Genomic DNA, 68,736 nt, shown 5'->3' with positions numbered 1-68,736 from the left:
GGAGCTGGGAAAGGAACTGAAGAGTGCAACTTCTGTAAAGGTAAAAAGCAACTGAGCTGTAAAACTATTTCTGTTTTTAAACATGTTATGCTTTGTGAATATTTTAATTGCAATAATGAATTCATTTTCTTTCATTTCATGCTATTCTTGAAAAAATCAATCTAGTGCATAAGACAAGAGATGCTGAAGCTGCACTGGGTGAACCCCATGGTGTATCCAGACTAGCACCCTCTGTGACTGTGGCCAAGAGGTTGTATTTCTATTGCAAAATACTTAGAGTGGACTTGACACTTTATATCAATTATCTATTGATCCATACACTTAGGTGAAAGCAAAAGGGTATTGTACTTCATCAGTTATTATACTTCTTTCACTCGGTATAAGAGCAGACTACCTTTACTTCATAAAAAATACTCCAAGAAGATTGAAAAGGATAAGGATCTCCTCAGAGGCCTTGAGCTACCAGATCTAACTTTGAGGTTGGTTGTGCTTTGAGCAGGAGATTGGACCAATGACTTCCAAAAGTTCCTTCCAAGCTGAATCACACCGCATAGTTTCCCTTTGATGAAACCACTGGGTGGGAAGGGGAAGAGACTATAAAATGGAGAGCGTGAACAGTGAGAGGAGAGTTAGCTCCCCATATAGCTGTAGAATGGAATTATCTTCTTCTTGCTTACCACGTAGGACATTGGGCTAGGATATTACTTGTGAAATGGATGTATTGTCCATCATATTTGAAAAATCATGGCAGTCATGTGAAATTCCCAATGACTGGAAGAAGGGTAATATAACCCCCATTTTCAAGAAGGAGAAAATGGAAGACCCAGGGAACCACAGACCAGTCAGCCTCACCTCTGTGCCTGGCAAAATCTTGGAGCAGTTTCTCCTGGGAAGCATGCTAAGGCACATGAAAAACAACGAGGTGGTTGGTGACAGGCAACATGGATTCACTAAGGGGAAATCCTGCCTGACCAATTTGGTGGCCGCCTATGATGGAGCCACGGAACTGATGGACAGCGGCAGAGCAGCTGATGTCATCTACCTGGACTTGTGCAAAGCATTCGACACTGTCCCGCACGACATCCTTGTCTCTCAATTGGAGAGACATCAATTTGATGGATGGACCACTTGGTGGATAAAGAACTGGCTTGATGGCCGCATGCAAAGAGTTGTGGTCAACGGCTCAATGTCCAGTTGGAAAACAGTAACGAGTGGTGTCCCTCAGGGATCGGTGTTGGGACCTGCCTTGTTCAACATCTTTGTTGGCGACATGGACAGTGGGATTGAGTGCACCTTCAGCAAGTTTGCTGATGATATCAAGCTGTGTGGTTCGGTTGATACACTGGAAGGAAGGGATGCCATACAGAGGGACCTTGACACGCTTGTGAGGTGGGCCGATGCCAACCTTATGAAGCTTAACCAAGTCAAGCACAAGGCCCTACAGCAGGGTCGGGGCAATCCCAGGCACAGGCACAGGTTGGGCGGAGAAGAGATTCAGAGCAGCCCTGTGCCCAACAACTTGGGGGTGTTGGTTGATGAGAAACTGAACATGAGCTGGCTTCAGTGTGCGCTCGCAGCCCAGAAACCAACTGTATCCTGGGCTGCATTAAAAGAAGTGTGACCAGAGGTCGAAGGAGGTGATCGTGCCCCTCTACTCTGCTCTCATGAGACCTCACTTGGAGTACTGTGTGCAGTTCTTGTGTTCTCAACATCAAAAAGACATGGAGCTGTTTGAGCAAGTCCAGAGGAGGGCCACGAGGATGATCAGGGGGCTGGAGCACGTCCCATATGAAGACAGGCTGAGAGAGTTGGGGCTGTTCAGCCTGGAGAAGAGAAGGCTGTGTGGAGACCTCATAGCAGCCTTCCAGTATCTGAAGGCGGCCTGTAAGGATGCTGGGGAGGGACTTTTCCTTAGGAACTGTAGTGGTAGGACAAGGGGTAATGGGTTCAAGCTTAAACAGGGGGAGTTTAGGTTAGGTATAAGGAAAAAGTTCTTTAGTGCGAGGGTGGTGAGGCACTGGAATGGGTTGCCCAAGGAAGTTGTGAATGCTCCATCCCTGGCGGTGTTCAAGGCCATGTTGGATAGTGCCTTGGGTGACATGGTTTAATGCGAGGTGTCCCTGCCCACGGCAGGGGGGTCAGAACTAGATGATCTTAAGGTCCTTTCCAACCCTAACTTTTCTATCATTCTATGCCTCTCTGGGTAAGTAGTGAAGGAGATGTGGGTACTAGTTATTAATAGTGGTTAACGAGATATCTTGCCAAATGGTCTCAGCTGCCATTGCTGTCAGTAGGAGGGAGCAGTGCACTATGCTTCCTAAGCAGTACTCAAGTCCTTGCAAATCATATTCAGGTATGCCTTAAATTACTTGATGAAATGCTAAAGTACCACCAGATGCTTCTTAATTTTCTCTTTCCACCTGCTTATTTTGTCAGTGTTTTCTGGGCCTGATGCCTCTTTATCAATGCCTGTAAGACAAAACCAGCCCCTTGTGCTGCCCACTGCTGCTACAGTGCCCTTTCCTTTCTGTAGACTATATGAAAATTCCCCACAGTAACTTTTTGAGATGTGAGTAATGCCACTCCATCCAACAACCACCAGATGGTAATGAAGAGCAGACTGGTTGTGTGTCTTCTGTAGAGTAAGTGTATAATCACAATGGCAAATTTTGCCTTTGCAAGCAGAGCATACAAGTACAGCTCTAAATGCCAATTTGTTGAGCTGTTTACAGACCCCTGGGATGCTGCAAAAGTCTGCTTGGCAGCTCTATTTGCATATAAAATAATTCTGATTGATTGGTTTTATCCTAAAATGTTTTAAAAGGAATATTTTCTACCTAACTGCTGACATTAATATTTAATACAGAGATGCTATCATTGTAAGGAAGGTTTTTGATTACAGTTGGTGTACAACTATACAAGCTATCCCTTGTAAGAAGGTAGATGCAGAACACCTTTAGGTGACTGGACGCCTTGCTCCTTCTGGAGCCACAGTATTTCTTAAATGTCATGACATAAAGGATATATCTCTTCCAAGGTAGAAAGGAAGGTCTCTCTGTTGATGTGTGTGCTTGACACCAGCAAAGAGAGCAGTGGTGGGAAGTGAAACAAACCAAAGCTGTGTCTCTTCTTAACTGAACAGCATTGTCAGTACAGAGGTGGTGCTGAGCGTGGCTCACCAGGCCCCCCAGCACAACAATATGAGGTTAGAGCTGCATAAACAAAGCCACATCAGTACTGCTAGCCCCAGACTTTTGAGAATCAACAATCGATCCCACAGGGGTCATGAGATTCAGAACTCTCAGTTTTACTTAGCTGCCTGCAAGATATTGTTTTTTTTATGCAGTACCTTGTAAAATCAATTGTTCAGGGTTTTCTCCTCCACTGTACAATCCAGAGACTTTGCAACTCTCACTCTCCTTCTTTTAAAGAAAAATAAAGTTCCTCCTGCCTTTGAGAGACTTGGGCAAGCCAAGCACCATGAAAGCAGGCAGAAAATCACTGGAGATTATACCAATGGCTTCAGTGTGCGTCAGGAGCCAGACCTATGGCTCCCGTGACATATTTAACTCATTCTGCAGGCATCTGCCCATGACTCATATACTTCTGGGATTAATAGACACGTAATGACCGGGAACATGAAGCCTTCTAGGGAGGCAGTTTGCTGGTACTTCTGCTCTCTTGTTCCCTCTGGGAGCAGAGGCCAGCAGTCGGATGCAGCTGCCCCCTCGGAAAGCTGCAGGAGGTTTGCTACTGTTGCTCAAGACAGCCAAAATTTTTGACACAATTTGCATTATACTTGGGAGCCTGACAGGGGAAGGCAGGGTACAGGGCACTGGCTTCCCAGATTCCTCCTCAAAATCCCAGCTGCCATGTCCTTCACCTCAGTGAAACAGAAATAGCCTTGTACTGCTTTTAGAAAAATCGCTATTTCCTCCTGCATGAAGAGATTTTATAGTATTTTTCTGAGGATGCCCATTTTAGAGACAGAAATCAGGAGATCTGCTTTATACCCCACTCCACTACTGAGGAGGTGATTGTGACCTGCCCTGATGGTCCTTGCATCCTAACAAGGCTACTGCTGCAAGATGTGACATGGGTCAGTGGCGTGCCGGATTATATGAGTGTGTGTGCTGGGGAAGCAGTAGAGTTAGATGAGAAAGGAGAGATGGAGGCATAGGAATTCTCTAAGACTTTCTTGCTGAAAACACTTTTTGCCCCAAATTGGCAGTTTCTGCAGTGAGTGCTTCCACAAACATGTTTCTGTTGCAGTGTGTAGAGGGCCCCTTAAATATGAAGCTCACAGTTTACCTCCTTAAACATCCATGTGTCAATCACTAGAAGAATCCACATGAATCCTATTGCAATCAGTAATAGCAATATGTATGTGTGTGCATGTATATATATTTGGTACTCAAAGGATTTTCTAGTCTTATTTCAAGCAATCAATGACATGTGTGTTAAAATAACCATGGTGCTGTAGGACAGTCTTGTAAATACCATATGTCAGAGGAAAAAATACACGGCTAAATGCATGTCGGCATCAGTTCCTGCAGTTTCGTAGGAGTTTCAGACATGGAAGTGAAGCAAAGCTGGGCCAGCTGAAGGTTCAGTTTTACATAGAGCTTATGATGAGCTTTGAATGGACAGCTGAGGTGGTGATTAGAGAACTGATCTGGGACACAGCAGCCTGGAATTAAGCTCCTGTTCCGCTGTAAATTTCTTACATGGTGTTATGCTGTTGCATGGCCACTTCTTTTTGCATCAGTTCCCAGCAAAACAGAAATAATAGTACTTTTCTTGTGTTCAATCCTTAGTCTATCATCTATTTAGACTATAAGTTCTTGAGAGAAGGAAGTGCATCTGGTAACATATTTGCTTCAGTGAATGCAATGGGATCCTGGAGGTAACAACTTTGTAATCAGATTCTGAAATAAGAATCTGGAAAGAAAACTACTAGAGCTACAGCAGAAGGGGAAAGCTGGACTGGAAGAAGAGTCAGCAGGAACTTAAGCATCTATCTTACTGCTCCCAGAGCAGAATTTAAATTGCAATCAGTAGACCAAAATCCATACTCCTCAAACATAAGCACATTGCTAGAGGTGCAGTCAAGGCCCACAGTATCCTTGCGTCCTCACTGATGCAAAACTCTTCCCTGAACAGGTAGTTCAGGCTGCTTCTGAGCTCCAGATGAAAGTCTTGATAAAACCACTGGCAGGTGGGGTGTTTTTTAATAGGTTCCCATCATTCTTTACTATGTGTGGATGCAGGAAGGAGGCAAAAGACTCCTTGCATGCTTGAGGAGGTGCAAAGAAGGGAGTGAAAGACCTTCTAGTTAGCTGTACAGAAATGGTATTCGTATCTTTTCTTGGTCATCTACCAAAAATGGGATTGAGGTATGCATTTTCCAAAGAATGGATATTCAACCCCTGACCTTTAAAAAGGACATATGTGAAGACAAGCCATCTGATCAGGACTCCAAGAAACTCTATTCATAGGGGCAGAAACTGTAAAAAGTCCAAGAAATCAATGGCTTAGCTAGTCAGATAAAGAAACATTATTAGATGCTTGGCAGTGACCCCAGTTTTATCTCCTCTTTTCTAAGTGTTAGAGGCTTTTAACTATGCAATACATAGTTGGGCATTAAAGATCTTCCCAGTTTTTTCCATACAAGCTTGGCTGACTTCATGGATTTAATGCCAGGACTAACTCAGGTGAAAATTAGCTGAATAATGAAATGTGCTGAGGAAAAGTACGTAACATGTAATTTACTCATGAAAACTATAATGTTGGTGGACCCTACAGTTTACCAAAAAAAACCTGGAAAGGTTAGATAATGCCTTCCATGAGAAAGGTACCAACTTCCTTCGTCTTTTGACTTAATCTGATGGTAAAGTGGAAATGGGAAGAATGATGAAAAACTTCTCTGCTTCTCTGTGTATTGTGATAAATAGAAAATGATTGAGCTATCCTTAAAAATCCATAGCTTTGGATGAAACTGCTTTTGAGGCATGGCCAGAACGTCTGCTCCATCAAAAATCATTAGGAGGATACATCAGCATAGGTGCAGTTAAAAAAAAATTAGAAAATCTATTTAAGGTATTCAAGTGTTTTCTGAGCGTATGGAGCTGGGCAAAAATAGTCCCCTTCTTACAATAGTCCATGATGGGTGAGATTTCTTCAGAGAAATCCTGAAGAATGGATGGTAAAAGCTGGAGAAGCTGAAAAAATGCTGAATTCAGCAAACATTTTTAGGGACCATCAATCCAGCCTATGACCACTAAATCCCTCTTGGAGTCATCAGGCTCTTTTAGAGAGATGTTATAACCTAGAAATTCTTTGAAGTGATCAAAGGCCAATGAAGCAGTATATTTAAAATCAGCATATATCTGCTGGTGATGAAGAAGCACCCTGGGAGTTTCTGTATATGTCCAAGCTTCAGATAGATACATTATAAAAGAATCAGAATATCTCTTAAGATGTAATTCCAAAAAATGTTGAAATTAGCCAGGGCAGTGCATATATCAGATGGTACAAACAAGTACTCAGAGGTGATATACCTGCCTTTCAGGACTGTTTACAGTTTTTTGAACTGGTTTATATTTCCTTCAAGCCTAGTTATGTAGAAGTTTCAGCAATATAAAAATGACAGTTTTTCAGATATCAAGGATGACAATCTCTGGTTTTGGTATTAATCTTACAGAGATCTTGATAGCCACTGCTGGATCTAAGGGAGATATTAACGACTGATAAATTTGAGACGTGTTAGAATTAATTTTCTAGATTTAGAAAAAGTGATTTCTCACTTGTTTTAGCACTTGTAGGGACTAAATGCATGTAGACAGAACCTGAACCCTACACCAATAAAACCTGCTTCAGGGAGGGTGTAAGAGAGGGGCGCTATGTCTACGTTTTCTTATAAAAAACAACACAAGGATCTTCTTAGAAGCCATGAAAACTTTTCTGGTGCTCTGGCATGGCATGTCCACACATCTTTCAACCTGATGTTACCTTTACTGATGTACCTGCGCTGAAGAGACAAGAGGTATCAATAACATTATTCTTTTTCTAAAGAATCCGGGAATTATTCAAACACCAGCTCAATTCCTAAAATTGCTGGAAGGGGGATAACTGAGTGAGTTTATTTGATTTCTACCTGTAGCAGAACTAAGGGGTGTATGGCATCCATGTTCCTTATGACTCCAGGCATGGATTTGAGAGGGGCTCAATTAATAATGTGCAGGACACTCATGTGGGGATATCATTACTGGTGAACACCCCCCAACTTTTCTATTTCAGTTCATGCAGGTATCTATACATATGCAGAAGGTAATAAACCAATCTACACCCAAAGGTGTCCCTGGCTCTGCCAGAGTGCTGCTGGCTTTCTTCCACAGCAGCTGCCAGTTCTGTAGAGCCCCAGTTTGCTCTGTGTCTGTGAGTAGCCAGCAAGATTCTTCCCAGTTCTCACTTGCCATTTATTCCCCTTGCTTTAGTTTTGTGAGTTTGGCTTGTACCAGCAATACTTTTCTGAGGTATCCCTAGATCGGATAACCTTACTTAGAAATATTTTCAATGTTCTGCAACAAGGAAGTACCTTTTCTCTTGAAAGGGACAAAACTAGAGACTTTTAGAACTGGAGGACAGTGTCATGTTGGCATAGCCCATGCTATAGCAGAAGACTGGTGCAGAAAAACAAATTACATCACTTTATAGAAGATCAAAAGTGGCTGATTAACCCAGGCAAACTTACCTGATGTGGTGAAATTAGACTCCTGAAGAGCTGCTGATCCATCTTTCTGTCGTTCCTGATCAGACTGCTAATGGAGCCAGGGCAGTGGTCTCTTGCTGGCATGCTGGTTTTCACCTGTGTGTGAAGTTAAAGAGGCTGCTCACAGATCCTAGTCACAGGACCTGAAGTGACCTTGGCGTGATGTCCTACCGTCTGCATTGTCCAGACTTGCAAATAGTGTGTGGACCGCGGATGCTGTCCGTAGACAGACTGCCTGCTGCATGAGGCTTTAGTGGAGCATTTGTCATTCCAGTAAGGCAGTCGGGAGATGAGGATCCTGTCAAAACCTCAGGATACAGACTAGTAATCTGCAGAGGCCTAAACAGGGCTTTTAAAATTGGATGCAGAACAGACTGCATAGACAAAGTTTTTGAAAGATAAACAGCATCAGCAAGCTAAATGGATTTCAAGCACAGCTTTAATTGTTTTTCAAAGGAATGAGCAAAGGTCACTCTAGCTGGAACAAGCTCTGAAGTACAATTAGGAAGATTTCAAGTGTATAGTAGTTTTGAAGATAATCAGGCATTTTCGTGCTTGAAAATACTGTAGCAAGTAATGAATAAAGCCTTTCTGTGTCAGCATTGACAGTACTGTACTCTTGGAGTCAATTACAATTCCGACTGTATGTGTTCCCACACAATGAACTTCACCATCCTCATTAAAACTGATGTGCACATTGATTTCCAACCCTAAACAATTGTTCTTACAGCACTCTTGATCACAAGAACAAGTTGTTTATTACTAATACCTACAGTGTGGGGGATGCCCCCCCTTCTCCTCCTTTTCCCCTCTTTTCCCTGCTCCACCCAACCATCCCAACAGCCTGTGACAGACTAGGAACACAGGTGTAACTGTTGCAGAATCCCTTGGACCTTGCATAATGGAAATTATTTGGGTCACCAAATCATGTTTCCTAATTATAGGAATGAAAAAAAAAGAAGAAAAAAAAAAAGAAAAAAAAGAAAAGAATATATATAATGTGAAACCATTCCCTTATTCCGGCATTTTAGCTTTTAGAAACCTGGGATAACCTACTCACTCCCATCCATTTTGGGTGCGCTGTGTTTTAACCTTGAAGTTGGAGCTCCCTCTCCTCCTTCCTCTCCTCTCCCTCTCCCTTCTTCAATCCCTTTCCCTCTCCTCTCCCTCCTTCTCTCATCCCCCCTCCCTCTCCTCTTCCTCTTCTCTCCCTTTCCCTCTCCTCCCCTCTCTTTATCCTTTCTTCTCCCTGTTCTCTCCCTTTCCTCTTCTTTCCCTCTCTCCTCTCCTCTCCTCTCCTCTCCTCTCTTCTCCTCTCCTCCCCCTCCCCTTTCCCTTTCCTCCTCTCTCTTCCCCCTGTTCTTTCCCTCTCCTTTTCCTCTCTTCTCCCTTTCTCTTTTTCTTTCCCTCTCTCTCCGCTCTCCTTGTCCCCTCCCTCTCCCCGCAGCTCCCCTCACACCGAAGCGCAGGGACTCTCCTGCTCCCGAACCCCCCTCGCTGGGGCATCAATCGCGCCCCCTCCCCGGTGTTGTCGCCTGTCTCGGGGAGCAGACATGACGGGGACGAACGAAGACGTGTCCATGGCGGTCACCGCGCCGCTGGCAGCCCACGGGCGGGCGGGTCTTGCGCCCCGGGGGGCGCCCTTCGCCACGGGGCGGAGCGCGGGGCCGCGGGCGGGGCGGAGCGGAGCGGAGCCGGGGGGTGCGGCGGGGACCGGCGCCTGTTGCCCCGAGAGAGTTAACGGAGTGGGGGAACGCGGCTCTCCTCCGCCCGTGCCGGGCGCTTGGCAACCGGGGCGCCGCGCATGTAGGGCCGCCGGGGGCTGCGGCCGCTTCCCCCCGCCCCGCCGGGCCCCCGCGTCCCCTTCCCCGCCCCGGACAAGGCGTTTAACGTGCCCAGGCGTGAAGTATGGCATGCAAAGATGGTTTCTGCCAAGGAGCCAGCCATCGTCATGTCCTCGGGTCTCTCCATCGCCCTCCTGCACTACCTGTGCCTGGCGACGTGGTGAGTACCCCGGGCGGCGGCGGGGGGGCCGGGGCGGCCGGTACCGGGGGGCCCGGCGGCTCCGCTCACCCGCTCCCTCTTTGCCTCGCAGTCTCACCGGGCCGCCAGGGCAGAGCAAAAAAGAGGAGAAATTGTGGCCGGAGAATTTCACCAGCATCCTGAACAGCCTCCTGGATGGCTATGACAACCGGCTGCGACCGGGATTCGGGGGTACGGTGGCGGTGCGGTGCCGGCGGAGGGGGGGGGTGTGCTCCGGGCAGGGTCAGGGGGGGCGCAGCGCTCGCCACTCCTACCGACCCGTTAGCGACTGAAAACGTCCGTGTCGTCTCTACTGTCGTCCATGTCCCGTCCCCCGCTTCCCAGGTCCGAGCCCTGCGGGCAGGGAAGGGCCGGCAGCGAGGCAGCGCCTGGCCCCGAAGGCGCAGGGGGATGCTGAGCAGCCCCGGCCGTGGGGGCCGCGCAGGGGCGGTCCCGGGCTCAGCCCCCGCTCCGCTGTGCTGCCCACAGACCGGGCTCGGGCGGCTACGGCTGCTGCGGGAGGGGGAGGAAAGCCTTGAAGCCAGTGCGCTCTGGCTGGACGGGGATGGATGGACCTGTCTTAACATCCAAATTCTTCTGGTTCTTGGCAGTTTTGACCCCTGAATGCCATGGATCGGGTCCTAGTAGAAACAAATATACTTTTACCAGCCTAAAAGGTCAGGTCTTTGATGGGTTCTGTTCCACTAGTTATGGAAAAGCAGAGCTCAGGTACCTGAGCACACCAATCTTTACCACAGTTGCTCGAGTTCTTTGATTTAGAAGTAGTAGACATAATTGCCGTATAGGAATTAAAAGTGGAGAAGTCTTGAATTTGCCTTGACCTGTGCTCTGCATGTGTGGGGTTTTCAGCCTCGTTCGTGCCCCTGGTTGTTAGGATGCAGTTTTGTGCTGCTGAAGAAGGAGCCAGACTTGCTGTTCTCTACTGGTTTTGATGTTGCTGTGTAGGGACATGGAACCAAAAGTCATTAAGATTTAGACAAAATGAAAGTTTATTTTGTAGTCTGGAATGATGATATTAAAAAAGCAAAAATAAAAGTGCTTGCCTTTTTTTTTTTTTTTTTTTTTTTTTTTTTTAAAGATTTAAAAAGAAATGCTACAGCCTTTCCTATATGCACAAAGCTATAACGAGTGTTTTATGGACTGCTTCCTATGCAGGACTGAATGAGATCCTTGTGTAGGTTTATGCTGCTAAATACTTTCTTCCTCCTCGGAAACTACCTTCTTCATACACGTGATCCATCTACACCGACATGTGTGCCAACACGTTCTCCCATGCCATATACAGTTCTCACATGCATGATCGTGATTGTTAAAGGACAACACCTGACATTGGTGATCAGTTTATTATTTTGAGTGTATAGAATAAATGAGGCCTTCTAGAAGTTAGCTTACACTTTAAGCGAGAAGGAAGCTAAATTTATTAGCACCCAGAGGAATCATTGGAAACTGGTAGCCTTTTGCAATTTAGTCTCTGTGGAGAGGTTACAGACACTTCTGCAAGCGTACAAGAGATGTGCTATGTTTGGCATTATTTTAGGTTGAATGCCAACTAATTAGTCATCTAGCAAAGATGCTTTATGAGCATTATCAGATTTCCAAATTTAAACAACTACTAAATATGTAATACGACTTACAGTTTATGTTGATTTTTATTTTAATACAGTTGTCCTTTGCAGGATATTTTTCAAGAGAAGATCTTTTCCCCAAGAAGTGTTACAGGCTTTCAGCAAAATGCTAACAAGGAGAAAAAGTTCATTGTATCTCCTTGAACTTTCGTAATGAGAATATTGAAGTAAATGGTAAAGGAAGGAAAAAAAAAAATCTGATTTCAGGCTGGGGAAAACAATTCTGGATGAATATCTCACAAAATTAATATTATATTGCTTCTTACTTCTTCCACTCATCTTTGAGTTTAGAACTTCTAAGTAAAACATGGGGGAAAAAACTCTTTATTTTTGAAAATGATGCTTGCATCCCTAACTCTTTACCAGAAAAGTTACCTTCACCTGATTTGACAAGAACAACTTTTAGAGAAAACAAACCAAAATCAACCAAAGAAAGACATTTCTGCAATTGGTCAGATTTTATTTTTTTGACATAACTCAGAGTAATAACTATGGATTAGTTATTAAAATATACACTATCCAAATCAAGTTTTGCCTATTTTTTTCCTGATAAATCTTAATGACAAATGGGACTTGCATCTTAAAAGTGGGTCACTCACTAGTTTATAGCATAGCAAACTATGCTATAATAAATAATAAAATGTCAGAGGGGATGGAAATATTTAGAAGTGGAAAGTATAGTGTGTTTTGGTACTGTTAAAACTGCATCACTTTCTGATGAACAGCAGAATATTTATTTTTGTTTTATTCTTGAGGCTGATTCACCATCTAGTTTTCACGTGGCTCGGAATGAAATGGAGGTTTTATTTTAAGAACAAAAGGCTGCATAGAGGTCTGACTGATGCTGATTTTAAACTTCAAATTAATGAAAATGTTTCCAATTCTGGCACAAATGTTTAAAATCAGACTTGGGGAAGTAGCCAAATTCTGAATTTTGCTGGCATCTTACAGAGTTTCCACAAATAATAATTCATGAAGGTTTTTTGAATGCAGAGTGAAGTAGAAGACTTTTTGGAAGATTTTGGAGATTTCCTACAACTGGATCCGAATTCACCATGCGATCATGAATTAACACAATTTTGGGTAGTTACTGAAGACAAGTTAAATTGCCTGAGCATGCTTACAAATATGGAAATAGCCTCTCAGGAGGGTTTTGAACCTCAGCAGAAGCTTGTCTTGGTACTTTTCATGCAGGAGCATGGCATATGTTGAGAGTTAATAGAAGAATGAAGTTCCCTGTGTCATTGGGTTGGCACCTTGCATTATAAACTCACTTTATTGTATGGATTTAAGAAAACCTAAGAAGTTGCTGACACTTAGTAAGCACTGCGAGGTTTAGTAATGTAACAAACAAAACCAGAAGGGTTTAAGAAAAAGGTTCTGAAAGACCACTTAAGTTTGGGCAGGTGGGGAGGAAATCCAAAGAAGCAAGAGAGAAACAAAGAGATTTCACCTAGAAATTTAATGAAACAAAGCAGAACAGGCATTTTGCTGTAGGAAAGAAAAAAATCCCTCAACTGCTGTCAGGAAGACTTTAAATGCATAAGAATTTCGAATTTCAGTAGAGGGTTGGAATTTAGGGACTAATGAATAAAGTAATGCTGCAAGATGTTTGAAAATACTGTGGTGGAAATGAAGTCAATTCCATTCCCTGCACTTGTATGCTCCATTATATCTTCATCCTGGATATCAGAATGCCATTTGTAATGCATGTCAGTTTACTGGTCAAAACCACTCTATAAAAATGGGGTGTTTACAGAAGCCACTTGTAGTGTGATTTAGAGTGGTTTACAGTTGGACTGGATGATCTTAAAAGGTCTTTTCCAACCTAAATGATTCAGTAATTAACTAAAAGCATTATCTGCTGGAAAACTTCAAGAGTGTTATCACAGTGCTGTTTTGATTCAGCTGTAAAACTTTGAAGTAAAAACATTTCTAGTTATACCCTGACTCCAGTTTTCATCTGCTTTAAAAATTTTGAGTATGACACAGAGGAAAACTATAGGAAGTTTCAAAAACCTGGATTTTCTCTGAAAATTTTTACCTTTCTACTGGTGATTAGTGTCAAATTGATGCCAGAAGTCCAGAGACTTTTAAAAATTAGCATTATTCACTTGAAGTCAAAGGGCCTGGGTCTGATTTGCCTTTTTAAGCACTTGCATGGTTTCAGACTTCACCTGAGCAACTCTTGACATAAAGAAGGGCCCGTGAGATGTGATTCAAACCTGTATTGGATTGTAGCTTGAAAAAATGTAACGGTGTCTTTGAAACTTTCATGATACAGTGACTCATCACACTTCAGCCTGCACTTAGGGAAGTAAGGAATGGGGGGAACTGCAGCTGATGAGGGCAGCATCATTGTGTGCTGCCATATATCTGCTAATTTCAGTGAACTGTGCCTTTTAGAGAACATCTCATCTCTGGTATCTTGCTTTTAATGGCCAGTTGTATGGCCAGACCAAAGAAAGAAGGTGGTGTGTGAATTTCCTCCTGCCCAAGACTCTTACATTGACTGCAAACCCCACTGACAGCTCTGAAGAAGTAGACAGTATCACCCACAGCATGTTACTGGCTTGTTGTGGTGTGGTTGCCCATCAGTCGATGAAAGCTGGAGCTCGCTCTCTTCTTGGTTTCTGTTTATTTGTGTGAGCTAGAGTCTGACATGAGCTGCAAGTCTCACTATCAGGTAGTGAAATGGTGATAGCTCCATGGCTTTCTGTTTGGAAATTGCCATGTACACTGGCTTATGAGTAGAAGGAACAGGACTGTGTTAATTCATTTTCCTTTTTGTTTTTCTTTTCTTCCTCTTTTCATATTTCTCATGATCTTGTACTTGTGAAAGCGCAGCTGAGTACTTGGTGGAATTAGATATGTTGGCCATTGTCTCCCCTAAGAAGGGAAGGAGAGGACTTCTCTGCCCCTTCTAGGCTGTGTGATGTTCAGCTGATGAACAGCATTTCTGAAGAGTTTCATTTCCTGTCACTGCAGTAGGAGTGACTTTAGTCAGAAAATAAACACAGAATAAATTCGGAGAGCAAAGGCAATTTTCTGTTTTTAGAGAAAAAAAAAATATCTATGTGACTATATGCTCTTAGGAATTCACATGGACCTTCAAAGGTTCCATTGCTCAGCATAATAGATATTGTAAGTTATTTTGGGGGTTTTTTAGATTGCAAATGGACTTGAAGTGAGCATTGTAAAGTGAAGCCGGTTGTTTTTTTTCCAGGCAGTTGTCCAGTCTTCTTCAGCTGGTGAGAATAGATGACTCAGGCTTAACAGGATATGATGTTAGATACCTGTAGTTGGCTGATTTGAATTTAGCCCAGGTTAGTAATGCTTGAAGTCATTACCACCTGTCTGTTGTGCAGTGACCTATATAAAACTTGGTGATATTCTTAGTCCAATTCTTAGTAGACAGGTGTCCACATCATGAAAACTGGCACCAGTATCAAGCTTGTTGGCTGTCTTAGCAGAGATTATTGATAATGAGCAGGCAAAGAAACTAATCTCATTTCTAGAAGTATGGTTTTTATTTTCAGTGTTCATACATGCTGATGGATGAACATACATAGAGACAAAGGTTATTTTGTGCTGCTGCATTTGTCTTTTGGTAGAGAATGCAGCCCACATGTTTGAATTCCATGTGTTTGAATTAATTTTTTAAAAATGCCCTATCTAGTTGTTCTGGCTTCCTAACAGAAATCTTACATATAGCAGGTGTCCTCAGCTGTTCTTTCTGATAGAATGAAATGAGAACACACTTTTTTTTCCTTCTAGGTGAAGAAAAAAAGAAAAAAAAAAAGAGATTAACCCTATTCAGGCAGCAAGAACTTGGAAAGAGGAAGCACCAAATCTGTCACATGTAGTTATATTTAAAAAAATAAATCTGTAGCAAATACCTTTTTTTTTTTGATGTAGCTGTAAGAACTGATGTAATATAATTTCATGTAGTTTATGTATCCTGAGACTGATCTCATAATAGCAGAAATAACTGCACTTAGCATTTAAATTGTACTTCATGTCTTGAAAGCTTTGTATGGGCTTGTTTGCTAATGTTCCTGATTGGTTGTGTGACTCTTGATGGCAAAATTTGCAATATAGAGAAAGCCTGTGCAGGATTTGACTGTTTACATACAGTGGAGATTTCTGCAGTGACAGTTGCCTATGGAGACGCAGGGATAATGGAGCCCAAAGTCTTTCACTGAGAGCTGTGCCGCAGTTCAACCCATATGTTGGCACAAACTGCATGGGAGAGCTGTCTTAGGTACCTCTTCACAAGGTTAAGGCCTGGCATCGCTTCTTCCGCCCACATGTAATGTCTCTAACACTGAACTATTCTGGTTTTTTTGCAGAGGTTGCTTTTAATCCTGCCCGAGCTTCTTTAAAGTATATTATCTTGCAAGCAGTGATTCAGACTTAACTGTTCCCACTGCAGTGTGTAGGACTCTCCTCCTATTTCATTGACATAAAAATACACACCAGTATGTTATAAATAGTTCTTCAGCATTCCTGAAGATTTATGGTTGATAGATGCTTTCTGAACATCCATTGAAAGATAAGCCCAAATGGTCATGTTTAAAGTTAACTGGCCTTCTTACAACTCACTGTATTTTATTGCCAGTAATAGAGTGTTAAGGATTCTAATAGGATGTTCTGCTCGCAGAGCCTGGGTTGATTAAGTGGTGCAACACATTCCTTTCGGAGGGCTGCTTAAATCACCAGTAAAAGTAGGTTAGGTGACTGCAGATCACCTCCTCGTTGACAGGAATTCCCACAATTAATAATAGTTAAAAAAAAGGTAAAGAATAAGAAGCATGATTCACTATTTGTACCTCCGCTATTGTTACCAACTGGAGTTATGTTCTCTTCTAGAACAAGAAGATAAGGGATAGGTTTTGGTGTTGCCATAGGTACTCCTGGGTTGGCATTAAGTACTGGGATGTGCTAGAAAATCCAAGATTTGGTCTTAACAGTGGTGAACTGACAATGCAGGTGGAAGACGTGGAGCACAACTGGGCTGCAGTTGAAGAAAAAGAATTAAGGAAATAATCAGCTTCACTGTCCCTTGCTGCTGTCTTCACACATTTTACTGTTTGACCAAGGTTTTGAATGCAAAGTGAGGATTTGCATGTCAGTACTAGGTGGATAACTGTTACGATGCCCAAAATATTTCTAGATCCTCATTCATCTGCCATTTTCTAGTGGCCTAAAATGTGATCTTAACATTTGTTTTGTCACTGTACTGCCATCATGTCAGGCAAGCAACCAAAGTAAACTTTAATTTCCACCTTATTTTGTGGCTTCATTATTGTCTGAGAGTTCTTGCTTCCTTCTTTCTCATGGGACCTACTAATAACTAAAGGTTTGAGAGCAGAATAGCAGTAAACTGAAGAATGAACTCAAGCATAGTTTTAATCCTGTGCTGCTGCTACAGGCTTTCTAATCGCTTTAAGTTGTCAGCTTGCTGATTTGGAAATTAACTTCTTGATCTTCGCTCTCCCCTTCTTTCTGAGGAACTCCAAAAAATAAACTTGCAAAAAGCCTCTGAACATTTATTACTCATGAAGCTGTAATCATTTAATAAAATAAAAGAAATCAATGCCTGAGGAGAGGCAGCTTATGCCTGTGGGAAAAATCTGTCCCTTTGCTCAATTTGATATGATTATAAAATCACAGTGTTCTCTAAGCTAAAGAAAAGAAGATATTGCCAGAGGAAGGCAGTTAAACATTTGAGGAATATTCCTATTTAGTTTCTTAGAACTAACAAAGCAGTTCCTGAAAGGGATTCAGGAACTGAGTGTAATATTCCTGCATTTTCTTATTAAAGCAAGACTTTTCATAGATGAAGTATAGATGGGAAAATAACATTTTTATTTCTATAGAACTTTGATTTCAGAAATATTTCGAGCTCAGGTGAAATAAATATTTATATATTTAAACCAACCCAAGATAAAGTATAGTCTTGTGATTATGGGAGGTCAGGTATGATTGGATCTTTTCTATCTCGAGTATGATTGGACTTTTCTTCTCTATTTTCTAATGATGCAGATGAACGTCTTCACTTTTGGTAGCTTGACAGCTTTAGTATGAGTTTTTCCAATCTCTTGGAGCTCTCCTGCTCTCCAGAAATAATTATATTCAGGAGATGTCACTGTTATCAGTAAAATGAGTGGTCTAAACACTCATGGATTTCCCTGATCCAATGAACACTTCATTATTTGTAGAAAGGAGCACAGCTTCCGTTTGACATGTTTAGAGAGCAACCCATTGCAAAACAAACAGCACAGTATGAAAGTGTGTTATCTGGAACTTGGGAGTTTCTTCTTAAAGCCTCTTCAAGACAGTCATGCCAAACTGTCCAACTTTCCAGGTACCACTGAGCTACCAACTGTTGTGGGTGAATTTTCTTCAGATTTTCTCTCATAAAAATGTCCTTCTGTGAAGCTGTCAACTTCCAGCAGAAATGGTTTTTGACATTTAGCTTAAAAATTCTTAGCTGTTCTTCTCTATGTAACTTGCAAACTGTTTACTGAAATAATTTTACATGGCTTTATTTTACTTTTTGTTCACGGTTTGACACTTGTTCTAAGTGCAAGAAGCATGAGTTCCCTGTTTTCCAGTTGCTTATTTCTTTTTCTCCTTTTACCATTTGGTTTGGTGACATCTGTCAACAGTATTTTTTTTTAATATTGTTTTTTCTTTCACTGAGAGAAAGAGCTACTGACAGTCTTAAGTCATCCTTTCATTTTTAGATTACAAATACTATGATAAAGCCTGAATTAGCAGACTCAAGCCACTTATTCTCTGTAGAAATTTGAGCTGTAGGGGTTTAGAAACTGTGGTTATGAATTTGTAGATCACATTTTTTTTCCCAAACAGATATGTTGATGATGTGAGTTAATTATCTAAATTAAACCATTAGCTATGCTTTGATCACAGAGTTATCGTAATAACTGGTAGTGATTAGCAGCTTTCTAGCCTTTTACATTGGGAACAGACCTAAATTCCAGTGAAATTAGTTAGTGAATGTGTTCTTTGGCTTAAGGGGGATTGCAGAGTGAATGGTTGTCTGAAATTTCAAGGTGGTTTGTGCTGTAGTAAAGGAAATGATATGTTAAAATGAATTTGCTTTCTCTGGTGGTTGCTATGCCATATCTAGCTGTGAAAGTGCAAAGCCACTGCTCGGAGCACTCTTTTTAACAGTGTCTGAAGTATCTCTAGTTCTTTCATGACAGGCTTTGTAGTAGCATGTGGACATAGGTTCAGACCTTCAAAAATGCTTAGATATCAAATTTTTATTTATATTGTTAATATTAAAACACTTAAGGACATCTCAGGATATGGATGCAGTTCTTGATCCTGCATTACTAAATTGCCCAGTGCATGGCATGCTAATATCTGTAGTCCCGTTATTACCAGTAGGACCAAATGTTAGTAATAAATCCCTTGGAGAATATGGATTTCCTGAATTCAGTCGTTGTTAATTAGTGTGGTGTTTTCAGTGAGCCTTTTAATTCTTTGGCATGTTTTCTTATCCGTTGAGTCAACATTGGTTTTCTGGATGGGGATTTGCATGGAAATTCTGCGTTTGATTTACTTATGTGGTAAAGGTAATTGAGCAGCGCTTGTTATTAGAGACTTATCCAAAATGACCTGTGTTTGCATTTTCCTCTTGCTTGTCCACAGAACCCTCAAAGCAGTAACTGTTCACACACCAGGATCGTTTATGGGAATTGTTGACCTGCAAAATTCAAATTTTCTTGCTCACTTCCTTTTCATACATTAGGTCCTGTTACTGAAGTCAAAACAGATATATATGTCACCAGTTTTGGACCTGTTTCTGATGTAGAAATGGTATGTATTTCTGGGATTAAAATGCCATTTCCTGGTTCTGAGAAACCATTAACTGCACTAAGGGGTGGATGCTTCATCTGTACTGTTCTGTCAATCATGCAAAGTAGGAAAGATTAGTAACAGCTTAATTTACAGGTTATAATTAGATAAGGCAGGCCTGATTCTGGTCACGCTTTCACTGGTTTTTGGCTGGTTTAAGGAATTCAGATCATAGGATTTAAACCAGACTGGTGTAGAGGCAGAATCAGGCCTTATGGGGAGCATCTAAGTCAGTCTACTGTGGGGAAAATGTGTAATATCTTTGAAATTGCTTTTCCTTTCTGAAGCTTATGTTATTCTCAGGGGGAGTAATAATGACATCATTTCGCAAATACTTATTGATGTTTTCATTTCAGATGAATACTCTTTGCTGATCTTTGTGCCCCTTTTAGCATCACTTTCAGCAAATGTTTGACTGATAAGAGTTTTCTTAAGTGTCTGCAGAAATTGAACGTCAAAGTGACATGCATGAAATAGTCACAGAAGAGAAATGTTGCATTTGCATGTACTGTTTTTTGTGCCTGAACAGCATCTGCATTCATTTGAGGTCAAATCCAGCAGAACACTCAATCAGCTTCTGTAATCCAGTGGCATAACCTTAAATCATAGAGTAGTTTCTCTTTTTATGAATATCCAAGAAATCCCGTGGAAGTAACATAGCCGTATCTGCTGAACTGAACTTCTTTAAGGGAAAGGCAGTAACCTTCTTCCCACACAGTGCTGTGGTGCACTTTGTGATGCACCTGATTTGGTGCTATCATGCGGAAAGATATGTGATAGCAAGAGATTTTTTTTCAAGGGCTACGTTCATGACATCAGTCTCATGTTGAAATGCATCTTACTCCTTCAGTGGTTGTCATGTACAGTATGATGCTGTTCAGTGTGACAAGGGGTACAAGAATCTGGTCCCAAGGAAATCCAGTAATGTGTGCCTCAAATCTAAAATGAGGGCTGCACAGCATCTCAGGTTTCATTGAAGCATCTGACATTATGGTGCATGGGAAATTATTAGTTATACTGGAGAAGGCAGGAGTAAGAACATGGGCTGAAGGTAGGTAAGAAGGTGGCAAAAGGAGAGTTTACAGCTGAGGCTATTCAGGGATCCAGGAACTGGGTTTGGAATAAGTTAGTTAGTGTATCCATTAGTGACCCAGTGTGATCTGAGTATGGCTGCACTCGTGAAACTCGTTGAAACAGTGAAGAGTGGCACTGTCTCGGTACAGGGAATGATCAGAATGTCTTTTTAGAGCTGGGTTACTTTGGTACCCAGTGTAATGAAAACAGTTGAAATGTTATATTACAAAATCTTATATTACAAAATCTGTCACTTAGAAACTAATAACAGAATCTGGTACTTATGAGCTACACCAGCAAGAAATGACACTAGAAGAGACTTTTCATAGGTTAAGTATAAACCAAAGTGGAGGATGCAGCCATAAGAAGGCAGATATGATTCCCAGGTTCATTACATTAGTAGACATTTCTCCTTGCTGGTGAGAATAGATATGGCCATACAAGTAGTTTCAATGGTAACGTCATGCAGGAGAGTTTCAAATGAAGTCAGAAAACACTGGCTTAACAACAAAATCACAACTCTAAGTTAGAAAGGAGTTAAAGGTTTTTCAATGCCACATGATGACTTGTGAAATGCTTTAGCTTCCCAAGATGAGAAATGCATTCCTTTGTCCATTCATTCACATATGATTTCTTATGATGTGCCTGCGTCTGCAGTTCTGTAGTTGTTGTTTGCATGTTTTCTTCGGAGCTTTTCTGAGGAATTTACTGGGTTAACTTATGTAGTTAAAACCAAATGTGTATATATGTAAGCGTATATATGATTTATTATCCATGTTTTGTGAGCATGGCAAAGGAAATATTTAGCTTTCCTCAGTTAAAAGCTTACTTTCCATGAGTTGAAATTAAATTTTCTTTCCTAAATTTAAAATGGAAGTAATCGTTTGTCATGGTATTTTTAATTTAGCCAGCAGCAGAAAATCCATGGATGCCTTTTCTTTAAGAATTTATTGACACTTATTGTCAGAGATCATTTTGTTTCTGGTTATATGCTTGACTACAAATTCAGTTGCCCTCTTCCTGCAACCTAATTAGATAAATCATTCCCCAACGATTAAATATGTGTAGCAATTTGTTAATATGACTAATGTGGAAAATTAAGCTATTAAGGAGGACACAACACCCCTTAATTGATGTATATATGTTTGTATAGTGGACTTAGCATTTTCTTCACTCTGATTTCTTTGCTTCTGAGGGATTTCTTTTTTTACAGGATACACACAAGCAAATGTGATCTTTGTTTTTTCTGCAAATTTAATACAGGAATATACAATGGATGTCTTCTTCCGTCAGACATGGGTAGACAAAAGATTAAAATATGATGGCCCTATTGAAATTTTAAGACTTAACAACTTGATGGTTTCAAAGGTGTGGACACCTGACACTTTCTTCAGGAATGGAAAAAAGTCTGTTGCACATAATATGACAGCCCCCAATAAACTCTTCAGAATAATGAGAAATGGCACCATCCTGTACACAATGAGGTATTTAACCTGTTTGTTTGGCTTCTTACAATTATTGTATGCAAAAGTTATACTGCCTAGACAAAATGGCAACCAGAGACTATTTAATTTGTTCCATTATAGGCTTACAATAAGTGCAGAGTGTCCCATGAGATTAGTGGATTTTCCCATGGATGGTCATGCTTGTCCTCTCAAATTTGGGAGTTGTAAGTTGCAATTATGAAATTTCTTGTAACTACAGAATTTAAATAGTAGAAGTAGATTTTGAGCAATTACTGAACTTTCTCAATATTGATACACAATCCTTATGCAGACAAAACTCCTGTTAAGTTCCTTGGGAATTTTATTTAGGGCTTCAAAAATTAAATCCAGGCAGAGAACTGAAAGGCGGGCAGTGATTCAGCTACTATGTTAAACCCCACTATTCTGGCTACACAGCTGCTTGAAATACCTAGTTGTTCTCGGTTTTAGGGAGATACTGCATACTTGGTGAAGTGGGAGATTTCTGGAGAAGAAACTGAGGGTGGGATCCATCTTGCTTACAACAGCCAGGTGAAAGGCACCTAGGGAAGGAGGTAATTTGATTTTCTCTACAGTTAGTGGAGGCACATTGACATCCTAAGGAAGATGTGTAGGTAGATGTGTAGAGATTTGATCTTTACTCCTGGCCTGTAACAGGAGTCTGCATAGCAAGTTTAGACTATATAATTTTTAGACTGGTGAGAGGAATCTTAGTCCAGGTAACTTTCCTTTTCTGCTTTGAAGACAGACATTGATGTTTGGATAATCTCTGAACTTTGACTAGCAGAAACATTTTGGGATGTACTACTTAACAACCAAGGTAGTTATGATTCCCTGATGTGAATTCACAGCAGAGACCTCTGAGACCACCTGGGGATGGTTAGTGCACTCCATTAACTATCTGGTCACTCTTCTAAGCCTCCTCAGTCACTGACCTCTGCTTTACACTTCAGCATGGTCAGTGCCTGGACATTAATCTGTTTTCCTTGGCCCCAGAGTGGTGAAGTTAGAAATGGCTGGAAGCTCCTGATAGAATTTCTTTAGAATAAATTTAGCTTACACAGCTGGGTAGTCAACCAAAAAGGGGGTATTAAAGACACTGCTCTGATAAGGTTTTTCATCCCTGTTATGGTGAGAGTGGAGACCAGGTGCTGCCAAATTTGGCTTGATATCAGCTGTTTGATAGGGGAGCTTCAATAGTGGGGGCTTCTCCACAGGCATATTTCTTCAGGCAGAATCAACAGCCAGCAGAAATTGTACTTGACACTAATCTGATATTTTCCTCAGTGAAACTTGAAATAAGGATTATCCATTTCAAATGCAAGACTGATTTAATTTAATTTTAACAGGAGTTTGGGCTGTGTAGGGATTGAATGCTAGCCCTAAGTTACGTCTTTTGTATTAAATGTAATGTTTCTTTGGGTGTGCTTATTTTTGGGCTATTGTGATTTCTTTACTGACTTCTGGTTCTGGCAAATATTTTAAACACAAGTTTAAAATATTAAAGTTTTTAGTATACTATATTTTTAGTATATAGTGTATTATACTATAGTTTTTAGTATAATCATTCTTTTCTGTAAAGAAATGGGTGCCCAGTCTCCAAAATGTATCCCCTTCTACATATTCTATTTATAAATTAGTATATTTTAATGATAAATATTTCTAAAATAATTTAATGATAAACTTTACATGCCCGATAAGGCCTCAACCAGAAAGAACTCGTGTTTAGACTTCACATTCAAATGTGCAGTAAATTTGTGTGTGACACTTAACATATTACTTTAGCTGCTATTTATTCTCCTCTGAGGGTGGCTTTTGGGGCTAACTTAACATGAAGGTTATCTTCTAAAGCTGTTAGTGAGAGTCTTGCTGTTCGGTTTTAGTAGGTTTGGATTGAGCTCTTAGTAAGGTGTGAGAAGAAGTTTCCTATTTACGCAAACTGATGCTGTGTTGTAGATGCTTATCCAAAGAGTGAAATGATTTATACCTGGACAAAAGGACCTGAGAAGTCAGTGGAAGTTCCTGAGGAGTCTTCCAGTTTAGTTCAGTATGACCTGCTTGGGCATACGGTATCCACTGAAACCATTAAATCTATTACAGGTAGGAATCTCATCACTAAAAATCCACTTGAGGTAAAATTAACCCTCTAACATTGCCCAAAGCCTCTTTCCTTCTTGTAAGGTGTTCTACTGAATGTCATAGGGTATAGATTAAGGGCTGAGAGCATAAATCTGAATTAGGTTTCTGTCCTTCAGATTTACATTTGCAGATTCATTACGGTAGATTGCGATGGTCTTTCAGAAAGCTAGAATGAGATCATTACTCCAAGGGACAAAATAAGCATTTAATCACTGCTTAAAATGCAGTTTGAAGAGTCAAGAGGATGCCTGGGTGAGGAAGTAATTTCTCAGCACTGTATCCACATTATGTGCAAAAGACTTCCTTTGTTTGGTGGTGCAAACAGCTCGAGAAAGAGAAGTACAGCATACAGAATGGGTTATTAAAGCCATAAAAACCCTCTAGTCAGATAAGGATAGGCACAAATGCAGTAGTCACAATAGATACTTCTGCTGATTTGTGCTGTAAGAAATAAAGCAAATGGCAACTGCAGGCATCTGAAATGAGCAAAGTATCACTGATGAGCAGTGTGGTGATAAACAAGCGTATTCCCAAAATGTTTTTAAAATTTGGAATCATTTTCTAAGCATCAGCAAGTTTGGGTGTTGTAAGATGGTCAAAATGAAACAGATAAAACAAATATATTTGATGTATTCCTCTATGGATGTTTTTCTCAAAGATAAAACAGCATTTTGCAGTACACTAGCAATTTACTTCTCAGCATATTGATTATTATAAGTTAACAACAGAATTTCCTTACTGTTCTCAAAATGCTCATTCTGTAGTGCTTTATTTAGACAATTTATTCAGTTTATGGCAAATGTGCAGCTATTTTTTTAATATGAATGATACCATTTTAGATAAGCTTACAGTATTTTTAATTCTTGTCAGTGATTTTTGCATTTGTCTCATTATCATAGTAGTGGTGACATATAAAACTAGTAAAAAGCTGATATGCTTCCATAACATTTTTTGTGCATCATTGTTGTTGGTTGTTTGGCAAATAGGTACCACAATGTTATGGATACTGTGGTAGGTAGGTAGCTTGTGTCTTGGGACTCTTTTCTTCAACAGCTGCCAAGAGAATTTTTAAAATCATGCTTATACTGTAAAACGTAATCCAATGTTAGCTGTACATTTATAGTATTTTGGATATCAGCTTCTGAATGGCAGGATATTTGTTTAAAACTTTCATTCTTGACTCTGAGGAACATATCTTTCTATACATACTAAGTGGTATGAATAGCATCATCTTAATCCTAGTTGATAATCTGAAACAGTTATTCTGCAACACAAATTTTTGACAGTCAGAAAAATATTTTCTTTATATATATATTTTTCTAGGTGAATATGTTGTTATGACAGTTTACTTCCACCTCAGACGGAAAATGGGTTATTTCATGATTCAGACCTATATCCCATGTATTATGACTGTGATCCTTTCTCAAGTTTCATTTTGGATAAATAAGGAATCCGTTCCAGCTAGAACTGTGTTTGGTAATTATTTCTTTTTTCCTTTTTCTTGTACTCTTTTGTTGACTTTCACTAGAATAGGCCTTTTTAGTGCATTGGGGTATACTGACTCCATACTAGTGCAGAAACAAGGGAATTGCATAAATTCAGAGGAATTTTTGCTGTCAATTCATGAAGAATGTTGCTATGTGAATCCTTGGAATTTGAGGAGAAACTTGGAACATATAACCTGAAGGGTGTCATGGTTGCCTGTGGCAAATGGCTCTCTATCTCTGGGAATTCTACTTGCTTTGGGGGGGTCAAACTGGGAAGACCTGAGTAATACAGTCAAGTCTTTAGTTCACATCCAGAGCAGTTTTATCCTTCAGTGGACAGTAGTGTAATTACTTATTTTAAAATAATTTGATTGGGTGTGTTCAAGATTTACCGATGTCTTCTTATATGTGTCATTAGTGAAAGCTTGCTATCATGAAGGCTTAGATCCTGGTCCTGTAATTTCATGTTTAGTGCTTTTCTCTCCTTTCTGCCATTGCCATTATGAAAATGAATTCAAAAAGCAAAACGATAGCAAGATATTAAAATTGCCCTCATCAAAATACAGCTTGAATGAGATAGTACAGTGACTCTGAAGATGAAAACAAAAAAGCTTCGATGGAAGACAAAGCATAAGACATTAAATGGAAATACAATTCCTAACAATGAAGTAGGACAAAAACATTTTTCAAAGGAGTCTTTATAGAGCAATATCTTGACTTTAAAATGTACTGTAGTCTAAAGCAGGACTAATCAGGAAGAGAATGTTCTACAAAAAGCCTTTCTATAGATAGATAGAGGCTGGCAGGAGTGATGGGAATTAATATTTCTATGTGACAGCCCATTCAAACAATGTAAGTGGAGTCAGAACACTGCTTAGTATCACAAATTAACAAGGTTAATGATTAGTTATAGGAGAAATAACCTGCAAACCTAATAAGAACCACACTAGCTCTCAACTCAAGCATTACATTAGGCAAACTAGTATATCAGTTCACATGCCTTTGCAGGGACATTGAATAATGGAACTTTTTTTGAAGGGAGTATTACCATGAACTGGAAAGGTAGAATCTGTATTTACAGATAAAATGTGATAATTGAAAATGTACAAATTATAGAGCAATAGATGTAATATGTGTCATTATATCCATATGTCACACTGAAAAGCAATACTATTAGTAAGGTTTGGACATCCACTAGGTTACAGATAAGTCTCTAAATGCCTTTGAAAGCAAATGGCTTAAAGTATGGCTAAAAGTATCTTTCCAGTTTTCTGATAAATTCCATCAGGGACCTTGTTTTTTAAAGGTTTTCTTAGAAGAAAAGGTAGGCAAGAGATAAGAATGGAGCCAAAACACCTGCTATAGTACTACCTTTATAGTGGAACTGTGAGAAGAGGCTATCCAAAAAAAGATCTTTCCATTGGACACTGCAGAAGCTTGCAAGTATTTAGCTCTGAATATTTACAGTTCATGTGTATATGTAATATTTTTTTACCAGAACCTAATTCCCTACCCTGTAAAACCCTATGATGCATATTAAAGAGCAATTGCTGTGGCAACTGTAAGTCTCCGAGAAGAGTGATTTCATAGGGGGAAATCTGATAAAGACTATGGCAGTAAACTATAATACTGTCATTGCCTGCCCTCTCCTCCTTGTATCTGGGGAATGGTTGTCCATTCAAGTCACTTCACCCTGTTCTTACATCTGTTAAACAAACATCTTTAAAAAGACAATTCAGACAAGCTATTTGCTTAGTGGACAAAGGTAGGATGAGTAAGGACAGGGCTAATCAGGAATGGGTCTCTTCCAGGAAAAAAAAAAAATAACATTCCATAATTTTTTTTTTTAAACTCAGACTTAAATATTTTTAGTGGTGTGTTTTTCAACACCTTCCCACTGAAGAAGGTTTCGTGAGCTTGCATCTGTGTTTTTATCCCGCTGAGTTTGCTCTGAGATATTCTTTGTGCTTTCACGAACTGGCTATTACTTTTTCCTTTTTTATTCTTCTTCAGTAGGAAGCACTGTGTTTTTTTGTGTCCAATTCTCTGTATGGCAGTGTCTAAGTGAAACTTTTTCATATCAGATTACCCAGATGGAATACCCCCACTTTAAGGAATAGGGCATGTGAAGATCCTGTTGGAAAGCATGCTCTTAATTATTGTTAATTCTGCTGAGTATATGCATTTCATCTTGAATTAAAATGCATACAGTATTCTTTTCATAAGAGTAAAGACATCTCCATCTGTAGTCATTCTTTCTTGCCATTATCATAGTAGGACTTATGCAGTGTTCACTATATTCTTGGTATTTTACATTTGTATTCTATGGGATAATTTGGATGAAAAAGGAAAAAAAAATCACACCCCATACCTTGGTTTTATATAGCATGTATTTTCACTTGAAGTATTCCTGTGAAGTGGGCATATTTTGAGTTCAGTGTTCATGTCTGTATACTTTAATTAAAAAGTTGTTCTTTCGGAAGATTAAATTCTAATTAAATTTCATCGGTTGACTAGTAGCAGAAGGGTTTAAAAAGTAAGGTGATGGTTGCTTAATTAACAGAGTTGCTAACATAATATTCTAGTTTTCCTTAGCACCAAAATAATTTGCCATGATTTAAGATTATGAATGGGATTAGAGGAACAGACACAGACTAATAGGTGGCATTCTGAACCCATTACAGGAAAAATCATGGTTTTGTTGCAGTCTGAGGAGCACAGACATAATTTAACAACTTAAATTATGTTCAGATGTTTATAAAATAGCTTGTTTTAAGAAATAAAATAACTTGTTTTAAGAAATTCTACTGAACTTGACATGAAAAAAAATATGAAATGACGGCTTCCACGTTTTCTTCATGTGAACTGTAGATGATCTGCTGAAGTCATGGCTTTCCATGCCTCCTTTAAAATCTGGTTAACTGTTTTGTATGCATACCTGCTTATAGATATATGATTGTTGCCATGACTTAAATCTAATGATTTAATCTATTCACAAGCAGCAGAGAAAGACTCCTAAGTGGTTTAAAATTGTTTGAAGCTGCTTGCCTATTCTCACTTTGTTTTACTCATATTCAGCAATGTTTTTGCTTTATTTCTTTGAAGGAATAACCACAGTGTTGACAATGACAACACTGAGCATCAGTGCAAGACATTCACTGCCAAAAGTATCCTATGCTACTGCCATGGACTGGTTCATAGCGGTCTGCTTTGCCTTTGTGTTCTCTGCTCTTATTGAGTTTGCTGCTGTCAACTATTTTACTAATATTCAAATGGAAAAAGCCAAAAGGAAGACGGTAAAATCCCTTCTTGAATTTCCAGTTGCTCCAGTACAAAGAAAAAGAAGTACAGAAGAGACACTCACGGTAGGTTTTCAGACTATGCTAACTTTTTTATCTTTTTTGTACAGTTGCTTGGTAAAAACAGGTCTTTAACTTCCTTCCAGGTTCCCTCTGAGCTAACAATGCAGTAAGTCAGCCTAATGGAAGGCTAATGCTACACTGTATTAAATGATAAAGACTTGTAAAACGCAACTTAATTCTTACTTGCATTATTGGATTAGCTCAGGAGAGAAGGAGGTTGTGTCCATCCGTACTTGCAGTCTCTTCTATTATTTAGTCGTGTTTTGGCAAAGGTCAGTTAGGATGGGCATCTTTAGCAAACTTACTTTCCCTTTGCACATTGATTCTGATTGGACTGATTATATAGACCAAGATATTGCATATTATAAGGGAAGCATGTTATCTTAGGTAGCTAATGTCTCTAATTAAAATACGCTAAGGCATTGCAGTTGTACCTTGGAGCACTTAGTTAGACATCACAGTTCTCCTTTCATTGCGTGTATTGTATATCCAGAGTTTTCTTTCTTCATCGGTTACAATTTCAGGATTTTTTGAAGAGTGCTGAATGAAATATGTGTCCACCATAGACTTCATTTTTATGTAATTTGCATATCTTTGCACAGGAGCTCACCTCAATTCCTGAAAAGGTTTTGTGGTTCTGTTTAACAAAATGCTTTTCAGCTTTCATAGTGCTTCAGATTAAGGGTGACTTGTACGGTAGCTAACTTAGTGCGCGGACCAGTTAATAAAGGCTCATTTCCAGTTGAGCTCACTGGTGATTCTCCTTACCCTCTGCTGCATCATACTCCTATTCATGAAACACCTGCTAACAAAGTCATTGCAGTACCTGCACTGCCACGTGGTAGGCCAGTAATTCCTAGCCATGGCTGCCTCCTGGCAACACCACTCAAGAAGCAAGATGCTGACAGCAGCACAGTAATTTACTCTTCCTGTCAGGCTGACTTTGTAGTTTCCTTTGGCTGAGCCATAATTTAAGAACTGCTGTTTTAGACTGACTCTTGGTAATTTTGTCTTCTGTCTCTTTCACATCTCATTTGCCTCCTTCCCTATTCATCTGCTCTTTTTTTTGCCTTCCCACCCCTTCCTTTTGCTATTGCTGCTCAGCTGCTGTCCACCCACTTCCATTTTTCTTTCTCTTCTTTGCTTTCCTACCATAGATTGTTACTTCTTTCAATCGTCTGGCTGTGTTGTTCTGTTAGCTCCCATTTCTGCTTAAAAGGATAGATGTGCTCCTGAAGAGTTTGTTACTCATCACTTTGATGGGAACAAGAAAAAGTGTGTTTATGGTAGCGTGGAGTTGGCCTTGTACAATGAGGTATTAGTGCCATTAGTTTATGCAAAGCTTCTTGATTGTACAGCATGCATTTTAGTATCTCAGGCACTCCTGCGGAGTGTTAATAAATACTGCTTTTGGTGATAATCAGGTTTCACTTGGGTCTACAGGAATGTAAATTACACAAGAACAGTTTCATCCTAGATTTACTTATGAGATTTGATTAAAACAAAAGGAAAAAATAGCAGTTTTCTCAGGTAATAACTATGGAGACTTAAGACAATTGTTTTGATTCATGGTCAGAATTGCTGGTCAGTCTTGTATCATGCTTAGCCATTTACGCACGTGTTTTGGAGAAACTATTCTTTCCATCTCACCTCCCCCCCCCCCCCCATTTATTTATTTATTTATTTATTTATTTATTTATTTATTTATTTATTTTAACAGCAATGACAGAATACACCCAAATCGAGAGCTTGGTAAAATGAGAAGTGAACAGTTCTATTCCACCGCTTAATTAATACTTCTGTGATAAATGTGGTTGTGTGCTTACAGATTTGGGGATTTTGAAAGCCCTCAAGGGAGAAATCTACTTTTTGAAGGGTTACACATTAATGTTATGAGCATGTGAGTGAGTAATAATGTTGATTGTACCTTGAACTGTTGTGTGTGTTTGGTGGTGTTTGGGTTTTTTTTAATGGCTTTTTCTCCAGTTATGCCTATGCTAAGACTTGAGTCTTTGTGCTTCCAGGAAAGGCATACATGATGAGCTCACAGATAATGTTATAGAGGCTTAGCTACCATGCAGTCCTTTCCATAAGTAGAGGATAACTTCTGTTCTGGTCTCCTGCTGCAGAGAACAGAAGCTAATGTGGCTGTTGTAATTTGTTCGAAGCTTATATGGGTGTTAGGCTCTGCTTTCCAACCTGACATATAATACAGTCCTCTCCTTAAAATGTTTAGTTTTGCTTATGAAAGATTAATCTAGAATTTTCTTATGCCTTATTATAAATCTGACCTTTTTTCTGCACAGATACTGTCTAATCTATGCTGATTTACCAGAGATAACAGAATCTCAGTTTCCCTGTGTATTTGTGGTGCAAAGAATGCAGGACAATAGCCTGCCTGTAGCATGTAATCTGTGAGCATTGTTTCTTACAAGTTTTATCTCCATAGCTAAATGATAGGCTTTGATTTCTTAACCCAGTTCATGTTTAAAAAAAGTCTGTACCACGTTGCCACTATTGTACTAGCAACTCTGTTGTTAGCAATACAATTGCCAGAGCTCAAGGAAAAGTTTTATTTTGAACTTGAAACTTTTCAGAAAGACTTTGACTAATCTGGTAAATTTGTCAGAATTCCAAAATTCAAAATTTTCACTTAGCCCACGGAGGAAGTGTGTGTAAATTGGGAAAGAAGATGGCCAAATGAGTAAACTATACTTTTTTTTCTGGTGCATATCTCACCATTTTCAACCTGCTTTGGATCTTCTACTAATTGGAAGGGGGTAGATCCCTCTCTTACCCCTTTTAGCCCCATACTTTTGCCTGCCCTGAACTGTCATACAGGAGGTTTCACTGGCTTTTCGTGGTTGAGGTCCCATCTATGTAGGTCCCCTGAAAACAGGAAATATACAGAGCAATTGAGGCTGTTAAGGAAAACAAACAAGGTGAAAGTATAGTTTTAAATGAGGGTTTAATTTTATGGGCTGTTGATTCTGCATTATTCACTGGATGATTACATGCACTTGATTTTTAATTTTATTTTAATTTTTTTGCTTAAGTAACATGGTGGGATTTGTCCTAGAGAGCTTCTGGGATGGAGCAAGGTGGTCTGTGAAACTGTATTGCCTATAGAACATGGAGATTTTACTATCTGATAGTACTAGAAATTAGGTATATTAATAGTACATTTTTGTAAAATAAAGATAAATTGCACATAATTGGAAGTCCTTTTTTGACATGTATGTGTTTGACCAATTTCTGACCATAGAATTAAAGTGGGTTTTCTATACTGAATCAGTTTATATATTACTCACATTAATTAGAATTCTTGGTGGTGTGGTGGTGGTTTCTTTTTGATCAAAAACACTTTTCCAGTTGTCTTGGATCAAAGGCAACTCCTTTTGTTATGATCAAATGATTTGGGATGTATTAATTCATATTATGTATTCACCACGACCAGTACATCTTTACTGTAGCACATGTGGACTATATTCTTTTCTAGGTTATTCTTTTGTGTAATTGTATTTAATTTGAAGCCCTGTGATGGGTGATGGATCAATGTATTGATTACAGGAAACATTAAATGAATTTTGGAGGCTAGCTAAATGATCTGAATTGTATTAACTCCAACAAAAAATTAGTGGGCTGGGGGTGGCAGGAAAGAGCCTGTAGTGCCTGCAGATGCAGGTGTGCTCCTTTATCACTTGATTTGGTTTTAGCCATGGTCTTATTCAATGTCTCTTTGCCCTCCTCCCCTCCCTGCCCTATTTCAACTCTTTCTTCTTATTGCCTGTAACTTTCTGATACAAACTTAATGTGTTCCCCTAAAGATGCAGTTCTGCAGTAGACATCCCAAGAGTGGGATCCAGGCTTGTTTTAGGTCTGCCTTGAGTTCACAAGGAACTTGGACAGCCTCATTCATCCCTTTTGTCACACACAGTGAGACTGTACTGGACTCTGTCTAAGCCAAGACAGATGACTTACACCGTGGTCTCCTGTGATTTTGTTGTCTTTGGAACAAGTTAAAATGCTTTCAGGTTAGAAGGAATTTCTTTATTTTGAGGGTGGCAGAGCACTGGAACAGGCTGCCCAGGGAGGTTGTGGAGTCTTCCTCTCTGGAGACATTCAGAACCCTCCTGGACATGTTCCTGTGTAACCTGCTCTAGGTGGCCCTGCCTTGGCAGGGGGTTTGGACTAGATGATCTCCAGAGGTCCCTTCTACCCTAGTGATTCTGTGAACCTGTCCCTAATGTTCTGAACTCCTTTCTTTAGCAGGAGCAGAAATGTCATGCACGTCAGTGTGTGATGGAAATTGAATGATTTACAGTTTTTTATTGGACTCCTGAGTCTATTTTTATGCTTCTGCACTATTTCCTTCTCACCGTATTCCTATGAAGTTTATTTTTAAAGATGTCCTGGTTTCATCTGGGATAGAGTTAATACCTACCCAATTTTTGAGCTGAAGAGTGATACTGAAAGGTAGTCTTCAAAAAACAGGCTCCTAAACACTGTTAACATGAGCTTCAACCTTAGCTGTTTGTTAAAAGAGTGTGAAACTTGGAAAAAAAGAGGTCAGACTCCAGAAGACCCTTTTGAATGGAATAATTTCATCAAACTCAGTCACAACTAGATTGTAACTCTCAAATTTCCCTCCTATTTTCTGAAGACAGTTAAGTGTCATGTTGTCTTGAGTAAGCCCCATAGCATCTAATAGAGGAACTGAAGGGTCAAACTTTACTGCCATGTAGGTGTGCACTCCTCTCCTTAGCAGGGTGATATGTGACTGGCATGTACCTGACAAGTTTACAAGAAACATTTTCATGTGGACAACATGCGTATGTGCTTTTATGTGTGATTAAGATGCATTTTCTGTGGCTTGCTTTTTAGTCATATGGTGGACAGAGCTCAAGTGATACGATGGTGGGTGGCAGGAAAGTGGGGATCCTTTGGCAGCTTTTGATGAACAGATGTCTAGAGTAATTTGTCTAGAGCAATTAATATAGCTCATGCGCGGCTCCCTGCCTCATCTCCTGACTTCCAGAGCAAGGGTTCAGCTGGATAAATAGTTCTGATGGGCTGCATACAATCCAGAGGCTGTAGGCTGGGTACTTCTCTTAGTGCATGTGTATGCTGGGGTGTTTTTTTTGTTCTTACTTCCCAGAGTTGATTCTTACTCCCCAATGCTGAAACAGCAGCAGATACACTCCTGTGTCTAAGGCTTAGACTGTAAGTGAAAGTGGAAATTTTAACCTTTGAACCAAAACTTCGTTTTGACTATATAGATATATTCTGTAATGGAGAGATGCATAAAATGTACGAGATCTAGAGTAGTACCACTTTTCTTTCTTTGCTTCTTCCTTGGACTAGTAGAACAATTAGCTTCCCCTGTCCCAGCAAATAGAGAAGTGGAGCTAAGCCCTCTTCACTCATATGAGGAGGGAGTTACCTGAAGAGCAGCTAGATCTTAACGGTGGTCTTGGACCACAAGGTGATGGTCTGCTTACTGAACTCCTTATATGGATGCATAGCCTACCTCCTCTGTGTGACTTGAATAGTCCTACCATTGGAACAGCATTTCAGTTTTTAAATATAATAATCACTTTTTGCTGCTTCACTGCTTTGTCACTGCCTGGGGTGTTATGGTTCAAGTTTTTTTAGGGCAGTGACATTTAAAACTCAGATCCTAATGAAGGACTTCAGGCTGAAGAAGTGCTTAGAGTTCATGCAGATGTAAGGACAGAACCATACAAAGGGATACTGCTGTGCCACATGAATAATTTCTTTGACATGTGAACAATTTTCTGTCACTCTTGTTCTATTAGTCAACATTTTTGCTATCAGTTATTTACTGTCATAATATGCTAGCACAATGTTTAGGTAGGATAGGAGTGAATGCACGTCATAAACAACTAGCACATTTCATACCGAATGCTATATGAAATATAGGAGTGAATAACTACCTAGGATAAGGTGGCAGTACCTTAGTGCGGACTCTTGAATGTTTGGATACCTGAAGATAGAATAAATACAAACTGGTTCTCAAAATATTTTATTAACTGTGATGCTCAGGTACAATATTTTGTGTCATGTTTCCTTCCCACCCCCCCCCCCCCTTTTTTTTTGTCTGTTTGCTTCTTTGTTGTTGTTGTTGTTTTCCTTTTTTCTAACTTAGTTCCCTAAACTTAGACAGTCCCACCTAGCAACTGACACTACTTGCAATGTATACAGCTAAATATGTGCTCAAACAATACAATTGAGGCATAAATGTGTAGTGTACAATTTACAATGGTTTTCTTAATATTTCACATAGTATGTCTTTCTAAATAGCACAAATTAAAGTGCTATATTAAAAAAATTGGTCTCTTTCCAAGAACCTGGTATTGCTCTACCTTTAACATGGCTGAGTTGTGGAATAAATTTACACTGGAAGTAAAAACATTTGTCTACTGCAAAGTGAGCAGAGTAATTACTGGAAGTATGCAACATAGTATTAGTTTTGGGACTAGATTCTGACTCAACTGTGTTATAAAATACATTGAATTCCAGAATTCAGTCATAATGAAGGTAAAAAATGGCTGAGTTGATAAAATGAACAAAACTGTTGCAATTTAAAGTTGTGGAATGAAGGTTTTTTTCTCATTGATAGTGGAAATGCTTTTTGTTTGAGGTAGTTCTGTTTGTCTATTGGGGTGTTGGTTAGTTTTTTTTTAATATGCATAAAACCCCAGGAGTTTATTTTCAACACCCGATTTATAACTATACAAAAAGTCCTGCTATTTCCTCCAACCCTTACTAGGAAGTGTGGTAATCGCTCACTCTTGAATTTTCTGTAAGTATTATAATGAACTATCACAATAGTAGGCAAGGGAATATGAGGGATATGCTTGGCTGTTAGACATCTGATGCTCAAATATCTGATAGTGTTTACTGTAGTTGTTGGAAGACTTAATTTAAATGGTACTAGGATAAGGCTCTTATTTTGGAGACCAAAGCATAGCTCACTAATGTCAATCTTTCAAGTGGTTATTCTAGAAAATACTAAACCCTATTGTCTTTATTTCTAACATATGTTTAAATGCCATTCTCTGCCATTTTGCTGGTCCACTGGGAAAAAACCTCCACCATGCTCAAAAAAACATATTCCTTATGGTTTTGTCCTTAGAATAAACAATACATGTTCCTATTATTTTCATGCTAATGTCAGTAGCAAGGCTTAAGATAGGTCAAGTGATCTAATTTTTTTTTTTTTTTTTTTTTTTGTGAGGCAAATGTTAAGGACTCAAAACATATGTGGCAGCATTTCAGAAACACCAAGTCAGAACAAACGGGAATGGTGACAGGGGTAAGATTTTCAGATTGCTCAGCATCCCCTATAATGAAAATTGTCAGGAAGTTCCTACTTTTCCCTATGATCATTAATATGAAATGATGCCTTTGAATATGAGGCCCTTTATATTTTCTGCTTAAACCTTTTTCTGTATTTATATTCAAATTTCAGCTTTGTTTCCCCTCCATACAGAGTTTTCAATACTAGTGAACCCAATGACACCAAATTGCAATTGAGTTTCACAGCTGTGTGTGAGATTTCTAGCTGATCTCATTTTTACACTGGGAAGATTGGAGTCAGAAGAAATAAATGTTGAGAGGCTTGGGAAAGTCTATGAGGCAATGAGTGTTCAAGGCATTTTCAGCAAACCACTGAAGCAAATTTAACTACAGCTTTAAGGTCACCGAAAATTGAAAGATATAGAATATATAATGAAGGGTTTTGGTCCCTGATCAGCTGTTCTTCTTCCTTTCATAGATGTTAAACAGAGGACCTCCACAGCTGATTAGCACATGACCTCTCCTTACAGATTTATTCTTCCAATGCTGTTTTCAGTTCTTTCATTGTCGTCAGGATATAAATCTCTAAGAATTGTGCACACCAGTGCTTAAGAACCCTATACATGTATATGGCTCTTAAGCATCATCCAGGTGGATAGGTTTATTTGGCATCCATTTTTTGAAAAATGATTCTTCTAGTTTATGTCTCTTTAATAACCTTGAATTCACTTGTCTTCCCCATTGTATATTTTGAGGCCTGTCAGAGAATCACAGAATGTTATTTGGTTGGAAGGGGCCTTAAAGATCCCTAGTTCTAATCCGCATGCCATGGGCCGGGATACCTTCCACTAGACCACATAGCTCCCCATCCAACCTGGGAACACTTCCAGGGGTGGGGCAGCCACAACTTCTCTGGGCAATCTGTTCCAGTGCCTCAGAGAATAAAGAATTTATTCCTAATATCTAATCTATATCTACCCTCTTTCAGCCTAAAGCCATTCCCCCTTGTCCTACCACTACATGTCCTTGTACAAAGTCCCTCTCCAGATTTCCTGTAGGCCCCCTTTAGGCACTGGAAGCTGCTCTAAGGTCTCCCCAGAGCCTTCTCTTCTCCAGGCTGAGCAAACCAACTGTCTCAGCCTGTCTTCATAGGAGGGGTGCTCCGGCCTTCTGGCATCTTTGTGGCTCTCCTCTGGATTTGCTCCAACAGGTCCACGTCCTTGACATGTTGGGGGCCCCAGAACTGTACACAGTACTCCAAGTGAGGTCTCACGAGAGCAGAGTAGAGGGACAGGATTACCTCCTTCGGCCTGCTGGTCACACTCTTTTTGATGCAGCCCAGGATACGGTTGGTTTCTGGGCTGCGAGCGCACACTGAAGCCGGCTCATGTTCAGTTTCTCATCAACCAACACCCCCAAGTTGTTGGGCACAGGGCTGCTCTGAATCTCTTCTCCGCCCAACCTGTGCCTGTGCCTGGGATTGCTCCGACCCTGCTGTAGGGCCTTGCACTTGGCTTGGTTGAACTGCATGAGATTGGCATCGGCCCACCTCTCAAGCGTGTCAAGGTCCCTCTGCATGGCATCCCTTCCCTCCAGCGTATCAACCAAACCGCACAGCTTGGTGTCGTCAGCAAATTTGCTGAGGGCACACTCAATCCCACTGTCCACATCACCGGCAAAGATGTTATATAGTAAAACATACAATGGAGTGCTGCTCTTACCTCTCCTTCTCTCCTATTGCATGATTCAGATTGCAATATGAGTAGCGTGGATGGTGGACTGGCTCTCATAGTTTCTCTCCCCTCACTTCTTCCTTTCCAAATAATTTGCATTGCTTTTTGCCATGAACTAGAATTCACTGTATTTTGTGGCAGGTGGAGCTTTTACTTGGTCATATTCCAGGGCTCTGTAAGGCAAAACAAAATCTCTAATACTATTCCAGTAAGATTTTGATTGACTGGCTCTGCAGCATAATAGTAAACCATGGTAGATTTCTCCTCCAATTTGTGCATTTACTAGCAGCATGGCAATATGGTGACTCAGTGGGATTTGGGACAAGCAGCATTATTTACACTGATGACAACATGCTACTTCCCTGGTAAATGTCATATGGTGTGAATTTGGCAGCTATCTAATGTCATCCCAGAAGAACAGACTGTTTTCTGAGGAAGGAATGGTAAGGACAAAAACCACTATGGTAGAGTTTAATAGAAAAATATTACTAGATTACCACACAAACAATTTTGATGTTGCTGCTAAACAGTAAGTAATGCCAGACTTTTGGTTGCTTTAAGCCTTCCAATTTTTGCATCAATTTTTGTTTGAATTAGTTGAGATCTCTCAATTTAGGAAGCCTATGCTTTCATACAGCACATCACTGACCTTCCTGTGTACTAACTTGTGACTTGCTGAAGGTTTAATAGTGCTATCATGGAAAGCTGTAATCTTAGTCTTGCAAAATTAACACTGAAGCATACAGATTTTTTTTTACTGTTTGCTTCTCATTTCATTATAGTAAAACCTCTTTGTTATATGCTTGATTATTCTAGTAAACAATTAGAAGTGTTCTGTGCAATTTTAAAACTGCTTTGATTGTGGTACCCTTTTCAGGTTTGATTAGTTGTGGGGTTTTTTTGTTTTTGTGGGTTGTGGTTTTTTTTTTTTTTTTGGTTTTTTTTGTTTTTTTGTTTTTTTTGTTTTTTTTTTGGTTTTGGTTTTTTTTTTTTCCCCCCCCTTCCCAAGGAGGTTAAATATCCAAAATGGTGATTAGGCACCTAAAAAGCTTGATAACTAGATTTCCCTGGGTAGGCATGTACAGAACAGAATTGCTGCTTCCAAAGTGTTTGCCATGCATCTTAGGTGGAAAAATACTTACTCTGTTTCATCTGAATGGCCAGCATGCCTATTAGATACAGCCTTCCACAAACCCCACGTGGGAGTCTGAGCAGGCTTGAGTCCTGACCCTTCTGTCTTGTAGAATTGTATTAGTAACCAGACTACTAGGTAGTCTGTGGGACGTTAAGTTCCTGTTGAAGCTGCTCTTGTTCAATAATTTATATGGGGACAGGGAGAAGGAGAGGAGTGGATTTTGGAGCCAGCTTGTCTGTGTGTGCACTGCAATGGGAGGGAGAGATTGAAGTGTGCGAAATGCAACATCTGTGACAAGGAATGAGGACCACTTGTAGAATATCCAGTAGCCTGGTGGGGATGTGCGTAAGATGTGGGAGGCCTCTGTTGATATCCCTGCGACAGTCAGGGCAGATTTCAGAAGAGGTCTCCTATCATCACACCAACGTTCCCGTCCTGCTCGCTGAGTTACTATAAGACAAATGTGTCTTTCTACAGTGTGACTTAGCTATCTAGCTTCAGGAACAAGCTCAGAGCTGAAAGTGCTGGATAAGTTGGATGGCTCCTTCTGCAAAGGCATGTAATTTAGGCTGTGATCCTACCCAGGACACATGTCTCCAGCTTTGACAGCTGCATGCTGGAAGTCGAAGCATTAGTTCTCTCTCACTAAGACTGGTAGCAGATGGTGGTGGTGTGACTTGTAAATTCTGCTGTGAATTTATCCTGAGAAAATAAAAGCCACTGCTTTAAATATTGTACTGCCTCTGTCCCAGAGAGAGATAGCACTGGTGATTATCCTGTGTCAAAAATCTGCTAAGGATCTAGAAAATCTATTGACCTGCAGCAATGAACTCTCTGTTTAAGTAAAAAAATGATGTAAAAGCAGCCTTTGGACCTTGCGCAATGTTGCTGTGAAGGTCTGTTGCAGGATGAGACTGGTGTAGGTCTTCAGAACCATCTACATATCCAACCTCAGGACTGCTGAGCTATTTTTCAAAGAGTGCTGAGGCGAATTAGAAGAATGCCTCTGAATTATATTACAGATAAATGGTTCTAGTTTTAATGTGTGCATGTTTATCAGCAATTGATGATGGCTGAGCTTCCTAGTGGCCAGAAAGCCTATGAAGGGGATTTTCAGTGCTGAGTATTACTGACTCTCTGTTAGCTCAGGCAGTAGGAACCGCTTATTTTGAATTCACATCCCAACAGGATGTATCCATCACAAAAACTATGAAGCAATTTAAAATTGCAGAGACTGATTTAAAGCTGTTATGTCGAGCATTAACAGGCTATAGGAAGATGCTCTTGAGTGCTACAGGGCTGTACCAACACAAGAATTTTTCACAGCTTGCAGTGTTCACTGTGCTTATGTTCTTAAATACTGTCCTAAGGATGAAGTTACCTGATGCCTGGTAATCACTTTTATCATTGCTGCATTCTCCCCAGGACTTGGCATGTGACTTTTAAATAATGCTACTAGTTTGTTTTACAGATTCTAGGTTGGCCCTATCATAGGGAATACGCACTGCAGTTGTTACCAACTCTCTTTATTCTGTAACAAGATGACTGAGTTTGTCAGTTCAGTATTGTATATTGCTGTGCTGATGATCCTCTTCCCATGAATCTCAGCTCAGCTGCTGCACGCTACTTCAGTTCATGCTAAATTTGCAATCTTGACTTCATTGAAGTGCAAAATTGGCTTGCTTGTCAAAAACTGGTAATACATACAAAACAATCCAGGTTTTTAGTTGTTTGTTTTTTTTTCTCAAGTCAAGGCTTATATAGGCTTATAGAAAGTTTCAGAATTTCCACATTATGTGAGCAGCTGTTTATAGTGGGCAAACCTTGTTAATATTGAAAAGTTTAGATTGAATCATACTTGTGCATCACTTAAGTGCAGTAGTAAACAGCCGTATGCATCAAAGTTGAGCTTAAATGGAAAAGCAAATGATCTATAAATTGATTTTTGGCAATAGATTAGTCGTAGCGGCTTTTCTGTTCTGTACATTCTGTCAGAGGCTGACCATCAAACTTGCTCCACAAATCTGCCACAGTATTTAACAATAAATTGTGTAGATTTATCCTGAAGTATGCTAACAGCATCGTTCATTGTATTATTCATGGTCAATTGCACGTGAATCCGCTTGTCAAGGGAAGGATACATCATTAATTACTATATTTTACACACATCTGCAAAGAGTTTGCTTTAGTTATCCTATCTTCATGCCAAATAAAATGGACATTCTGCTCTGGGACTAGCAAAAGGGAGTCTTGCATCATGACTTTTTAAATAAGAAGAATTTGTACAGAATGTATCTTTCCCTATTTCAGTTCTTTTAAAGCTAAAACCCATGCGAAAATAGCAAAGATCTCTATGCTTTATAATACAGTAAATATTTCAAAAGCTTTTTTGTATACTGCATGCTGTATGATGGAATTTATCTGACAGAATTCGAACCTCCTATTCTATGCCCCCCCCTGCCTCACTAGTAAAGTATGCATAGGATGAGAGCTTTCTAAATCTCTTGTACTCACTTTTGGGTTTTTTTGTTTTGGTTTGGTTTTGGTTTTAGTTATATGGACTAATGAAATATTGACTTGGATAGAAAGAAGGAGAGATTATCAATCTCTTCTGAAAAAGACTGGAGCCTGCATTTCTCTCTGTTTGGTCAATTCATTGGCTTTGTTAGTGCAGTCACCTATCTACCTCTGGCATGTTGTACCTTTTACTGTCCCTACATCTTGGTGATAGATGTTTAAAGCCCCATGGAGGCTGAAACTTAACTTTCACTGTTGCAAATTTTGGCTGGTAAAAATCAAATAGGAGATCGGTGCTGTAGATTCTTGGCATTAATGTATCCCAGCCATCCACAGAGCTATATCCGATGAAGATGTCCTACAATTTTAACAAAATGTATATTCTTAAATTATTATCAGATCTCTTGAGAACTTTGTCTATGCATGGACAGGAATTGTGCTGTCAGATCGCCCAGGATTTTGAAAGTTTTATCCATAGTATTTCTGCCAGTTAAAGTTCAGAGGCTGAAGTCTCTTAACAGAATGAATAGCAAATATTCTCTTGAAGGAGAATAGAGCAAAGAAAAGTAGTTGCCGCTTCTGGTTTCATAGTGGTTGTGAAGTGTGGAGTTGTTTGGGCCTAGTCAGAATGATAGATATTTCAGAGGAAGGGTGAGGCGTCATTTACGTAAGCAGCAAGTTGTTGTATTTATGGAAAGGCAATCTTTACCAAATATATTGAGACTGGCATTGCATGCTGGAATATACAGCATTTTATGGTAGCTTCCAGGCTCCCATTTTGCATTCCTGAGCTACACCATTCTAAATGTGTCCCAAAAATCTCACTGAAATGCCTCCAGAAAATCAGATTCTTTCTCAATCTAGAGTGAGAATGTAAAAAACATGGACTCAGTACTTCCTGTGGAGTCCCATCTGGACGAGCACAGCAGCTCTCTGTTGGCTCAGAATAATTGAGTGGTTTCCTGACTTGTACTCAGAAAGAAATCTTTAGTTGGATAATCCCTTCATTTCTTGGGTTGCATTATAATTTGGCTTCCACTTCATTTTAATGCTTTATTTCTTGGTTTTGGGCCTGTGGTGGGTTGACCCCGCCTGGATGCCAGGAGCCCACCAAAGCCGCTCTATCATTCACCTGCTCAGCTGGATAGGGGAGAGAAAATATACTGAAAAGCTTACGAATCAAGATAACGACAGGGAGAAATCAGTCACCAATTACCATCATGGGCAAAACAGACTCAACTTGGGGAAATTAGTTTAATTTATTACCAATCAAATCAGAGCAGGGTAATGAGACAAAAAAAAGCAAATCTTAAAACACCTTCCCTGACCCCTCCCTTCTTCCCAGGCTTAACTTTTCTCCTGAATTCTCTACCTCCTACCTGCCAGCAATGCAGGGGGATGGGGAATGGGGGTCGTTCAGTTCAACACACGTTGTCTCTGCCACTACCTTCCTCCTCAGGAGGAGGACTCCTCACACTCTTCTCCTGCTCCAGCGTGGGATCTCTCCCACGGGGTGCAGTTCTTCAGGAACAGACTGCTCCGGCGTGGGTCCCCTGTGGTGTCACAAGTCGTGCCACCAAACCTGCTCCAGCGTGGGCTTCTCACGGGGTCACAGCCTCCTTTGGGCATCCCCCTGCTCTGGCATGGGGTCCTCCACGGGGTGCAGGTGGATTTCTGCTCCATCATGGACCTCCGTGGGTTGCAGGGGCACAGCCTGACTCATCATGGTCTGCACCACAGGCTGCAGGGGAATCTCTGATCCAGTGCCTGGAGCACCTCCTCCCCTCCTTCTGCACGGACCTTGGTGTCTGCAGAGCTGATCCTCTCACACGTTCTCACTCCTCTATATGACTGAAGTTGCTCTTCTGCAGTAAATTTTTCCCCATTTTAAATACATTATGCCAGAGATGCTGCCACTGTCGCTGATGGGCTCAGCCTTGGCCAGCGGTGGGTCTGTCTTGGAGCCGGCTGCATTGGCTCTATCAGACATAGGGGAAGCTTCTAGCAGCTTCTCACAGAAGCCACCCTGTAGCCCCCCTGCTACCAAAACCTTGCCACACAAACCCAGCACAGTGCCTCCAAACTAAAAGCTACTGATAGGCAGTAGGTTCATGTTTCTTGCTGTTGTTTCAGAAAGACTAAGTAAAATCATTTTGTGAGGCAGCAAGTGCTTTACATATGTATATAATTTTGTTGGTCTGATTGCCATTATCACAATAACCTTTTTCTAGGGGTATGCAGCATAGCTGAAATGAAAGTGGAATGTTTTGCTTATTACAAACTGAACGTTATGTTTTGCAATGTACTATTTAACCTGATGTCTGCTGATATCAATAGAATTTGGTTTGTTAAGGCTTGGCCGTGGAATCAGACTTGGTTAATATTTTTTGTTAGCGACCTCAGCACTGATCTTTAGATGATGTAGAGTTGTGTGATAGCATTAGTACAGAGGAGGAATAGACTAATGTTGGAAGAAATTAGTTATCTTTATAACAGAGGAATAGAGGAATATGCAGGGATTGTATGAATACAACCAATAACAAAAATTTTTGCTAGAAACTTTTCCACTGGACAAACCTAAAAAGAGAGACACCTGAAGGCAGAGAATGAGCTATTGTCATAATACAGGCTTGAGTAAGGCAAGAGCAAGAAAAGGCTATATGAGGGAAGGTGATGGACAATGTGCTGGTGAGGCCACGCTGGCAGTGAGTGTGCATTCTGCTCAGCTTTGACAGGGCACAGAGCTGGGTGCTCACCACTCACAGTGGGAACAGTACAGCTGCTGTGTTAAAAAAGGAAGCAGTGAGGCAGGCTGCCTCTTGTTTTGCTGCTGCACGCTGATTCTGGAAAACTTACTGGGGATGGGAGTTTGAATGTGTTCCCCTTAGACAGGGCCTTGTGGGGTGTGTAAGATATTGGAACTGAATACTGACCCAGGAGATTTTCTATCTCCAATATTAAAGTTGCTCCCAGCACTGTTAGAGTGAGCATTAATGGTTAACAGGCTGCTCTAGCACTGGCCAAAGCTCCTGCCTTTCTGTGTGTAATGTAGCATCTCTGCATGGAATGTGCTTGTTTCAGTATGTTATATGTTTCAGTATGTTTCAGGGACAGGATTCAGTTCAAGAACACAAATCTAAGCTATTACAATGACATGGAAGAAAAACCAGGTTGCAGTGATATGTTCTCTGTGGAGCACATTAGAAATACAATTTCTAATTTCCATGTTCTGAGAACTAAAAAAAATAATACTTATATTTTTAGGGCATGTTATGCAGCGCTATGTTGTGATATCTTGCAGTGTTATCTATTTGGGCTTTATGTGTACATTGTAATACTTACGAGGAAACTGGGTTTCTCTCTGATTTAAGATTCCTGAAATATTGAAAGCTTTGTGTATCAGTGGCAAGAAAGAGAATACCCAGTAGACTTTTAAACAGTTATACGTTTTGAACATTCGATGTGCTATGTATATTTATATGTATGTGTGTATATATATACAATTTTATTCTAGAATAACCACTGTAATGGGATATCAGTAATAGCAACCCATCTTATTTGGTCACTTAGATACAGCCAAAGTGGGGGGAAGAGGAAACATTATGCAAACTTATCAATGGAAAAAAAGTTCCCACTAAAGAAATGGAGATGACTGTGATGAGGGAATGAGCCTGGCTGTTGCCTGTCTGTCTTACCAGGGTCTGTGGTTGATGATGCACTGAGGTGACTGTTGAAAACGGGTTGCAGTGCAAGTGAGCAGGAGCATTGAATTGGTGCCTCTGAGAACTGCATTCAATTCTCTGTTCTACTCTTGGGACTATTCTTTTATGGATGGGCTTGGAGTGTCTGAAGGTGTGGTACTTTTCTGCAACGGCATCACCTCTAAGCTACATGCCTAATGTAGGCAGAGACCAGGAGGGAAGTGAGACATGTCTTAGTTCCAGTGCAGATCTACTTTGCAACCCCTGTCCCAACCCAAGGACTTTTGCTCCCCAGGCACTGCTTGAGAACTTTATGATGGGAGAATCTTACCTGAGCAAAGCCAGTTGTCCAAGGATCTGCACGTAGAAGGTAAAACTCTCCTCCTCTTGATGACTCCAGTGCCAGCTTCTCCATAGCACAGGACTATTGTTTTGGACAGTGAACATTAATGACTTGTACCTGCCTAGCTTTGCAAGCCTTCAAGTAACATGCAATACTCTGCCAGGTATTACCAAGTCTCTAGGAAATGCACTCATGTCCTGATTGTGCTTTATAATTTCAATTTAGCAGTCTTGAAACCTTGTGTGAAGCAACCCTAGTGTGAAAGTATCCAAATTGCACACCTGTGTGTACTTCTGCACTTCCCGAAGAGTGACTCAGGCTTCTCTTTCAAACAGTACAGCTAGTGTTTCTTTCAGGAAATACCAGTTTCCTCTGGCATTTATTCCAGTCCTCTGCTTCTTTGGATTGCAGATGCAGAAAAATAAATAAAAGGGATTGACATGCTTCTATGCAGGAAGGAAAGCTAAGTGAAACCTAAGAGGGATTCTTTGATCTGTCAACCATGAGCTGGCAAATACATCAGCCATGAACTGGCGTATAGCTATGACAGCTTCAGATAAATTCAGGCCAGCAGTATTGCCAATGACTCATTTGCACTGCAATTAACAGGATTTAGGACCAGCATTCTGGCCATGGTGGGAGTACTGGGGGTGTCAAGTGATTTGATTTTCTAAAAAAATAATTTTTTTCAGATTTTTTTCTCAGCTCCATCTCTCTGTTTCTCTGAGCAAAGCAGCTAAGCATAACTGATACAGAAAACAGACATGGTTGTTACTCTTCTCACTACTCATTGTGTTAGTACCTTGAATAACACCTGAGTTGTTCCCCATTACTGCTCTGGCACTTGGCTGGGGAGAATTGCTGTTAGATGAAGGAGGAAAGAGAGATCATTGCCCACTTCCTTTCCCTTTTTCTTGTGCTGTGAGCTTTGGCAGGGTTCTTTGGTAGGGGTGAAGGGAAGAGGAGCCAAAGGCATAGTATGTGTGGTGCAGACCAATGCTTGGGAACAGTATCATCAGAAGAGGTGCAAGACAAGTGATTTTTTGATCTAGAACAAGTGATTGTTTGGGTAGGCTGCTTCTTAAATGCAGAGAAGAAAGGCAGAGCCTGAATCCCACTCTCAGAAGTCAGTAAAATATTAAACTCTGCTGCATTTTCCATCTGTACTTATTTATCTGTCTTTCAGTTTCTCATCCAGCTTAATAAGTACTATTTGGCTTAAGTATATCTTTCAGAAAGACATCCAGACTTGCCAGAAGACATCAAGTGATGGAAAATTCACCACTTTTCTTAGTTTAATTAATGGAAAGGAGTAGTTGATGGAAGACTGATTTAATCACTAGTTCAATTGCAGCTGGAGAATTTATTGCCTATGTTTGATGTGAAAAAGCACTGCCTTTATTTCTCAAAGAGCCGCAATGTGGTAACTTGGTTTTGTAAATACTTGCATTTTAATAGCATCTACTCTAGAAGACAGGCTAGAGTTCCTAATATATGGTAGCTACTTTTCTGGAGATATAAGCCAGAACTAAACCATCATGGTGGTATGTTGCCTCTAGAATGTTTTTATATCATGAGAAAAATAGGAAAACATCAGAGAATTTTGTTCTGAGCATGAGCCTGGAAAGAAATTAACCTGAACTCTAATGCAAGAATCCTTAGCTTCATGATTTGAATTTACATAGGTACCACATCACATGGAATATGATGCATCAGGTGTGCTCACCCTGGTAATCCAGCCACAGGTAAAAGGAACTCTTGTTTACCACTTTATATGCTATTAAATCTATTTTCATGAGCACGTGGTATCTTTGTACTTCAGGATCAAGCTACTGGTTATATTTGTGAGTATTACTCTGATAGTGCTTGATTATAAAGTTTCCATTGATTCTGTTAAAGTGTTTATTTTAAAAATGACTAGTTTGTTTTTCTTTTTAACTTTGCAGTGTACAGATGCCAACTCAAATGTGAGGAAAAGAACAAATGCCACAGTACAGTCTGAAGCTGATGGTGGGAGCCGAATTGACACAAGGCACAGCTCCATCCAGCCTCCCTCTGTAGCTCAGGGGTCTTCTGACATTACACCCCATTCCCTTTCTGCATCAAGTCCCAACCCTTTCACACGAATCAATGCATCAGAGACATTATCTTCTGCAAGAGCTACCCCTCCAGCTCCTCCTTCTACCCCAATTTTAACTGGATTTGTATCCCAGCATGCCACAGCTGGATCCCCTTCCATTCAGCACTTGCTTGGATCTAGACTGGAGCAGATTCAGACCACCACACCTAATACATTAGGAGGATCTGCAAAACCATCTGCTGTCACACCACCTGCTCCCCCTGCCTCCCACTCTGGCACGAGTAAGATAGACAAATATGCACGCATTTTATTTCCTGTTACCTTCGGAGCATTTAACATGGTCTACTGGGTGGTGTATCTATCCAAGGATACCATGGAAAAATCAGAAAGTCTAATGTAGTTTTGCTGCTATGTAGTAGTTCCTAAATTATACTCACATTTGATGCAGAGTTTCTTCTTTTGAAACTATTAAAAAAAGGTCAATAATTCTTATTTATAAAAGCTGTGTGCTACTTTCCCATTGTAAAGGCTGGAGTTATTGGGGATAATTAGTTGACTCCTACCAGGGTAATGGGTAACAGATTTATCTTCCTCCCTTCAGCTAGCAGTGAACCATCACTCTCTTCAGACCACTTTGGCTACACAGAACTTGCCTTTGGGAGGAACATGCACCCGAAACAAATCAAAAGCAGAGGTGCACAGCTGTGCAGTGGAACACATCTTGACCGCTAGGAATACGCATGTTGATTATTACAAATCCCTGAGGCACCAGCACTGCTGTCTGGACAGAGCATTGCATTCTTGGAGTGCAAGGTCCATGTCCTGAACATTTTGACAGTGCTTGCTAGAAAAAGGACTTTCCCTGCTAGATTAAAATTGGCAGAATGGGGGGAAGAAAATGAACAGTGGAAAAAGAAAAGAGAGTCCAGCCTGGGAGAGTGCAACTCCAGAAAAGTTATGCAAAGGAGTTGTAGAGCTCCATATATTTTTACTAAGTATTATTTTGCATTGCAACCTGGGAAATTCTCACTCCAAAATAAGAATGAGTGAAACTTGTAAAATCTGAAATCTGATGTAATTTTCAAAATTGGAGTTTTTGGTTTGGTAAGGTAATCTTAAGTGTTGATTCTTCTTTGACCTTGTTGACCAGCTTGAGTGGCTTTACTCCTAAATTACATCAGTTGTGGTAGATGAGGACCAGGCCCACAATGTTCAACTTCTTATTTGAATTTTTTGTTCTTTCTTTGGATGCTTTGGTGTTTAGGATCACACCCCCCTCCCCATTTTTCAGTCACACTCCTCTGATTTCCTTTGAACACATATTCCTCCCCTCACAGATCCCTCCCCCTCCCTTATATATATTTGTGTCAAGTTAAATTTTCAACACAGTTTTAAAAGTGGCTTCAAAATTAAGCAAAACAAATTTTCCTGTGCTTTGATGGCACATCTTTGGGTGAATGAGAGACACATTTTTGTGAAGGAATGCTGTGACATAAATATGAAAATAAAGGTTTTAGGTGGAGCCGGGGGAATAAAAATTTTAAGATGCCTTTGTTTCTTTTAAACTATGGCATAAATAAGTTCTTCTCTTAGTGGCTCAAATTGCAATATGCAGGCGGGCAACTTTATTAAAGAATTGAATAGTTTAAACCTGATAGAAATATTAATTAGAAATGTTCTTTTCACCAGAATGGTTGGAAGATATGCTGGGAATAAACCTGAAAATGTTTGTACAGATCCATCTGGCTAGGCAAATGGTTAGCGTTTCTGTGCAGGTGACATGTAAAAATCAAAGGCCAAATTCTCAGCTGTGATCTGGCTGTGCCTTTAAAGGGTCTGGACTAATCCTTAGCTTCAGTTGGCTGGAATAGAAGATTGGCAGCCTATGATCAAAGTTTTATGCTGGGGGCAGATCGGGTGAGTGTTGAGTGGTTCTGTGCTGAGGTAATGATAAAGTGACTGATGGAGGCCATAAGAATCTGGGGTAATTGAAGGCATGCATGACACTGCCCTAGACTATGTTGGGAGAAGAATCAGAGTAAAAAGACCCCATAATGGTGAAACTATGACTGTACCTTTGTGCCGCTTTCTGTCTCTCCAAACCTTTTAGCCAGTTCATGGCTGAGAACCTGACCTTTAAATTACAGGACCTGGGAGACTGCAAGACATGTCCTACAACATGTAGTATGGATCCCAGGCTGCCATTTCATGTATAGCATTGGACTGTCAATGATAGAATGATAAGGATGTGGGAATGTCTTCTGTGACTTTGTTACAATGTAGTGGTATAAACAGTTACCTTAGTCTTTTCTTCACTTAAGTGATACTCTCAGAAGGCCAGGTATGGTCCTTTCCTTTTTGTCTTTTACATCTAGAAGAAGTCTGTGATTACAGCACTCTTTAGAAAACCATTACATGTGCCATAGCACAGAACTGAATATGGAGCACCCATGCAAGGTGTCTAATTGCAGTAGTTTGCATCTTTGGATGTATCTCTAGTTGCTGTAGCGGTTTCTTCCCTGACTTATTATCTGAAATAATAAGTCACATTATTTCAGATTGTCAGAATAGAAGATAGTATACAAGAGATTGATTGTTTATTTTGTTGAGCCAGAAGAAACAAAGTACTCCTCTGGCAATTATTGATCATAATTGCACAAATGATAGAATATTTCTAGTATGAAGAATAATGGCCTGCTGTGTTTCAAACCTAGTGTTTGCACCATAAGTTACTGAAATTACTCTTTGTTTTTCTCTATGATGAAAACCAAATATGCTTTCTCTCAGGCAGAGCTTTAAACAACTTACTAGAAACAGCTGTCTCATCCTTCCACCCATCCTTGTATACTGACTGTATAATCAGCTTTTTCAGTGCATTGTTCAGTAGGATAACACTGGTTCAGGGTTCAATATGCTACTTGTATTCATTTGAGTTCCCATTTCATTTTAAAGACTTCTAAAGAGGAGAAAAGGATTAAAAAAATAAAGATTCCAAATATTTATTTCTATCCTTCTATTATGGAAGAAATTTTTAATGATACCACAAAAAAAAAATCTATTTTTAATCTATCAGTGTATTTCTGAAATACCTTCCAACGTTTGAATGCCTATGTTCAAAATGAGATTTTAAGAAAAAAAATCTAATTATGAGTCTAGGACTAATTTATTGTACTGTGCTACATTTTTGTGTTACAGCACATGAAAAAATTACTGTAACTAGCTTTCCAAAGTACCTATGGACAATGTGAATAGCAATTTATTGTTAATAGTTGCTCTTCGTTATATTTAATCTCCTTGTAGAGTCATCAGAAAGAGTAAAAAGCCAGCAGTATATTCAGTAAACTAGCAGGTTTTGAATACTGTGTAATTCAGAAGCACAAACAAAATCTATATTAAATGTAGTGGCTCAAATATTCAACACTGCTAACTAAAATCCTAAGGGAGAATGTTGCAGGTGTCATTTCAGTGACCAAATGGCTAATTTGGGATGGGTCTGAGTGAGATAAACTCTGCAGGAGCTATTTTTATTATTTGCTATTGCCTATGTCAATGTTTTTTTGCAGTACCATAGTGATTTAAAACTAACCAAACACTTCAGATAAGTCATCTCAATCAAGAGGAAAGGAAATTGGATAGAAAGCCAAAAAACCTTACCAGGAAACAGAGATAGATCTCCACTGACTGCTGTTTCCTCGGAGACATTGTTACCAACAGCAAAACTCCCACAAATTGCAGTGATGCAGCCCCAACCACTAACAGAATCACTTGAGAAAACCAGTTAAAAACTAAGTTCAGGGAGATTGCCTTCATGGGAACTGAAGTGTATTTTATAGACAATTGTGAGCAAGGTCAAATTTCTATATCAGCCCGCTATTAAATGGTTTCACTGCAATTGCAAAGTTAACGAAGCCAAGAAAGGCGGCAAGCCTAGACCCCAGCCCTCCATGGTGACCTGAGCTCTTCAAGCTCACTGGCAGAACTGGACTACGTTTTCCTCCTATAAAATGGGCTCATCTCCGTCAAATTTCTTCTCCCATAGATCTTTTAAGGGAAAACCAAATAGACTTTGTAAACTGTTTAGTCAGCCACTCTACATTACCCTGTGATCAGGCAAGTAGACCATAAGATAATTCAGTGAAAGAAGTAAATAATTTAATAAGGAATGTGATTAGAGTTTTTCTGTTAATAGGAGCTAAAAGGTATTGATTGCAGAGTGTTCAAACATAACCTTTGGCATCTCATAATTTTCATCATTCAGGATGGACCTTGCAAAAAAATTGGGGAAACCAAGTAACTGTATTTAATTGGATATAACCAGTATTTCTACAGAAAAGCAGATGAAGTCCGCTTTTCAATATGCACGGAATTCTGTCTCCTTCCACTTTCTTGCATATCTCCTGTATATCATTTGGCTGAAGCATACCTTATGCGCTAGCACAGTGTCTGTATGCCATGTGAGGACATCAGAGTATACAGTGTATATTTATCCAATTTATCCAAAGTCTAACATTCCCATCTTCCTTATACTATTGGAAGCAGAGGGAAGGCCAGAATGGAAGAAATGACCATATTGGCCACCTGAGACATTTTCCCATAGGTGCTACAGGAGGTTTTCTCGGAGAATCTTTCTCAATGTGAAAGCTGGAGCATGGTTTCTGCTGTAGCACACTCTCCCTCCAAATCCCCAAAGCTTCCAAGAGATCTATTTAGAAAGCAGAGTAGATCATGGACTTTGCACACTGTGCTCTAGAACTTTTGCTTGACCCAGAAGTTTTAAGAAGAAAGAAATTTTGGTGAGTCCTTCCTTGTCTTCCTGGGACTTGTCAATAGGCTTGACCGCACTGAAATAGGTAGGTGTCATGTGGCTGGCACTATTGTGAACTGCAGTACAAACAGCAGACAAAAATGTGCCCTTGGTTTTATTTAATCCTGACATTGAACAACAGATTAGGAAAATTGCGACTGAGGTGTTGAGAAGTCTAGGTGAGGTATAATGTTTACTGATAATGCCAAGGATGATCAAAGTTGTAGATGCATTACAGAACTATGTGGCACTAAGTTTGTGCAGGTCAGTGGAAAGCGGGGAGAACAGGAGGGGCTTCTCTCCATAGTCTGACAAAAATAAAGTGATACAGCATAAAGTTGGAGGAGCAAAACTCCATAAATAAGATTTCTTATTTAGCAAAAAACCAAAGGCTAAATAGCCTTATGGAGGTCAGTATTAACCACACCCCCAATCCCCCAAAACCAGGAAGAAATCCAGGAAAAAAAAACCAAAACAGTTAAGTGACAATAGCATCTTTTCTCCCCATTTTTTTCAAGACTTTATAGTTCTTTCACTGTGTGATTTCAAGGAAAGTTATTCATATTTATATTGTTATAAGGGCGTGTACTGGTATCCGTTGAAATCAATAGGTGTTTTTCATTGACTTCAGTGCACTTTGAACAGGAAGTTTACTGAAAGGAAAAATGCACCATTTTGAAAGAGTCTGATATGCGTTAATTTGTACAGTCTTAATTTGTAGGTCTCGCCTCACAGTCAAAATGTAGCCTTTTTGGATAAAATGTGTGTGGTGAGCATGTTCTGAGTAAATTAGACTCTGAAGGTGTTTGCCACATCCCAAGCAAGTGAGAGTGGTGTGAAGTACAGAGCACTCTGTAAAGATGTCTCTTTGCTACCATTATGTACTGTGGTCTTAACTGGAGGGAATGAAAAACGCAGTTATTGTAAAACTGGTAGAATTTGTAAATCATACTTTGTTTTCACATGAATTAGACAATGCAGTATGCATTTATCTCAGAATTGACTAGCATGGCCTTCTAGTCTGTAATGTAGCACATCTACATATATCTCAGACTTATGCTTTTTATATTATTCCACTAGAAAGGACTTGAAAGCAAACCAGTCACTATCCACTGCAGTTCACTACATTTTTTTTTTGTTATATTCTATTTTCATTTTCTTGTGCAAGAGAAACCAAGAGTATGATGGCTTCTTTAAAATAAAAATAACAGCAGGAAAAATAAAAAGCCTTGGAGATTTCCTTTTTAGATAACCATCCAAATTTCCATCAACTATTGAATGCTCTTTTTATATAATAGCATAGTTTTAGCATTTAAAATACTAATGTTATTGCAGCCTAGATACATACATATGCATGTATCCATTCAAATAATATGAATTCCCTAAATTGTAAGGGAAGGCAGGCTCAAGACGCAGTTGCAAGCAGTCTTGTTTTGGAAGATTTCTTTTTTGGATGGAAAGCACCATGTGAGGTAGGTTTTGTTTTGTTTTTGTTTTTGTTTTTTTTTTTTAATTATCATCTTCATATCTGTATTTTCAAGAAAAAGATCCTGAGCAAAAATACAGAACTACTGAATTAACCCTCAACTAGGACAAAAATCTAGGTTATTTCCTGCTGGTGGTCTTGCTGTTGTTGATCTACTTCAACCTTTGTGCTGTGGTTTTTTGAATGTTGTATCCACGATGCTGTTAGCTGACATAGCACTCTATGGATGATCCAGTGGCATAAAGAAGAATTTAAGGAAATAATAATTATTTGTGAATATGTTTTCATTCGTGGGAAAAACTTAACTGGAAGTTGGTAGAAGAAGCAGGTGACAGCACTCAGTTGGACTTCTGAGCTCAATGCATTACAAAATATAGCTGAGTACTGCTTTGCTTTGCCTCATCATCTTGTGCTGGTGGCTCATCTCCATGGTAAGTAAAGATGCACAATGATGGAGGACTCAGAAGTCAAGAACGTGTACAGGTATTTTTTCAAAGTGCTGTCAAAGTATGAGATAGTTAACCTTATTACTAACAGCAACTTCATAGTCTGCTTTACATTTGCAAGGTTAAAAATCTCTTGTTCTGTTAGAGTATACCAGGTTGTCAACTGAATAATATACTTTTCATAAATAGATGATTCCATAGGTACATGCATTTCATTTTTTATTAATTTTTGGCAACATTCTCTGATACCAGAGCTGTGGTGGAGATTTGAGGAGTTTTAGATCACCAGAGTTCTTGTAGAATTACAATGGAAATATCCTTTTGTTTCACAGATGCATGCCTTTGCAGATCAATACCAGCGGCACCTTCGTGGGGGAAATGAATCCACTTGTGCAAAATCCTGGCCTTGAGTATTTAACCTGTATTTGAAGGGCTCATGAAGCATATTAAGCAGGGCAGGATTCAGGGCACGGTTACTCTAAGAGGCTTCTGGATTGGAGCTGGCTTATGTCTCACCATCCGCTGGAGTAGCCTGCACCAGACAGACCACTAGCAGAATCTATGGGGGTTTTTCTGGTTTTGGTTTGTTGTTTTGTTTTTTTTTAAGACTGTGATTACTCCACCATAAAACTGTATTACTGATGAATCTGTATATAGTGCTGCCACCTTCTTCCTTGCTGTCTTGCTTTGTGTGGGGAGAAGTATTTGTGTGGTTGTGGTGAGCTGGCTGAAATAACTTGTCTAGCTTAAAAAACCAAGTTTGGTTTGACTTTTGTCTGGTTAGTTGCCAGCGGGATCAGTTCTCTAGTCTGGTTCCTTGTCCTAGTGCTGGTACAGAGGAAGTGGTGAGGAGATTGGTGTTTTGAGCTGGGTGAAAGCTGTTGTGAAACAGCCTGAGGATTCTCATCGTGCCTCCATTGACATTAAAACAGAGGTACTCTCTGCCTTTTTTGAACATCAGGTCCCCTCTGTAGTAATTTTTCTCCCATAAAGGTGGTTTTGTGAATTACCTCAATGACATATAATGGAGAAAAAATATAATCAGGCCAGAATTTATGAAAGAGCTCAAATAAATGAAGTTGCTTGAAGAGAGAGGAAAGAAAGAGAAAGGAAAACATGAGTAAGGATGAAAAATTTAGTTTCTTGCTGCCAAGCAGTTATTTTAAGATATGTCCTACTAGAGGTACTAGAACAGCATCTGGCAGGAAACAGCCTAGAAATAATTATTTCTTCATTATAAATATAATGAGAAAGTAATAAAGAAAATAAGCTGCTAGTGTCCTCTTAGAAACATTTGTGTTCCATAGAAGTTGTTTTCATTTAAAAAGGGTATTTTCATTGTCAGCCAAGAAGAACTAGGAGACAGAATGGTAAAGGAAGAAGATTGAGTTTTACTAAGTATTACTGTTTCCCCCTGTTTTAGAGCATTTCTTAACCAAAAATGTAAACAGTAACAATTTTATTTTTCTGGGACTCCATATATTTAATTTTCAGTAATTTAATATTCAAAGTAATGAAGCACTTTGGAGCTTTTAGCATTTAAGTTGCTTTGTGTTTAAAAGACTGAATACAGAGATTGCTACTTCTGTTTTAATTCAGTTGGGGGGGGGAATGTGAGAAAAAAGCTTTCATTACAGCAACAGTCAGTTTTTGGAAGTATCATGCCTTTCTACTAAATCTTAAGACTTCAATCCTGTACCTGAATTCATAGGAGCTTTTTTCTGAGCATTTCTGATAATCTGGTCAGTACTACAGCTTGTGAGCTGCAGCTGCGTTTACAGTAGATATGTCTGAAAATGTACATCCACAACCTCAGCACTTGCATAGCATGGATTCCATGAAAGGCAAAGATGCATTTGTAACCCGTTAAGTGCATGAAGGCTTTTATGTTGCTATGTGGGGAAAAAGCAGGAATCTGTGGTCAGAAATAGAGGGGAGGAAGGAGAGTGAGACTGCCTCTTTCAGACACACTGCAGATCTTATATTGGATTAAGCCACTTACGAGAATGCCTCCTAAACTCTTTTCCAAGTAGGCAGTTTAAGCACCAGCTGAGTGCAATGTGGAATTCAACACCAACTGGGAATCCTGCCTGAGGATCAGCACAGTTAATCTGTCCTAAGGTTTCTGATGCGGTGACTAGGAAACTGGAGAGATGTGAGCTAGCAGCTGCTGCCAGCTGGGATGCATCCACGTTGCTGTGCATCTAAGCTGTACTATGGGGCATCAGCGTCCTTGGATCACTGGGGGTGGGATGAAAAATGCTTTCTTAGAGTACAAAATAGAGCAGACTGAAGCTGATGAAAACTCTTCCTTCAGCTCAGCGCTGCTGATACCCACTGATAGCACTGAACATCCCCAAGGAAGACCAAGGTGTATTGCAGTCTTGTCTTCTCTTTACATGTCTGCTAAATGTTCTGATATGGAATGTGGTGGGAGTGACAAGTACACATATGGTAATAAAACAGAGCATGCTTAGTACTGCTAACTGGCAAGTGCGCACAGTCTCATGCCAGCAGTTTGTGGGCCTTCCCAGAAGCAGAACTGCGTCACTCATGTTTCATAGGTATAGTTCTTATGCCCTTACCACTTCTCCTGTAGCTTAAACATTGGAAAAGGGGTTTTCTCTTTGATGGTCATTTATCCATTCTGCTGTGTCTTTATGAAGGAGAAAATCAAGCAGATTTGCTCTAGGTTTTTTTTTTTTTCTTTTTTTTCTTTTTTTTTGTTTTTTTTTGGGTTTTTTTTTGTTTTTTTTTTTTTTTTTTTTTTTTTTTTTAATGGGTTTTCTCACCTGCACAAGTGGAAAGCACAAGCTCTGTTGCAAACCTTGGGAGGGTAGCAAACGCTTTTAAACCAGCTTTAGGAGAATCTCTGTGATTATTAATAAGACAATTTTGTTTTCAAATAAAAACTCTCACTTGGAGAGTATTTAGTTACAACTTTCTAAATGAGCTGTAGTTTATCAAAATACTTTCTCTGTACTGAAAATATGAATTTTATTTGTAGCCATTTCACTTAGTAAGTTAAGACACACAAATGTATGTGGGTTTTCTAGTTAATAAGCTAGTTAATATACGTCACTGTGGGAAAGGTGCTTAGCCGTGTGATATTCAGTAGCCATTTCATAAAGACATGGATTGTATTTTTTTTCCCTTTGGAGAATGTGATGACTGCACATAAACAAGGTGGGGTAATCTTGTAGAGAGATTTAAAAAGGCTACTTCTCACTTCCTACCTGGATATCATATGCATAAATATGGTGAAATCAGGTAAGAGAAAACGTGTGAGTAAAAGAAAAGACCTTCTTTGATCTTCATGCTTTCAATTGTTCCTATGAAGTACACGAGTTAACAGTTTCCCTATACACTTTCAGGTTTTCCCTCTGATGTGCCATGGGGGGAGTACAGAAGGCAATGCCTTTTCCATCAAGACCTAGACATTTTTAGGTTCAGTTCATCAGTCGAGTCAGGAGGGCACTTGGTAAGTTCTAGCCTTGCTGAGTTAGGAACATGGTTTTGTAGGACTAAATTTAGTCCTGATGGAGCAACCTGTTCAGCAGAAGAAGGTAATCCCAGTTGTGGGTAAGAACCGCTGAGGCTGGAGACCATTATGCATTTTGCTGAGGTAAGACATGAGACTTGAATTAGGCTTAAGAGCTGCTTATTAGCTATTTAAAAACCCCGAAGTGTACAATTTAAAAACACACTTCAGTGTGTCCTGCTACTTTTGCACCATTTGGATTCTTTCCAGACCTGTCCTTGGCTTTGCTCCTTTAGCTTGCACTGAGATGGGGGGTGGCAGCCACTGCGATGGTGTGGGTTTCACATGCCTTCTGCTTGGCTGCAGGCTCTCTCTGCACTGAGCATCACCAGAGTGGACAGCAGAACCTGGGCAGGGGGAGGGCATGTCCTCATGCCGGTGGCAGATAAAACCTGATAGCCAAGCAGCTAGGTGCAGCGTGGGTAGGGTTGGAGTACTGAAACAGTGGTCTTTTTAAAAATTGTTGCATGGATTTCAAGCTCCAGTGTTAGTGCAGAGGCAGAAAATGCTTTGGATGCTTGAAATACAAGTCAGCTGTAGAGCAGACAAAGATTTCCTGGTTTCTAAATTTTCTGGATGAATACTAGCAGTGCCCACTCATTCTGTAGGACCATTTGACTTGGATTCGTCTGAAGAGCGTTGCATCACTAGCAAATATACAGAGCAGCAACAGTATGTTAAAAGCCTGACTGCACAGTATTTGCGTGCTGATAATAAATAAATAAGCTCCCTAATAGTTGCCTCAAGTTCCTGTTTCTCCTCACCTTTACCTTCAGCTTTTGAGCTCTGCTAATCCTGCCAGTTCTGATATTCCAAATTGCTGAGGAACTTCTGTGAGCTGTTAAAATCAGTCTATCTAACAAATGATGTGGAACATCCTTTCCCTCCCTCTCTCAACTCCCTGTGGTCAGAGAGGCAGGCTGGGAGATACTAACTTCTGTGCTAATTCAAAGTGTAATTGCCATACCACCTGAGGAGCCAAAAGAAAAAGGGAGGTTTTAAGCTGAAAAAAAAAAGTAAATAAAACAAGAAGATTGTATTTACTGGTATTTTAATTAACTGTAAGATCTTATTTTCCTGTGAAGCCCTGTCCATTGCAACCAAAGCATTTGGGTTTAAGCTTAGACTGTAAGAAATCGTAAGGAATATTCCCAGTGAAAAATATGAAGCTTTTTGAAGTATTTTTATCTTTGTTTCCTGTAAAAGCCATGGCATGCAGAAAATACACACTAAGGCAGCACAGTAGAAATGCTTCTTTAACACCCTCTTGGGAAAGTCCTAAATCCCCTATCTTCTCTGTCAATAGTTTACTACTTCTGCAATATGTGACTGTCCTAGATGCATGTTGCAAGAGTTTCTGTGCCACGCTAAATTCTGATGTTTATCCCTTTGTATTAACTCATACATGGGGGAAAAACTGAAAGGAAATCAAAGCAAGGGAAACCTTGGAGTTGAATTCTTTTACCCTATTCTTCGTGCACATTTTTGTTGCATGGAACAATGTGGCTGGGATGATTGGAAGAATCAGAGGTTAACTGAATTGTCTGAATGCATATATTCGATGCTGGTCACCTGACTATACTAACAAACTTAAAAGGTGGTTTGATAGCTGTCAACTTGTTTTGCTATTGTGCAGCTTAAGTGTTACCTTCCTGTATTATGAACATCTATGTATTTGGAAAATTAATCCATCTTGCAAGAAAGATTGTGCAAAAAATTGTTCCTATTATACTCCAGTGTATATTGCTGATGTCAAATAAAATACAATTGTGAGAGTTCTTAAACAGTTGTCTTTCTAATTGTGGCCTGAAGCAGGAAAAGGAAGGAGTATAGTAAACTTTGATATGAATCCTCCTGCAGTTATTGCTGGAACATTGATGACGTTAGCTAGATGATTCAATCAACCTGATGCTTTATATAAGATAGAAAAAGGGATGGGTTTCATCAGTAATAATATTGTATTGTATTAAGAAGGCACACCAGTCTACTCCTATATCATTGTCAAGATGTGTCTCATTATGTTAACAACCTAAAAACTAAATAAATTGCCTCTCACAGCAGCAGAAACAAATAATACGCACACTAGCAGTGCCCACTTTATTCTCTCTCTTTTTAAATTTAAGTTTATTTTTTATTCCTGTGAGGTAATGTAACAACACTTACTTCTTGCCTTATCTGCCAACAGGCCAGTTATCAGCTGCTCTACTTCTCTACATGACATAAAATGATTTTCTAATATTCTGTGCTTGGGCCTGGTAAAGCTTACGTGCGTTAAAAGGCGTAGACTTGCAAAAACTGTGTTTCAGTAAGGATGAGAAATACCTAGCAATAAAAAAGTGTAGAGAGAGATGTATGGAAAAATCATTTTGGTGTGTGTGGTGGCCTGTGCAAGACAAGGAGTGAGGCACTCTCATCTCTATTGCCAAGTGTGGCTGGGACCATCAAATCTTTTTGCAGGCTGAGATGAGAGCTGTCAGAATGGCTTACAGTGCTACAAAGTGCTGTAATTGCTGCTTGCTCCAGGCACAGATGTTGATGCCAAGAAATCTGCTGTGTTTGACAGCCACAGCTAGTTCATAGATTTGGGAGACTCTATGTCCTTTTCTCTTGGCTGCTGTGGCTGTGCTTTTTAAGCCTGATGCACAAATTAGTTGTATGTGCTGTTGCTGCCACTTAATGCTCTATGGCTTGATGCTACCCCACATCCCACTTTTTATTAATGGCACTTGTATTGCTTAGGCATGGAATTCTGCTGTTAGGCTACACATGAGGCCTGTTTAGCATCCAAGGAAAGTTGCCATTGGCTTCAGTGGATGCTAGGATCAGGTTTTGTGCAAGTCAGAACTCTTCCTGTAAAAAGAATTCAGTCTGGTGCTGAAAGCAGTTAGGAACTTTGCTCTAGGCTGGGGCAAAGCACCTCCTAAATTCTTTTTTCATACATCTTCATGTACGTGGGTGTGATTAGTGTTTCTTGAGAGCACTAGGATCTGTTCCTGGTAGTTAGGAGCATAAGAGTTCTGTTGTATGTATATCTTCAGTTTGAGTTGAAGGAAATTGAGCCTGTGTTTGCTGTCTGAGCAGTTTCACTGCTGTACAACTGTACAACTGAGGAGGACTCCGTTGGGGAAGTCAGGTTTTGGCTCTTTACCTGCCACTGTCTTCTGTCTTTTTCCTCCTTCCTTTCTGCAGGGCTCAGTCTCATAAATGTATTCTGAGATACTCTACTGGAATGATCCTGTAGAAGAGACAGGTATGTCGTTCATTGAATAAAAAGTCCTGGTCCCAAATGGTGAATGTTGCTGTTCATCTAATGAGCAAACTCTGACCTGGAATGTATTAAAGGTAAAACCAGCTCAGCCTGTTGGATGGTCTGAGATGATAAAAGTAAAATTATCTAGGAAACCAATCAGATCACATCTCCAGGTATAAGTGAAGGAACACCTGGAATAGACTGGATGTAACTCACATGGCTTATTGTGCCTTATTCTATCAGGTGTCATGTTAGGATGACAGCCAGCACAGGCACAGAGAGACAAGCAGTTGCATTGACTTCATCCTGGGAAAGAGCACAGCTGAGTGAGGCTGGAGAAATTCAAGAGACAGGGTGAAGGGTAGCCCCAGTTTGAAAGCAGGAAGGAACTGGTTACAACCTGATGTTACTGGGTGAGGAAATACAAAGGCAGGAGTTGAAGTGATTAAACCAGCAAAATTTAGAGAAATTATATATCAAAACCTTGTTTTTTAACTTTGTTGGAAAGCAATGCTGAAGGGTAGTCTTTGAGAGGAGTAGAGGATTTATCCGTATTGCTGAGCTGGCTTTAATGCTGATGAAAGCCTCTGGACTGGAATTCTGTCGCTGCCCTGAGGGATGGTGTGAAAGGAATCTTCCTGGAGAACTAGCAGATGTGAAGCCACAGGGGCAAGATGACAAAGGCGTTCTAGGATGGGAAAGGTGTCCAAACATACTCATTGGCATTTATTACAATTCTGGATATATTTCCTATATGACCTTTTCTGTTTCCTCTGCAGAGAAAATGAGAATCTCATTTTGAATTACAGAAAATTCATTAAAAATGTATTAAAGTATTTTCTTTTTCAGATGACAAGAAGCTGAATAAAGAGCTACTCTGAAGTGTCGTTCACAGCATAGGAAAGAACAACGAAATGACACGAACAACTGCGGCTCCCCAGTGTTGTAGCTACTGGGTGGGTCGTTTTTAAACTGATTACAGATTGAGGTGGTACTTATGTCATTTCTTTACAAGGCTAACATTTAGAGCACTTGCCCATAAAAGGTCTCCAAAGACTCCTGCCCATTTTACAAGGTGTATATGGGTACAGATTCCCAGATGATATAAATTAACTGTAAACGTAAAATAAAGTAACCATAACCAATGGGCCATTATAACAAAGAAGCCCCTTGGTGTCCCTTGAAGCATACTAGAAGATGTTTTGCTTTAGGAGTCGGTCTAGAATCTGGAGGTGACAAAGGTGCATGATTCAGTTGATAGTTCAGGGGATAATTTTGGACACATTTTTCACAGTGTTTCAGGATCCCTTGTCTGAGGAACCTATATGCTCAGAGAGCCTTAGCACCAGTCTGGGCCTGTGAAGTTCTGGATTAAAAACCCTGAGCTAAGTGCTGGTCATCGCAGCTTTTTAGGTTCCCCTCAGTGAAATCCAACACCCAAACCTACCATAGAGCTTGAACTAAACCGAAGCAGATGCTACTTCATGCTGATACCATTGCAAAGGCCTTTCTTCCTGCATTTTTTTCTAGGAGTGGGTGGGAGGAGAGAAGGACAGGTAATAGGGAAATAAAGGTGGGCAGTGGATGGGAGGGAAAGGCAATTCTATTCTCAGTCTTCACATAATTTGAAAAATAAAAAAAAAAGTGTTTGTTTTCCAAGGTAATTTAAGGTGTTGGGTCACTGCTTTATATCTTTTTTTTTTCCTCGAACAAGTATGCTGTGGAATGCAAGTCTTGCTAAAATGTTTAAATTTGGTTATGTAGAGACTTGTACTGAACTCTAAATTAAATCCTTGGTTATGTATCCAGCCTCTCTCACAGTGGATGCTGTGGTCTGGTTGTTCAGTCAGATGGGAAGAAGAACTGACCTGTAACAGCCATAGGTTACAGGTGCTCAAAGTAAGAGTTGAGGCAATGAGCCTGAGCATTCTCTTGTTTCATGCAGCTTGATTTATTGTTACCTTGTTCACGTGAAAGTCAGATTCATTGAGTAAATTGATTATATAGTGTGAGCAGCTCTTACTTCCATTATCATAGGAGCAGGGTGTGCTAAATTGAGCAAATCAACTAAATCATTACTTAATTGTGTGCTTAATTCATTGTCATGGATTTTCCCCATGAGTATTAGTTATGTCCTTGCAAATGCATTGTTATTGTGGTTCTCTGTAACCATTATTTTGGTTTTTTTTCTGTATTCAGTTAATACATACTACATTCATGTATTTAAATTTGGGTGATCCTCGGAAGTAGTTAATTCAGGTTACAGATAGCTTTGTGTTGTGTTATCAACATGTTTATTTTAAAAGTTTTCTAGGGAAACTTGTATAGAATAAAGCATTTTGCATGAGTTATAAAGAAATGAGAGACGTACAGAAGATATTTTCAACTGTGTTTGTGCTGGAGGTACTGAAAAGCAAAGTACAGATCCCTACAATGGCCAAAGTACAGTAGTCCAAGGCCATCAGATTTAATCTCAAATCCTGCTGGGTTATTCAGTTGGGCTTTATCCCATATCCTGCTTCTGTTTCTCTCCTTCTTTGTTTTTCCTTTTTTTTTTTTTTTTTTTGTCCAATATTCCTCACTGATCTCTCTTCATAACTGATTTCCTCAACTAACCTAATAATTGACTTCAGTGGGACTTGAAGACATGCTCAAGTACTCTCCTGAAGAAGGATGCTCTAGTTAATCAGGACTGAAATTGTCTGTGAAGTAAATAATGTTTATGAAGAGTTTTCTGAGTTATGAATAAATGCAGGAACAGTTTGTTCATGTTAGTTTTGTCAAAAATTACTTTATTCATAATTTTTTCAGGCAGCTAGATAAACCTGTCTCAGATACCTGGTGTGGAAGAGAAATAACCCCACTTAGGTATTCATTTAGTAACATTTGTTGGCAGCCCCCAGTGCAGTAGTTATACTCTGCAGTCCAGTGTTTGCACAGTGAAACAAAGACATAGTTTTATTTCTTTCTTGCTTTTGTTTCTTCCTGACTATGTCTGTAATAGAAGTTGAATACCTGAACTAGTCTCTGGAGTGGTTTTGGCTTGCAGCAGCTAGTCAGGTGGTTTCTGGACATAATTTGGGAATTCATGATGAGAGCTTTCTCGGTACATAGTTGCCCTCACTGGAAGGCAAGAGAAGTAAATGGCATTACTCAGTTCACTGCCAGCTGTCCTCAGCAGCCAGCCAATGTCCTGGGCAGGTTTAACCTATTACATAGGTGCACCAGAAAGCAGTGGGGTAGAGAAGAGTCCTTGTGTTCCTTAAGGGACTGTCATTTTACTTGGTCATTTAGCAGAAGCTGTATGGAGGAATGTGGCAAACTGTGTTGAAAGTAGAATTTTTAAAAAGCAGTTGCAGAGGAGAACCCCATCCAGTTATAATAATCCTAGCTGAAGGCCAAATTTAACTATTATTAGTGGCATTGTATGCCCTTATTACCTGTATTTCAAAATGAATTGACATGTATTACTGCAATTAGATCTTTTGGAAATGCTTTCTGTTGTCTAGGGAATAACCCTAACACATTCCCTCATTTTCAGATAAAACCATTTAGTGTTTCAGACTTCACAAGTAAATGATCTTGCTGGTGCAACCTCATGTGAACCTCACAGTCTGTGATCACATCTGAGCAGTGGCATATAGATAAATCACTTGAGACGTACCACAGCTTATTCCACCCAGACTAACATGCAGTGATAACTCCATGAATCATCAAGCACATGGCCAAAGTGCACATATTCTAGATAAACTCTTCACTTCTTGTAGTCTTTCAGGTCTGACAGTAGACAGGAAATCTTCTGGCCCCTGCATGCAGGTGGCTGATTTTGCTGCCGCCTTGCAGATCGCTCAAGTTCATGTCATTGTCATTAAACATTAGAGAAGCGTTGGAGTTGTTTTGAGCGGAAATATTTCATAGACCTTTCTTTGAGCAAGAAAGATGTCATAAAAAATGAAATTATCACAGATTTTTCTGTTCTTCAGTGTTAAAAAGTTGAGCTTCAAAAACAAAGACAATGATTAAAGATGAATCTTTTAAGCACCTAAGTTTACAGGTCAACAAACCCAAGATTTTCAGATTTTCTATGAAAAACCAGTTTTGTCCAGTTCTGATAGAAAAAGACGAATTAGTAAACCAACCACTGAGTAGGGGTGTTCATGCCCTATTTTAATAAACTTGATCTAAAGAATTTCAAGTCAGGGGTTGCATCAGCTTGCAGACTTGCAGGTGACAGAGAAGGAAAGTATTCAAAATTTAAGAAAAGGAAAATGACTGAATCAAGAACAAATCTTGTTTTGACCATTTGCACAGGTCTGTGACACTGTACTGCAGAGACAATAAGGCTATGTACCCTGCTTGCCTTGAAGTTCAAAGAGAAGATGGGAGAGTTCAGGTAAATAAGAAAGATTCCTGATGAAGGTGAAGAGCTTCAGGGTGACTAACAGTGTTTTCTTTCTCCCTGAGAAATAGGGAGACAGCTCTGGGTCTGACTTGCAGTCTTCAGTTAAGTGAAGGAACAGGATTTTTTAAGCCAGTGTGATTCTAGATGTTCTTTGTCATGGAATGATTTATTTATTTATTTATTTATTTATTTTAATTTAAATACTTGAATGTCTGTGTCTGGTATTGAGCTTTCCAATCCTGCCCAGCACTGAACCAAAGTTTAAGCAGGTAATCAGTGACTTTAAGAATTAAAGTCAAAATCTGAGTCAAAAGCTCAGATAAATGTAGGACTAAACCCGTACAAAAAAATACATATTTATAAATTTCTGACCTGTGCAAAACTATTCAATATAATGAAATCTATAATTCCAGCAACTCTAAAGACTAATTTCAGAGAGGTATCAGATATGAACCTCCATGTTGTTTCAGGAGAAATTCAGTGTTTTGTACATCTCGCCTTACAGATAAGCCTAAAGGATAGGATATTGCAGGTATCAGTACCTGTTATTCATACTAGAAAAATATTTAAGTTAGGAGGAGGTAAGGACTGATAAACGTAGAATGGCATTGTGACTATTGAATTGCATTCTTAAATGAGGCAGGAGAAAAGAGTCAATCAGCTTTAGTAGCAAAGAAATTAGTTCTAGAAAAATAGTGTGTCTTGATAAGCCAAATTTTTAGAGAATTTTTTATATACAAGTAAAATTTAGAGCTTTTGAAATCAAAAAATCATGAAATGTCAAGAAGTGTGATTGATAAAGTATGAAAAAGTGTGACCAAAAAAGTTACCTCAGCTGGAGCAAATGTTGCCTAGTTTGAACTGAATAGCAAGCATATCTATAACATACTATTGCAGCACACTGAAAAATATGTTAGTTGCCATCTGGAAAGTTGCAGTGATTGCACTTTTTAAAAATTTCCTTCTAACAAGAAACAATTTTGCAATCTCAGCTGTGGCAGAAATTATCAAGATTAAATACTTCTTTACCTTTACTTAAATGATACATTATGCAAATTGAAAACAGCAATTTAAGGAAACCATTACATAAAGAGAACAGCTTTTCTAATCCTCAAACAGGAAATGTTAAGGGATGAAAAAAGCAAACCCTAAATGCTGTTGACTTCAAGCTATTACAGGAAGAATGCTCAATACCTTTCTTCATTTGAAGGCTTCCGGGCTCAGCAATTGCCAATACAGTCCTTGTATAACATCTCTGATGTGAGACCTTTAAAACACTGAGAATGAGTAAGTAAAGGTGTACATCTGCTGAAAACATGAAATGTGAAGATAGTACTATTGAAAAGGTATAGGGTTAGTAAACAAGTTACTTCCAGGCCAGAACTGAAAGCAGACTCTTACCCTGACCTAAATTACTGCACCCCCTTCACATTTATCAGCTTCTATAATTTTTGTGGCTCTTTGCTGTTAGTGTCAAACAGCCCAGTGCTTGCTGATCCATGTCCATCAACAAGTGTTTTTACTAACAATTTATTTATGTCAGGCTTTTAAATTGAGAAGATGGTCAGCGTTTCTATGACGAGGGAAAAATGGATGTTCAGGTTATGAGCATATTGTGGCCCAGTTCACTAATTCACCCCCATCATGTATTTCAGTGATTTTAAGCATGTGTTTACATCTTGACTTCATACACTTTATTGATCATCTGTAGGTAGAAGATTACCTATTAGTCTTCTACATTTTGACTGGCAACTCAAACTCATGGGTTGGCATTCATCCAGTGACAGAGACTTTTGACATTGGGAAAACCTGCTAGCTGCTATTGTGTTCCAGCACAGGGCTGCTGTGGAGTCTTTGTCATTGCTTTTTCTTCTTAAAAAGCCTGTATCAGAAATGTTTTAATGTTGTTAGTATTGCCGTGGCATGAGTCTGGATTAGCTGATCTCTTCAGGTCCATTATGATGAAAAATAGGATGTATTGCCTTTATTTAATGAATCAAATATTATTTTCAGTCATTATTATGATTTTTGTGAATACGGCTCCTTTCTTAAGAGTTTGCATCTTTATTATGAAGACTCCTGCAACCACCTTTGTCACACAGTGTGATTTGGTGACTGACAGTTTATATGCCTAGACTTTTTCTAATTCTATTCAGACTCTGTATCTGTATATTCAAGTTTCTTAGGTAAAAATAGAGAGGTTATGTCATTTGTAGGTAAATCAATCTTTTTTTTCATATCAAAATATGGATTTTACAAAAGCTTTTCTTAGACTATGATGTTTTCTACACTGTTTTTAGCTTTTAGCTGTGTTGCAGCTCAGCTTTACCTTGTTGAAGTAATGTGTAATGTAGTGGCAAGTGGTAAGACCAAAACTGTGTGTCACCTAGGCAATTCAAATCATGACCTCTCTTCTTTTCAAAGGTGCAGTTGAAAGGTCCTGCTCTTCTCTTTTTGCCCTCCACCTGCACACCTTTCTGAATTAATATTTTAGCAGTACAGTGATGGAGGAGGTTGTGGTGCAAGGCAGATATGATGCCAAAGAAGCAAAAGTTGCAGAGGGATTAACTGAAGCTATGTGTGACAGTAAAAAATGAATATGAAGGGTATGAATGTTTGGGGGTGGGGAATAAAGCTGGACCCTGTTAGCTTAAAAAAAGACAGCTGTGAGGTGCTGGGATCGTGGCTGTTAACTACCTGCTGCCATCACTACTGACATCACTGTGTATTGGGATAAGGGACAAGAAGAAGTTTGGTGCATTAGTATCATGTATTCTTGGAAACATGTTCAACTGCTGCACAAATGGTATGTATTTTGAGTTAGGATGCGTTTATTATTTTAGACTATTATGACTGAGAGTTGTGTTTGTGTTTTCTTTGTTTAGGAGTGGGTGCTAAGTCTTAACTGTTGCTGAAAGTAGAGTTTACTAAGTAGGTAGTTGCTGGCTTGTTCATCTGACTTCTCTCTGTTTCCAAATATAATTCTGTTTCCTGTGTAATTCAGTGTATCTCCTGTTGAACATAAATTTGTATTGAGAGGTAGCTTGGTAAGCATTAAAAACGTAATAAAAGCTTTGGAAATAGGAAACATCATTAG

The 68,736-nt window shown here is 39.7% G+C and overlaps 1 protein-coding gene across 4 annotated transcripts; it reads left to right on the top strand.

Moving 5' to 3' along the window:
- The first annotated feature begins 9,489 nt into the window (after positions 1-9,489).
- On the top strand, positions 9,490-59,771 carry GABRA4 (gamma-aminobutyric acid type A receptor subunit alpha4). 4 transcript variants are annotated; one of them, XM_030492559.1, is made up of 10 exons: positions 9,490-9,775; positions 9,867-9,985; positions 19,226-19,293; positions 21,670-21,890; positions 21,993-22,075; positions 23,847-23,990; positions 25,353-25,505; positions 28,622-28,881; positions 47,316-47,375; positions 47,577-59,771. In XM_030492559.1, exons 1-10 carry the CDS (start codon positions 9,693-9,695, stop codon positions 48,108-48,110), a joined length of 1,725 nt encoding a protein of 574 aa, XP_030348419.1. In that variant the 5' UTR covers positions 9,490-9,692; the 3' UTR covers positions 48,111-59,771. The 4 variants fall into 4 exon arrangements, with proteins under 4 accessions (XP_030348419.1, XP_030348421.1, XP_030348420.1 ...); XM_030492561.1 differs by lacking the exon at positions 25,353-25,505; XM_030492560.1 differs by lacking the exon at positions 47,316-47,375.
- Positions 59,772-68,736: the final 8,965 nt, after the last annotated feature.

This window comes from Strigops habroptila, chromosome 7 (assembly GCF_004027225.2).
Source record: "Strigops habroptila isolate Jane chromosome 7, bStrHab1.2.pri, whole genome shotgun sequence".
NCBI classification, from domain to species: Eukaryota; Metazoa; Chordata; class Aves; order Psittaciformes; family Psittacidae; genus Strigops; species Strigops habroptila.
The sequence above is the reverse complement of the archived record's forward strand: the minus strand, read 5'-3'. Positions and strand labels throughout refer to the sequence as shown.

Coding starts and splice junctions, on each gene's coding strand:
- GABRA4 (XM_030492559.1), top strand. CDS start 9,693: ATGGTTTCTGCCAAGGAGCCAGCCATCGTCATGTCCTCGGGTCTCTCC. Junction 22,076..23,846: donor TCCTCTCAAATTTGGGAGTT/GTAAGTTGCAAT, acceptor GCTGTGTTGTAG/ATGCTTATCCAAAGAGTGAA. Junction 28,882..47,315: donor GTACAGAAGAGACACTCACG/GTAGGTTTTCAG, acceptor GAATTTACATAG/GTACCACATCACATGGAATA.